The 63,828-nt window shown below is 41.3% G+C and overlaps 3 protein-coding genes and 1 long non-coding RNA gene across 6 annotated transcripts in view; all 4 read right to left on the bottom strand.

Annotated features, from left to right (window-relative positions):
- sdhaf4 (succinate dehydrogenase complex assembly factor 4) overlaps window positions 1-2,828 on the bottom strand; it is a 4,069-nt gene extending 1,241 nt beyond the window's left edge. Inside the window, exons 1-2 of the mRNA XM_035754146.2 lie at window positions 2,651-2,828; window positions 890-1,003 (exon numbers count right to left, since the gene is read on the bottom strand). Coding sequence (XP_035610039.1) covers window positions 890-1,003; window positions 2,651-2,729 — 193 coding nt within the window. The 5' untranslated portion in view covers window positions 2,730-2,828. The remainder of the gene's footprint in view (window positions 1-889; window positions 1,004-2,650) is intronic.
- Window positions 2,829-3,652: 824 nt separating this feature from the next.
- On the bottom strand, window positions 3,653-9,812 carry tlx1 (T cell leukemia homeobox 1). 2 transcript variants are annotated; one of them, XM_035754147.2, is made up of 3 exons: window positions 9,055-9,812; window positions 7,877-8,114; window positions 3,653-6,710 (listed from the first exon to the last, which is right to left on the bottom strand). In XM_035754147.2, the coding sequence occupies exons 1-3, from the start codon at window positions 9,497-9,499 to the stop codon at window positions 6,500-6,502; spliced, it is 894 nt and encodes a 297-aa protein (XP_035610040.1). In that variant the 5' UTR covers window positions 9,500-9,812; the 3' UTR covers window positions 3,653-6,499. The 2 variants fall into 2 exon arrangements, with proteins under 2 accessions (XP_035610040.1, XP_035610041.1); XM_035754148.2 differs by having other exon boundaries at window positions 7,877-8,078; window positions 9,055-9,807.
- A 23,209-nt stretch (window positions 9,813-33,021) lies between these two features.
- Window positions 33,022-35,739, bottom strand: LOC127916500 (uncharacterized). 2 transcript variants are annotated; one of them, XR_008095050.1, is made up of 6 exons: window positions 35,062-35,739; window positions 34,567-35,006; window positions 34,275-34,494; window positions 34,165-34,219; window positions 33,780-34,054; window positions 33,022-33,620 (listed from the first exon to the last, which is right to left on the bottom strand). It is a non-coding gene; the product is annotated as an uncharacterized LOC127916500 (long non-coding RNA). The 2 variants fall into 2 exon arrangements; XR_008095051.1 differs by lacking the exon at window positions 34,165-34,219.
- An 11,989-nt stretch (window positions 35,740-47,728) lies between these two features.
- On the bottom strand, window positions 47,729-49,692 carry lbx1a (ladybird homeobox 1a). The gene is made up of 2 exons (XM_035765230.1): window positions 49,020-49,692; window positions 47,729-48,330 (listed from the first exon to the last, which is right to left on the bottom strand). The coding sequence occupies exons 1-2, from the start codon at window positions 49,333-49,335 to the stop codon at window positions 47,846-47,848; spliced, it is 801 nt and encodes a 266-aa protein (XP_035621123.1). The 5' UTR covers window positions 49,336-49,692; the 3' UTR covers window positions 47,729-47,845.
- Between the last annotated feature and the right edge of the window lie 14,136 nt (window positions 49,693-63,828).

Below are 63,828 nucleotides of genomic sequence, written 5' to 3' on the forward strand. Positions count from 1 at the left end.
CCATAAAAAAAAGCCAGACTACGGTTTGCAACTGCACATGGGGACAAAGATCATACTTTTTGGAGAAATGTCTTCTGATCTGATGAAACAAGAATAGAACGGTTTGGCCATAATGACCATCGTTATGTTTGGAGGAAAAAGGGAGATGCTTGCAAGCCGAAGAACACCATCCCAACCATGAAGCACGGGGGTGGCAGCATCATGTTGTGGGGGTGCTTTGCTGCAGGAGGGACTGGTGCACTTCACAAAATAGATGGCATCATGAGGCTGGAAAATTAGGTGGATATATTGAAGCAACATCTCAAGACATCAGTCAAGATGTTAAAGCTTGATCGCAAATGGGTCTTCCAATTGGACAATGACCCCAACTTCCAAAGTTGTGGCAAAATGGCTTAAGGACAACAAAGTCAAGGTATTGGAGTGGCCATCACAAAGCCCTGACCTCAATCCTATAGAACATTTATGGGCAGAACTGAAAAAGCGTGTGCCAGCAAGGAGGCCTACAAATCTTACTCAGTTACATCAGCTCTGTCAGGAGGAATGGGCCAAAATTCACCCAACTTATTGTGGGAAGCTTGTGGAAGGCTACCCGAAACATTTTACCCAAGTTAAACAATTTAAAGGCAATCCTACCAAATACTAATTGAGTGTATGTAAACTTATAACCCACTGGGAATGTGATGAAAGAACTAAAAGCTGAAATAAATTATTCTCTACTATTATTCTGACATTTCACATTCTTAAAATAAAATGGTGATCCTAACTGAACTAGATAGGGAATTTTTACTAGGATTAAATGTAAGGAATTGTGAAAAACTGAGTTTAAATGTATTTGGCTAAGGTGTATGTAAACTTCCGACTTCAACATAGTGAAAATAGTTTGTCCTACTTTCAAGGGGATCCTTGGTCTTCTCATCATTCATGTCAAAGCGGCCCTGGGGGGTTTTGGCCTTGCGCAGTGGCTCCTTGTCCTTCACTGCTCCACTGGCTGTCCGTAAGTATCCTTTACACAAGAGAGTCACATCACATCTGATGCATTAGGTCATTCCACCTCAAAAAGCACAAGAAAAAGGATTGACACCCACCATGTCAGATTGTTCTGAAATTGTTTATGTAGTTAGTAACAGATATGATTAGTATTCCTGAAACATTCTTTTGTTGACATATAATCTGATCTGTGAGAAAATAAACGAATTGATTACACTCAAGTTGGCCATTTTAATTGATAGGATTCAGACGTTCAATAAATAAATGGTCCAAATAAGATGTTGGGTACTACATTTATTGAATATTATCTCAATCCTATAAAATGAAAATAGACAATTTGGGTGCAATCAATTAGCTTAATTTCTCCAAGATAAAATTAAAGTTCAACAAAATAATGTTTCAAGAATGCCAATCGTATCTGTTTCTATTCACAGAAACAATCTCAGAACAATCTGAGTTGGTGGGTGTCATTGCTTGCTGAAATTACATTGAAAAACTAACAACTTCATACCGAACCTAGATGATTATGTGTTGACATTTTGACATATAAACACAACATGATTGGTGGCTTGAGAAGGGTATCAATATCTTGGTAATTTGTAAACAAATTATGTATATGTGACAATGTAGAATCCATAGTTTTGGTCTCTGTTTCCCAGGGTACCCTTTTTTAGTTATGTATCTATTTGCAAAAATAACACAACAACAATAACTAATTTAAACAAATGGACAATCCGGGGTACATCATAATACTACCAGACACAATTTGATTTAACAAGACATAATTGGGGGATTAATGTGCTTGTTGGAAGCCGGAAACTGAACAGTGGTACATCGACATGATCGTGTTCAAATCCTCTCTGAATGTCCCACTACCCTAATTAGTGGAGAACATGTGAAGTGTATAAAAGTACTTAGATCTGTTCAGGTGGACTAGTGTAGAGACTGTGGCATCTTTGCTGAGCTGTACTTGTTTGAGAACCATTTGAGGATCATACTGAATGTTTAGTGTGGTTGAATTCGTTCAGAAAGTATGTGTTGAGTTTCTCTATCCGTGTTTAGGTTTGGCAGTATTAAAAAAAAATATATATATATTTTTAAATGCACTCTCAAACTATTGTATAATTTCAGGCAGTAGTTTTGAAAGTGGTGCTCACGAGCCAAAACGAACCATACCGCAATTGAGAATCGATTCCCGTTTAGATGGGGTATTTGGCTGTCTGAGCCAATTCGCTCCTAAACAGAAAATGTAAGGTCCTAGGAATATGAAAGGGGTAACGTTAGGCCCCTTTCGTCCATTATTGGGCTAGCTTATGCCCCACCTGAAAATGCAACGGAATGCATTTGCTCCATTGTTTACATGTTTTAGGGATAGTCACATCAACCTACCTCCCGCTCATCCTTGAGCTTTACCTCAACTGTCACAAGTATCCCTGAGTTGATTTCTTTCATTCTCATGTGTACTTTCCTTATTTATCGTGTGTAGTATTTACTGCATTGTTGAGGAACAGCTTGCAAGAAAGCATTTCACTGTACTGTTTACACCTGCACGTGACAAATAAACGTTGATTTTATGTTGTTTACCTTGCTAACGGTAACTATAGCCATCGTGTGCACCCTAAGCCTTGAGAAGCAACACTCTTCTTCGAGTTAATACACGCACCTCTAAAAGCAGATTCCACGAATAACCCTTGGGTCACAAGACGTTTCGATGCAGAAGCGCAGACGCTTAGTAGAGACATGTTGATTGCCGTTAAATACACTCACTCGTTCAGAAAGATGGTTAAACAGTAATTTCCCAAATGTTCTGGTGTTTTGGCAAGCTTTAATGACGTATTAAAAGTCATCATCTTGCGACAAAATCTAACTTGTAGTAACTACGTATGGTCACCAGGGCGAGCTAAAGTACAGGGTGTGGGTCAATCAGATGCAGCCGAGTAGCCATCACAACACAAACTTCCACCACCGGTAAGTCCCTTTGTAAGTGCTTTCATCATAATTTCTTCGAGATGCAGAATGTGAGATAATATCATCATGGAGGGATAGTTATCAATGTATGTGGGAAAGTTCACGGGTCTATCATTCTCCTCAAAAAATGTATACATGTGTACATGTGTGATAAAGTGTATTTTGGTTGACGTGACCATTTGTCACATGCACAGGTTGAAAGAACCGAACAATTTGTAAAAAATTATAATATTAAATACAAAAACAGATTTTTCATGGGTTAATCTCAGTCTCTCCCTTTCCTTGGATCATTTAGCACACAAAAAAATGTTGTGTGAAAGAAGTATGGTATAACCTAATCAATCCACCGATCAGTGTTCCTATAGGATCGGACGGCAGGTAACCTTGTGGTTAGTGCATTGGACTAGTAACCGAAAGGTTGCTAGCTCGAATCCGCCGAGCTGACAAGATACGAATCTGTTGTTCTACCCCTGATCAAGGAAGTTAACCCACTGTTCCTAAGCCGTCATTGTAAATAAGAAGGGTTTCTTAACTGACTTGACTTGCCTAGTTAAATAAATAGGTTGAGATGAGAAAATACCTTGTTAAAAATTGGGATACAGCTGCTATGATTTTCTTTTGTGGACATGGTTTTGTCTCATCTAATATGTTAAACAAGGGAACTAATGGCTTGGAAGAGCCAAATATTTATCAAATACAAAAGCATGAATCATTTAATAAAAAAATGTAACATACAAATTGCCATATTCTGTTCAAGAATATGATTAAACAATAATTGCAGAATAAAGTCTGCAATAGACAATTGATTTTGCATGCAGTTCAAAATGAGAAAAAAAAACTCGCTCCATTCATACATTTCAAATTCAGAGACATAGACTACACAATGGCTTTGAATGGTACAGTGATTCGTGTGTGTAAAGCCAAGAATAGATTATACTGTAGCTAATTTGAGTCATACAATCATTTTTATATAGCAATAGGATTCATTGCAAATTAATTGTAGCAATGAAGGACATGACAGAGATCGGTTTATTGATAATTATGTTTCAACTTCTTATTGATGATGTTAAGAATATACTGCTTTATTTCCCTGGTGGTGAATGAAAAATGCATGGGCTTCTGTGACTTACTGTGGCAGAATCATACATTACTGTGCTATAAACAGGATACTAAGCTGTAAGTCCTGGTTAATGCTAATTTGGAGATTGTGTAGTGATGAATGCATTGCAGCATTACAGATCATAAGAAGGCAAAGCGCAGTGAGATCAAACGTAGAACATGTTTGTGGAAATGAACACTTTTCATACGGTACAAAAGAGGGTGCAGAATAATAGCAGTAGCACAAGAACTGAACATTATTTGTGGCTGTGTCAAGATATACGAATGTTGTTAGATTGTGGATTTGCAACTGAATTGTGGCAGACAAAACAAACAGTAAACGCTCACTTGGTAGAAATACAATAACATATTACTTCAGTAATGAAATGCATGCAGGAACTGTATTTGATGACATAAAACAAGCCTAAATAATTGTAATTTAACGAAACCATAAATAAAGAATACGGATCAAACTAAAACTGAAAAGGTTGAGGACAACGAACAAAATGGAAGGTGTTACGCTTTCTTACATATTAAGCTCTCAATCTGCCGCTCACTGCACTTGTCCACTTCTTTTACATTTTCAGCCATTTTTACCACCTTTTTCCATTGAGGGCTTTGAAAAAAACTGAAAGCCATCATGCCTGCTCGGTTTTAGAATTTCAGGAGTTTTGGGAAAGCCACTTAAGTGACGCTGCAGTGCTGATATTTCCGAGTAGATGAGGCAATTCTACCCTACATTCCTTTTTGACCATGGGGAGAGGCCCTGGACTAACTCACAAACACACTGTCCTACAGCTGGATACGATCAACACACACATACACACACTTTACAGTTGCAATGAATGTTAACTAACACACAAAATACACAGCTGCATATTCCAAAATGTAGACATTCATCATGATCATGCAACCAGTATCAATCACTTGCTGGAAACACCCATTATAAAGGTCTGGTATTGACTAATAGAGGGCAGGTATATCAGGGATGGATCCTATAGTCAAAGAGGGAATTTTGGCCATCAGTTGTCCCATACACAGCAATGTAGTTCACTCCATGTACTCCAAGATGCATAATCGTTGGTTTAAAACAAAATATGACAAATACACAAAGTACAACACTGCTGTATTAATTCTTTAAAAATATATTTCATATGGCCTTATAATTCTAGCCTACGTATAAATGGATCAACATAACTGAAATGATTATAGGATTATAGAGTACAAGAAAGTTGAACAAATAACACCTTATTTTACAGTCATAATTCAGCTGTTTACCTGGTATTTATTAAGAAATTACATTATGCAGTAACAATGGATAGGCTACTTAACGAAAAAAACAATACATTTACACTTCAACCAATTCAAAGCCATGTTCATATTGCTAACATTGTGCTTGTTTGAAAGACAAAGACAACAAATAATATTGTACAATGATCAGGCAACTGTATAACCCAATTTCTGCAAATACCAGGTAACTCTACTAGAGTGCAATAAAGTATAATCCAAATTAGTAAGTGCTTGTGTAATGTGGTAAGAGGTAAAAGATAATGAATAATTTATAACAGAAACTTGATGAGGTGGTACATTTGAACCTTTTGTCACTGATTATTCCCTTGCAAAGAGATAAAGGGGTTGCATAACTGCTAAAAGCGATTCATAACCATCGCTATCAATATAAACGGTTGATATAAACATCCCTGTTATGAGACACAGGCAGGCTAGTGAATCTATACCAGCAAATTCATATTTTTGAAACCAATACATTTTTCTTGAATTAGGCCTATTCCTCAAATGATCAGGTATGAATGAATATGTCAAAGTTTTCCTCTAGGAGAAAAGTGCTAAAAGAAGTGCTCACTTATTTGAATCTAGCTATCGTCTTAGTTCATAGTTAGAACTGGACTATATTTGATTGAAAATGACAATTAATACAACTGCTAAAAATGTTATCACCTAAAATCAGGAAGATAAGGTGAACTATTGCACAGTCCTCTAAAAGCATGTTGCTAATGGACTCGTGCATGGCTGCAGGAAGATTTTTCCGGGTGAGGGTGCTGAGATAGAAAAAATATCCCCGCATTAACGACTATTTTTCTCCACTCATACAGAGTCATTAAGGTCCAGTGCACTAATTTGGTGATTTTATATATATTGTTGATTTTATATTGATATATATATATAAATACATATGTATGTATGTGTATGTATATGTGTATTTAATTATGATTTATCAGGGGGTGCTGCAGCACCCTCAACACCCCTACTTCCGGTGGCTATGAGCTCCTTGTTCACTCCATGCTCTCAACCTAAACCTTTTTTGAGGCAGTCAGATAAATCCAGGTCCTCTTGAGTCATATTTTTCAAGTTGATGATCTTAAAAAGTTGTTCGCTATGACCCCACTCACTTTCAAAAAGAAGAGAAAAGAAATGCGGTCAGAGTTTGTTATTCGCAGGCGGACACGCTGCTGATTTTGGCGGTGTTCTCAGTCCATGGCTGGAGGTTCTGAAGCGCGAACAGGGAGCTGTTATGCAGGCACAGCGGGTCCGGGTTTGCCGGTTGGTTTATCGTTTTCTGAAAAGCCTCCTGTTGGAGTTGCATGAGGATCCGGTTGGCCTGCTGTCGCTCTGCTTCTCTCTCCTCAGCTGTCTGCCGCCTGGAACACCGGAGACACAAGAGAGACACTGAGGAATCAGGGGGAAATTCTATCCAAAATAGGCTGCGTCATTATAGATCTTAAGAAGCCTATGCACATTACATTTTGATACAAAGTGAATGTCTTTTGGATTCATTTAAACACGTTTATCAAGTATGATTATAGACTATAACAAATTGCGAGACAACATTTGCCTAATGTAGGCTAAATTCCTTGGCTAAGCATTATTAACCGATAGGCTAAAAGCTGATATCCAAATGCAAATTTCCCACAAATAGTATAAAATTTTCACAGCCAACAATAGCTTATGTGAAAATAAATAACGTTTTGTCAATTCATTTAGTCTTCCTCTGATGTGGCATAAACGTTTCTCCAAAATGTTCTGTTATGTTCTCTCGTTGACTTCATACTTACTCTTAGGCCTATATACATAATATCTGTATTCCTTGATGGTATATATATATATTTTTCTAAAATCCAATCTTCAGAGATGTATTTAACTTCTTCAGTAGATAGGCCAAGGAAAATATCCTCTATCTCAATGCGTAACATGTGTGGCCAAACAGGCCTTCTACATTTATGCACGATATGTTTAATCTGAGAATAGCTTTAAATACATTTTTTTTAAATGACTGAAATGACATTATTTCGTAAGATTAAAGAAGCGTTTCACTTTAAAAGAGTAGACGTGTGAGGGGAATCATTATCCTGTAGGTTAGGATATAGGAAATAGTTAAGTTGCCACTGAATTTTACTTTAATTTTAAACCACTCATTATATGAATCACCATAGTTTCCTTGACTGTTGCAAGACAATATTAATTCAATGAATTGCAAAGGTTTGCAATCGAAAACTTCAATAAAAAATATAATTGACCATCTGGAGTAGACTGTAAAATGTTCATGTGAAGCAGGGAGATTGGATTTTTGTATATAGTTTTAACAAATGCACACAATTATTTATCCCATATTCAAGACCGAGTACGTTCAATTTATCCGTCTCCCAATCTCTTTTTGGTGGGTTTATATATGCTTCTTGGAGTGTAAATAAATAGCTCATGTTATACATAAAAGCATCAACTTAGCTAAAACACACACACAAACAAATCACGGAGAGGACACTTTATACATTAAATGTAATCTACAAATTATCATCAGTAATCTCACCTCCATTTTGTTCTTCTGTTCTGGAACCATGTTTTGACTTGTGCGTCAGTCATCTTGAGGGCCTTGGCCAAAGCCGCTCGCTCTGCGGAAGCCAGGTACTTCTGACGGTGAAAGCGTTTTTCCAGCTCGCAGATCTGCAGGCGAGTAAAAGACGTCCGGGGCTTTTTCTTCTTGGGGGGCGTCCGGTTCTGGTACGGGTGACCTACACGACGTGTTACAGTGAGGGGTGAGAGCGCCACTGGATTGGGAGACGGATAGATAAGGGCGAAAGCATGCAGCGAAATCAGCAAAATAGCAACAACAGAGCAGCGAAGCAAATTCATGCAACGTCAGACAGAGAGAGGGAGATTGCAGGTTTAAAATAAAGAACTGCAATGCAAATGCTAGGCTAAACCAAACATCCCATTTTTAATAATGCACTCTGATACAGCCCTGGATGAAATAGCATATTGATTAGGCACCCACTGTCCTGTCCTAAAACAAGATGATGCAGGTGGGAGGAAAACACTTGATGTTACGTTTATACCACACAGATTCTGGCAGATGCATTATCCAGCTATTAGGCTGCAGAAACATTTAGTGTATAAAACGACAACATACAATTAAAAAGCCCCAAATACTATAGCCTAGTTATCGTTAAGTGAACTTTTAAAATGTGAGATTGAAGGATAAATGATCCTTTGAAATCACCGAGGGATGAGAAACAAGGATGCATACGGTGTTATGTTTGTTGTAGCCATTTTTGTAATAATGGGTGGGGGGGTGGGGGGGGGGCTACAATTCGACTATTTCGATTACATGCAGATGTGTTGGGCTATATTTTGATTATCTTTAAATCAACGTTGATCGTAGGTGCTTCTTGTGAGATATATATATATAGACTAGTAAAATAAGTCAAATGCATAGGTGTTTATCGACTAAAATGGTATAATGAAATTACGCAGCGCGTTAAGAAGAAGCCGTAGTAGACAGCAGGAGACTGATTTATTATCGATTATTTTCTAAACTGAGTGCGTCAGAAGACAATAACTAAGTCTAAGTGCATTCAATGACCCTTTCCATCAGAAACAAATTGCACGATCGTGATTTTCTCATGACAAGCATGGCAACACACACACAAACACACACGCACACACACACACACACAACATTGTATGTGCATTATAGAGATGGTCTACCGGTGAACCTGTCTTTGGTGTATCTTCTGTTACTCTCCATCCAGGGGAATGTAAATCCCGTCAGGTTGTTAATCGAGCCTGGCATCGTGGACATGCCGTAGGAGATGGACGAGTGTCCACTGTTCAGAGGCCGGTGCGCGGGCACACGGATGACTCCAGCTGTGTTAACGTTATTCCCACTGACGTTCATCCCCATGTTCATGTTATAGGTGCCGCTCAGATTGGCGACCCCACATGCGTTGCTGTTATATCCAGAGTTGTCGCCGGTGAAGTTACTAGTCATGGTGTTGTAGGCAGTGCTGACGACGCAGCCGAGGCCATAGTCCGGCTCGGGCATCCGATCGCCGAGCATGCAGCTTTGGTCCACATTGTTAAGGATTTGGTCGATCCCGAAGCTGATGGGCTCCGCGTGAATGTGCTGGAGATGCGCTCCAATATGATCCATGGCCCCCGCGAGCCCCCCGCGAGGTACAGAGGTGCTCCACGCAGCGCGCCTTATCTTGGTCCTTTAAAACGTCTTCAGCTCTCGCTCCAGTCGTTATCTAATACGTGTGTGTGTGGGTGTGTGTGCGTGTGTGTGCGTGCGTGTTTGTGAGAGTGTAAGTGTGTGAGAGTGAGGCTATACTAAAAGCGATTGTCTGTTTTTTTTTCTTCCCTTTTGGCTCGGGCAGCCTTGCCGACTGGAGTGCAGCATCAATCAAAGTGCCAAATAGGCAGCACGAGATTAAGCCCCATTTTTAGGCCTCGAGACTCAATTGGCTGAAGACACCACCGCGAGGCCACGAGCTCATTCAGTGAAAACTGAGCGGAGGGTCGCATGATCCTCTGGACTTGTGGCAAACATCATAAACACCAGGCGGAGTCTTGTGAAAATAGGCAATGTTTATATTCTGTATTTTATTAATTTCACGTCATGGCACATGTTTAGAACATCAATTACAAAAACTGTTTTACGTAACACACACTAACCTAATGTCAATAGCTGCGTGGTCAGATCCGAGCAAGCAGTGAAAGTGTTTAAAATGGCCTAATAAATGCGGAGGAAAGTGTCTTCTTCCATCCCTCGTAGGCCTCTGTGTTCAATTTATTTCAGGTAGGCCGAATCAAATGTCTCCATTTGACAGTGTTTCTTGGAAACAATTGAACTGGAGAAAAATATACGTGCTCCAGCAAATGATCTTCATCAAAGTGGATTCACAATGCCTTCAGAAAGTCAAAGTGGATTCACAATGCCTTCAGAAAGTCAAAGTGGATTCACAATGCCTTCAGAAAGTCAAAGTGGATTCACAATGCCTTCAGAAAGTCAAAGTGGCTTCACAATGCCTTCAGAAAGTCAAAGTGGATTCACAATGCCTTCAGAATGTCAAAGTGGATTCACAATGCCTTCAGAAAGTCAAAGTGGATTCACAATGCCTTCAGAAAGTAAAAGTGGATTCACAATGCCTTCAGAAAGTCAAAGTGGATTCACAATGCCTTCAGAAAGTCAAAGTGGATTCACAATGCCTTCAGAAAGTCAAAGTGGATTCACAATGCCTTCAGAAAGTCAAAGTGGATTCACAATGCCTTCAGAAAGTCAAAGTGGATTCACAATGCCTTCAGAAAGTCAAAGTGGAAGAAACATTTGTAAAACAATGTATGTGTCTTGTTTAGATAGCCTAAGTATTCAACCATCTGAGTCAATGCATGTTAAAATCCCCTTTAGCAGGGATTAAACTGTGAGTCTTTCTGGATAAGTCTCTAAGAGCTTTGCACACCTGGCTTGTACAATATTTGCACATGATTGTTTTTAAAATTCTTCAAGCTCTGTCAAGTTGGTTGTTAATCATTGCTAGGCAGCCATTTTCAAGTCGTGCCATAGATTTTCCAGACGATTTAAGTCAAAACTGTAACTAGGCCACTCAGGAACATTCAATGTTGTCTTCGTAAGCAACTCCAGTGTATATTTGGCCTTGTGTTTTGCGTTATTGTCCTGCTGAAAGGTGAATTTGTCTCCCAGTGTCTGTTGGAAAGCAGACTGAACCAGGTTTTCCTCTGCCTGTGTTTTTTTTATCCTAAAAAACTCCCCAGTCCTTGCCAATGTAACAGTATAGTTTCGGTCCCTCTCCTCGCCCCTACCTGGGCTCGAACCAGCTACCCTCGAAGCATAGTTACCCATCACAAAAGCCACAGCCCTTGCAGAGCAAGGGGAACAACTACTTAAAGATCTCAGAGCGAGTGACGTCACTGATTGAAAAGCTATTAGCGCCACCACCACTAACTAGCTAGCCATTTCACATCGGTTACACCAATGACAAGCATACCCATGACGTGATGCAGCCACCACCATGCTTCAAAATATGATGAGTGGTACTCAGTGGTGAGTTGCCCTAAACACAAGGTTTTGTATTCAGGACATAAAGTACATTTCTTTGGCACATTTTTTTGCAGTTTTACTTTAGTGCCTTATTGCAAACAGGGTGCATGTTTTGGAATATTTTTTATTCTGTACAGGTTTCCTTCATTTCACTCTGTCATTTAGGTTAGTATTGTACAGTAAATACAATGTTTTTGATCCATCCTTAGTTTTCCTTTATCACAGCCATTAAATGCTGTAACTGTTTTAAAGTCACAATTGGCCTCATGGTGAAATCCCTGAGCCGTTTCCTTCCCCTCTAGAAACTGAGTTAGGAAGGAGGCCTGTGTCTTTCTAGTGACTGGGTGTATTGATGCACCATCCAAAGTGTAATGAATAACTTCACCATCCTCAAAGAGATATTCAATGTCTGTTTTTTTTACCCGTCTATAGGTGCCCTTCTTTGCGAGGCATTGGAAAACCTCCCTGGTCTTTGTGGTTGAATCTGTGTTTGAAATGTACTGCTCGACTGAGGGACCTTACAGATAATTGTATTGGGTACAGAGATGATGTGGTCATTCAAAAATGCAACGTATTATTAGATGTGTTAAGCAAATGTGTACTCTTGAGCTTATTTATGCTTGCCATAACAAAGGGGTTGAATAGTTATTGACTCAAGACATTTCAGTTTTTCATTTTAAATTAATTTGAACTTACAACCTTTCGGTTACTTGTCCAACGCTCTAACCACTAGGCTACCCTGTCGCCCCAAATGAGTGTAGGCCAGTGACACAAAATCTCAATTGAATATATTTGAAATTCAGGCTTTTAACACAACAACATGTGGAAACAGACAAAGGGTGTGAATACTTCCTGAAGACACTGTAAACAAAACACCCCAAACTTCGATTTTATGCCCAATAAAACTCCATTGGTTATAGTTGATTTACAACATCAACAAAATGCTAACTTTGTCGACACGAATAAAGTAAATCGATTAATACTAAGCCTTTGGATAACTGCATATCATAATGAATGATTAATCGACCTGCAATGTGCTCATCTTTTAATATATAAAGCATATTACTGATAGGCCTATATGTCCATGCGTAATTCCAATTGAATTATGGACTCATCTCTCGATTGTACATTTCTTAGTAGCCTAGCCTATTATTTAATTAAAATCAAATAGTTCCAAGCAGATCCATGCCCTATACAGCCGGTCCTGTGAGGGGGAGTTTATTAGGCTTTCAAAAAGTGAGCTGAAATATACCAATTAATGATAAGCATATCAGCTGCACAACTCCTATAATGAGCTCCTTCATCGAAATAGACTTGATATTTAATGTCCCACGACATAATTTATTTAGGCCTATGTTCGTATAGTGGCATCACTACAAAACGTTTTTTTTTTATTAGCCATTGACTGGCTGTGCATGTGTCAATACTTTATTTTCAGAAATATTCATGTTATGGACACACGCCTGGCATGTAGGCATATGCCTCTCAAATATTTCGTGAAATTAAGTTAAACGAAAGAGTATAAACCATTGGACTACAAACTCGTTATTTTTAATGCAACCTATTTATCCATTGTCTTATTCAGTCCAGCCTAATGGACGTCATTAATGATCAATGGCTTGGTATTATGTAGGCTATACTATAATATTCAAGTTCAAATGAATAAATATTGGCTACCCGTATCATATCTAAATAAAAGCTAAATAAATGATCAAAGCCCGTTTTTTTATGCGTTTTTGGACAAAAATGCTAACTTCAAAACAATTACATGAAAATGAAATCAAATGGGTCATTGTTTTTCTCTCCTCTCGAAGTCTTCAGGGATGTGATTATTTAACAGAGTGCATTAAAGTATTAATATTTGATATGGGTTTCCAGATTCTCACTGGCCAATTGACCGAAATTAAAGTTTAATAGCTCGCGGGGCTCCCACTTGTGTGGTATAGGCTACTAACCAACTCTTTGAAATCTGGATTAATAACGACCTTTGCAGACTACTAATGCAGTCACGGAGGACTGCAAGCTTTTTTGTTATATTTATAAATATATATATATATTTAATTTCCGGTAACACAGACAAGAGAGAACATGGACAAAATACACACTATAAAACCCCCATCCATCCCCATCCTCCACCCACACACGATATATGTTTTTTCACGAACAGTAAAGTCATTAAGAAATGTAGTTGGTCAAAAGGATTCTATGTCGACAAAGACATAGAATCCAGATTCTAGAATTAGGTCACCTCTGGGCATTCCCAAACCATATGCAAAAAAAGGGCCTTGGGCACCATGGAAGCAGAGCAAACAATTTGGACTGGGAATTATTTTCAATTGAAATATATATATATATATATATATATATATATATATATATATATATATATATATATATATATATATATATATATATATATATATGAATACGCTATATATAACCATATCATTAAAGAGATGAGGATAGAGGTTAGTTTGCAACTGTCAACATATCATTTGGAGGCCTGCAATCCTTTATTTTCTTCTTCTGAGAAACGGAGATGGAGCACGAGCCTATCTATACTCTACATGCACGCAAGTTTCTCTTTGGAAAAGGTATCTGTGATTAGACTTATTTCAATTCATCTAAATGGTGGAGTAAGTGATTGGCTGTTCTCGTGCAGTGTGGGTCATGGTTCGTATGTGTGTGTGCCTGTGTGTGTGTCCGTCCTAGATACTCAAATCCAACCCGCCGTGGTAACACGGAGTAAAACTGTCAGCAGCTTCTTATCAAACTCGGATTATTGAGCCACCACCTCCAATAGCAGCTAGGGTTGTGGTTTGGAAAAAGTTATTTTCAGAGAGATTTAGCCTATTGATTTCATACCCTTTTAAGTCTGCCTGTAGATCTATGTATAGGCATAGCTCATCCCTGTGTTGTATGCTACATTAACCCATTGTAATAAATTAGGCCATATGGGATATTGAGGCCTATTTTCTATATTTTGTCGTTCTAAATGGTGCTGCTTTATTGTGAGGACAGTCTCATGGTGGTATGTGGTCCGTTTGTTGTGTTTCTTTTCCCCTGTGGTTGTATCAGAGTGTATCATCTTTCTGGGTCTACCTGCTCAGTCCTTGACCCCTGACCCCGACCTATCTGGCGCCAATTCCATCATCTCGTCTCCTCGGCGCACACACTTAACAAGAAGGACCGCCCGAGCCAAGCGCGCGTGGCCATGAACGATGACAGTTTGGATAGGTCCTCTCTTCCTGCGTTCCATTAAAATGAAACCATCACTCTCTCCCCAATCTCTTCTGTCCAGCACCGCCAACTGTGGAGTAAATGAGGACATACATTGATTGTATCAATATGAATAACAGAGCACAGCAGCCCCATTCTCAAAGGAGCCAGATAAAACTTTGGGCATGTTGTATTGACACACAGAACAGCCGTCAAATAGAACCAACTCCTCGAGCCAAACTTATGTCAGCGCCGACATGCTTGTGCACCCGGATATCCACTGGAGCCCAAATAGGACTTCTCTATTGAACTCCAAACAGAAGGACAATTATTTTCTACACAGATCACGTAACCAAGCTCAGAAAATGCCATACATATTTATCATATTTTCACTGCATTTAATTGGATTGTAGAGTAAAACATTATGTGTCTGCCTAATGGGATTCATAATTGATTTACCGCCTTCACTTGGGTGAATTAGACCTAACAGATTCCTTGGTCTAGGTCTACATTTGTAAACTGATATGAGTTGAGTGTCCATGTGATCGAAGCAGGTCAAATGAGCACTATTTCATACAGTGAATGACTTAGGCTGACGTAGGCTACTCTGCTCCACCCATGAGGGAGCTGAAGCCATCTCTGGTCTGAAATAACAGTTATCACTGAGACGTGAGCGATCATCCTGTTTGTTTAGTAATACAGGGAAATGGCTGCCACCACAGGGATCTAATGCGGCACAAACACCGCTAGCCCCACAACCCCTCAACTTCCTACCCTAGTACACACACACACACAGTCTCTGAACAAAAACATACGAAACAGATGGGATTCACACACAGGAAAAATGTGAGGGAAAACATGTTTGAGTTCACTCCGCCGCGGGCAGACTGATCCATCAGAGCTAGATGCACTTTAGTGACACATGAGGCAGTAACCACAGAACATGTTGCCTTGAATACTGTCTAATGGTCTAGTTGACAAGGAACTCTTTCAGGGTGTAATCATTCTCATAGCGCACATAATGAAATGTAGCTGAACTTTGAGTTTATAAACACAAGGAGAAAAGTGCCCGAGCCAAGAGCACATAGCCCGTGGCTACAAGATGTGTTGTTATGTATGTAGAGTTGCTACAGTCCAGGCCATAGGTGTAGCCACATGAAAGTGTTGACAGACACAATGACCTCATACAGTCTGTCAACACACACACACACACACACACACACACACACACACACACACACACACACACACACACACACACACACACACACACACACACACACACACACACACACACACACACACACACACACACACACACACACACACACACACACACACACACACACACAGACCATAATCTCATAGCGATGGAACAAACAGATTCCGGACCAGAGTTTCAGGGCTGGACAACAGAGTTACGTGTTCCGTGTCTTGCAGGACACAAGGTTGACTGTTTCCTCAGCCTTGTGTGAGTGAGAGGTCCCTATCAGCATGCTTATCCTCTGAACATCAGCGACTTCCAGAAAATACTATTTCAATTGATGGATGGGACCCAGTCAGAGAGAGAGAGAGAGAGAGAGGGCGAGAGAGAGAGGGCGAGAGAGAGAGAGAGAGAGAGAGAGAGAGAGAGAGAGAGAGAGAGAGAGAGAGAGAGAGAGAGAGAGAGAGAGAGAGAGAGAGAGAGGGCGAGAGAGAGAGAGAGAGAGAGAGAGAGAGAGAGAGAGAAAATAAAGAGGGAGAGCAAGACAAACAGCCAGACGGATGGAAAGTAACCATGGACACAGGAGTGAGTTGCCTTCATCTAGTTGCACCTTATTTTAATGACAGCTATTCATGCTAACTTAAGGTTGGATCCACGGACCCCCTGCCTTTCCCATGTAAGGCCTCCTGTCACAGGTTCAGTGTGTTTAACCCCTTGGAGGGGATTGATGGTCAGGGTGAGAGGAGTGACTCAGGAATAGAAGGCAACGATCGGGGAAAAGGACACGGAATGTTTGGCCTGAATGCTTGGAACGGAAGCAGGGACTTCACGATTTGATGGGGACACTATCAAATATGAAAAAGGGCTTATTCTGACCCTCGACGTTGTATGGCGGATGTTAGCTTTCCACTGCACCGTGTGAATTTATACTGAGGGGAAGACAAAGGCATGGATCCATCAATCAATCCCATGACCCATCTGTCAAATAATCTGCAGTCAAGAGGAGTCATTCAAACATTTAAAAATTAAACTTGAACTTTATCGATACATGTTTTGAATTCATATTCTCCTCGTTCAAAGTGTATGGCTGCCCCAATGCCTCAGTTTGTTGACACATGGTACAGGCAACACAAAGGCTGTGGGCCTCAGTTGAACCCTATTTCATTTTGTATGAAATGTGTATAACCTCTGCCTTTGATTTCTAAAGCATTGTGCAGGAGCTACTTGAGGCACCCATGGTTCTAAACAGGCCATCCGGTGATAGTGGGCTTCACCGGTGGGTAGTGACTTAGAGAGCAGGGAACTATGGGACCATGCTACATGGTGCTGTGTCTTCCTGGCTAATTGCTCGATTCAACTCCTATGAAGGATCTGTCCAAATTGAACAAAATTATGTATGGTCATAATTTCTTTATTCTGCTGACATTCCAGAGAGCATTTCAGACACCAGTGGCACCGATGAGACATAGCACTGATGATATTACACTTTTCTAAGTTGTAACGAATGAGGGCAACATGTGCCGTGAGTGCGTTCAGAGATAGACACAACAGCAGAGCCACATCATATAATCTGGGACACAATCTGTCACTACACCCCGTGTGAATACTACCATTTAACACCAAGCGCAATCATTGAGCTCAGTGTGGATACCATCGTTAATGTACTGCACAACCTATTAGCAGGCTGTGTGAATGCTATCAGCTGCCCAAGTGTAATGCTGAGGTGTGGTTTGGCAGAGCATACTTTTGAGGACGTACACAGCCTCTGAGCTTGTTAATGGAGCATGGGGCTTGGAGGTAGTTTGGAGGTGTCTGGATGCCTGTAGTAGCTGCTGTGATCACTTAAGGGGTTTAGGCTGTAGATTTATAGCCCCGCCTCCCCCATCCCGCATGCACTTCATGCACTGAACACACGCACACACGTCCTGTTCCAGGCCAGCAGGTGGTCTCTGTCCGGCCAAACGGTAGCCTCTGTCAGCCCCATTGCATCGTGGGTGCCTCTCCTCTCGTCCCATTGCACGGTGGTTTGAGTGTGAGCTTCCTGTCGTCTGTGTTTGAATTGGGAAGTGGGACGAGTGGGGCATTCCCGCTTCCCTTTCCCATCCCACATGGCCAGCTGGTAGACGTTGACTCCTCACAGACAGATGGGATCGTCTCACTGTCTACTGAGGCCTATACTATGAATCTGGTTTGAGGGGTTAGCGAGGTAACTTTGGTCAACTCAGTTCAACTCAGAATAACCAGTGACACGAGCGAGGTAACTTTGGTCAACTGAGTTCAACTCGGAATAATCAGTGACACAAAAGTGGCTCACCTTTTAGACAGGTGAATTTGGCAAAGAATCTTTCACAATTAACCTGCTCTGGGACAGGTTAACTCAGGACCAGTGACAATCCGTCATTCAGGACAGGTGGGGCAGAGTCCCACCTGTTTTGAGCCCCACATTTTTAACAATAAAATAAAAAATAACAAAAAAATCAACCAGATTATTTTGGGGGCTTGCCTGTTTTGAATGTTATTTTGGCAATAATACGTGCAACATATCAGTTTGCAAACAAAGTTAAAAAAAAACAACAACAAATCATTGAGTTAATAAAACCGCATACACACATTGTCTCTTTTTTTGCTTTCTTGAGTAAGACAGCTCCAAAATGCAGGTGTTTCAGCCTAGCTCAGTGCTTTCTGTGGTGGTGGGGCTGCCAGTGGAAAATACGGAGCGTAGGGGTTGGTAATGTCCTCTAGTTGCACCATGACTGGCTCAGTGTTCTGTCACTCATGGGGACACTACATCACTGCCAAGTCTAAGGGTAGAACAAAATAATTAAAGCCCGCTGGATGCTGCCATAAAGTTACATTAGAAGTGCTCATCCAAGAAGCCTCAAGTTCATTGGCCAAAGATAAAATGACGTCAAATCACGTTATATGTACAGTAGCCTTGATTGGACTGATCATGTCAACATCATACTTTCAACATCTTAGCTAACAGTTATCATCGTGTATCAAGTCGACAATCTACTGGCAAATTATTTTGAATCCTTGTCATATGAAGATAAATAATGAAGAGAAATGATTGATAAAACGTATCGGTGCTCATCGGCCATTGGACATAAACATTACACAACAAGTTGGAAATCGCAAATTCAACAATGAGTGGTTTGGAAGGAATCAGTGGGATTAAGGGTCTTTTTTCCAAGCTTAAAATGATAAACATTCAACATTGGCTATGTTGTCAATGAAGAATGATTTGTGCCGCGCTCAAAACAACTGTTAACTCTGAACTGTTAACATCTGACTTCAGTGTGTTCAAGACAACTGGGAACTCGGGAGAAAACAAGCTCCCGACTGGGAAAATACATTTTGAATGGTCATCCAAATCGGAATTGTAAATCAAGAACTCTTTCTAGAGCTACGACCTGAAGATCACTGACGTCATCATTATTCAACCTTGTTTTTTTTCAGAGTTCCCAGTTGCCTTGAAAGCACCATAAATCCAGAGAATGCCAGACTTTGATGACAAAATTTGCCCACTAAGGACCGCCGCGCAACCTTCCTGTCGGAGTGAGCCCAGCACAACAAGGAGAGTCTAAAAATGTCTTGTATGCTGCTGCATTATGTAATATGCCAGGGAGATATGTACACTGTAGCTAAGAAAGTAATACAAAGTGTATGTTGTGTAGTACGCTGTTAGTAGCCCAGTATTGTCTCAGCAAAGAGTTCGAATTTCAACCAGCCATGTGCAACTTGAACACGCAGTTAAAAGCCCAGCGCGATCAGGTTAGAGTAAGATCAATATCCACCTTCGTAACATGGATGAAACCATGTTCAAGGACCTGATTCTTCTTGTTAATGCACTGCATTGTAACCCTGCGCAGGATGTTTCAGCAGAGTTTCAGCCATACTGTGTATTTATGAACCCTAGTGTTGTAAGAGGCAATAACCCTTCATTAAGCCCTGACTAGTGGGCCTGGTCTATAGCGCAGCAGAGAGCAGAGAGGGACATATAACAAACTAGACAGGCCCTTTAATGGAAACCTAGGACTATTCCATCAAAACTGTAGAGCAATTCAGATTCAGGTTTTCTTTTTGTTTCTCACTGTAAACATTGTTTTGTGGCGTACATGAATCTTTACCGCAGAAGCTTTGAGAGAGCACACAAATAACCAGACTGCAGATCTTTCAGCCAGCCATCACACAGATAAACAGAGAGGCACACAAAAAGACTGACCTGTCATCACAGTGATTTGGACAGGTAGGATGTCGAACTGTTCACTGGTTTGTCATCGTTGCCCGGCCATCCTAGTTACGCAGCAACTTACCCCAAAACAAACAGGCCTCCAGCCACAACACACACACAGACTGCCTGGTGCCTATGCTGCCCCAGGGGCCCATGGCTAGCATAATGACCTGCACTGATAGGGCTGTTGTGTCTCTCTAGTCACACTTAGTGGGAGGAGGAGCTGCAACAATTGATCCATACCTCAGCCCTCAGCCTCCCTTATCCTAAACACTACAACAGACATTTCTGAGTCCAGTTCAGATCCACTCCCTCACTTCATTAAACCACTGCTGTCTGTCTGTCTGTCTGTCTGTCTGTCTGTCTGTCTGTCTGTCTGTCTGTCTGTCTGTCTGTCTGTCAATATGCATGTGTTTGTAAGTGAGAGACTGAAAGAGGAGCAGAATGACAAAGAGAAAGAGACAGTAGAAAGTGCGTGCAGACAGAGAGCTAGTCTGTGCTTTGCTGCGGTCCCTCTGGCTGTGCTGGATCATGACATGACAGACAGCTCTCTCTGTGGGGTCAGAGGTCAGTTCTAATTGGGTTAATGGACCTGGGGAACCAAAACAAACAGATCTCAGGTCAGCCCAGATTAGAGTCCAAGCAGCTTCGCCCAGAATCAGAGAGGATCAACAAATGAGCAAACAGAAGCCCCTAGACTTAACACCGGCACACAACAACAGGATAGGGTTACACGGCAACACTTAATGCAGTCTATGTAGTTGCTCTTATGACATGTATTTACTTTGATACTACTTTTTTCACTAAAATATTTATACTCCTCACTGGCAAGATAATAAAATTAGTCTAAAATGAGTTATTGCTATTTACACCAAGAAATAAAAATCCTCTCAAACAACACTGTCACGTTCTGACCTTAGTTATTTTATTATGTCTTTGTTTATTATGGTCAGGGCGTGAGTTGGATGGGTTGTCTATGTTCCTTTTTCTATGTTTTGGGATTTCTGTGTTTGGCCTGGTATGGTTCTCAATCAGAGGCAGCTGTCAATCGTTGTCCCTGATTGAGAACCATACTTGGGTAACCTGGTTTCACTTTTGAGTGGTGGGTGATTATTGTCCGTGTTAGTGTTTGTTACCACACGGGACCGTTTAGGTTGTTTCACTTTGTTATTTTCTATTTTTGTAGTGTTCAGTTTGTCTTATTAAAATGGACACTTACCACGCTGCAAATGGGTCCGATCTCTCTTACTCCTTATCAGAGGAAGACGACGAACTTTACAAACACACTACAAGGGGTAACATAAAGTCTGACTAGTTACATTGCAGCAGTACAATGTGCGTGAATCATTGCCATTTTACAGTTAGGCAATCACTCACACCAGATCATAACATCTAAGATTACGGAAATGTCAACCCAATCCTGGGATTCCCATCCCATTGGCTTAGTGTCGCATGTGAACTCTAACTTACTGTAAAAGACTCCTCATAATGTGAACTTGAGCCTGTAATACCAAAGCCCATGACTTGGCCAATAAATATCCCTGATAATTGTGTGAACCCTGGGCTAGCGAGGCCATAAATATCACTGATGGAGGGGGTGACAGACGCGGAGACAGCAGCTTCCGATCCACAACAGGAAGCAGGAGGAACACACTTACTAAGGAGTCATGAAGAGTTGTGATCCTCACCCTAACCCTAACCTTACATTAACACCCTAAACCTGAGAACAACAGTTATGATTAGCCTACCAAGGCCTGCAATGATGTGTACTGTATCTGATATAATATCTGATGGTATGTGATTGTAAGGGATATCCAAATGTTGCTGTCCTCACAGGACGTTTCTCAAGAACTCTAGAAAGTAATCACTCATATCAAGAAACAGAACCAAAGCTAATGGTCTCCGTAAATGTCTGTCCAGCTGTTAAGCACGTGCATCCATCTCTCTCATACACATTCTGTTTACACGATTTGGCACATAATATGTCCGAGTGTGTGTCTGTGTGAGCTAACGGAAGCCTGGAGTGTGTGTGTCTGTCGTACAACGGAAGGGCTGTGTGTGTGAGTGTGTTGTGAAAGAGTTACGATCTGTTTGGGTCAGTAATGAGGAGAGGCAGCGCGGCATCACTCAGCAAGATAAACAGTGTCAGAGTTTAAACAACCCAGTCCCCTCTGTCCACACACGCACGCACGCACGCACGCACGCACGCACACACACACACACACACACACACACACACACACACACACACACACTCCCTGTTGCTCAGACCACCTCTTCTCTATCTTTACACACACCTATCTCTCTCCCCAATTCATTCTCTCTTCTCTCTTTCCCCACCAAGTACAGGCAGGAAGAGCCACCAGCCAAGTGTTTGATGTTGTCATCCTGCCACCCAGTGACAACAAGACAATGTAAACACCTCAAACAGCCCCAGTGGGGGGGCCGCCAGGGGCCTCCTGGAGGATGCGATTGTAACTGCCTTTAATTGACCAAACTTTTAGTTTGACATCACTGGAAAACATCCCAGCATCAATTTAGAGCCAATTACAGCGAGCTCAAGCCAGGCAGGTGGAGTCAACGTCTATCGGGCCTCTGTCGTCGTGACACCCAGATGATTGATCACCGCGCCGCAGCAACGGCTCTCTAACCTGATCAGCCAAATTACCGTGGCGACCGCGGGGGCCATCTGAGCCTCTGAGCCTTGCGCCACAAATTAAATCCACAACGCTCATCACATCACACGCATACACACACACACACAAGCAAGGCAGACAACATCCTCTTGTCCTCTCACTCAGAGAATGGGAGAGATCCCCACCATTGTCCCAGGGGAGCACAGCACCAGGTGATGGGAACGGCAGGAGGACATGAAGACATATTAATGTACTAAAGACTTAATGAAGCTCAGTCCAGTACTCAGAGAGAAGAGAGGCTACAGGAGTGTGGGGGGGTATGCTTTTTACTTTATTAGTTTACAGCAGATTAATGGGGCTAATCATTTAAGTGATGGAGATGGATTACCCTCTCAAAGATGGTCCTGGACCCAATACCATCCATCCCCCTTCCTCCTCCACCAACCCCCCCCAATTCCATTCATCCCCCTTCCTCCTCCACCAACTCCCCCCCCCCACTCCACCACCACTACTCCTCACCCTCCTCTCCTCTCTGCATCCCCGGCCACTCTCTCTCCCAGCCCAGACAATCTTAAAGCAACATGGACCTGAAAGACCTGTCCAATCACACAGCATGCAGAAGGCGCTTCTTTTTAACCTAGGTGAGGAAAATCAGTGCAAATCTGTAGAAGCAGAGTTTGTGGCTTACAGTATATGGATGATTTAACAGGGATTCAGCAGTACTTTTCATACAAAAAAAGATAACTAACCGACTACATGTGTAAGAGGGGGAACATGAACATGTATAATTATTTGGATATATCAAAGGCGCAACTTAATTGTAGTCATATGAGATTAAATGGACTGGATGCAATAATGCATGAGCCTACCGTGAAACCTTTGTCGGATCCAAATCAAGATGAGGACATAATGTATGCTGACACAGGGTCTGTCCAATGTGTTGTCTGATTGTGCTTGTGACTGTGTTTGTGGTTGGGCTTCTCCTCACGGTAAATTAGGACACCATGGTTACTGTGGCCCAGCCCCTTAGACATGATATTGCATCGCTCTGCTGGTAATAAAAGGGTCACACATCCACTCTTCCTTACACATCCTTCCTCCATCCATCCCTTTCTCCCATCTCCATCCCTTCCTCCCATCTCCATCCCTTCCTCCCATCTCCATCCCTTCCTCCTCCATCCATCCCTTCCTCCTCCATCCATCCATCCCTTCCTCCCATCTCCATCCCTTCCTCCTCCATCCATCCCTTCCTCCTCCATCCATCCCTTTCTCCCATCTCCATCCTTTCCTCCCATCTCCATCCCTTCCTCCTCCATCCATCCCTTCCTCCTCCATCCATCCCTTCCTCCCATCTCCATCCCTTCCTCCTCCATCCATCCCTTCCTCCCATCTCCATCCCTTCCTTCCTCCCATCTCCATCCCATCTCCATCCCTTCCTCCTCCATCCATCCCTTCCTCCTCCATCCATCCCTTCCTCCCATCTCCATCCCTTTCTCCCATCTCCATCCCTTCCTCCCATCTCCATCCCTTCCTCCTCCATCCATCCCTTCCTCCTCCATCCATCCCTTCCTCCCATCTCCATCCCTTTCTCCCATCTCCATCCCTTTCTCCCATCTCCATCCCTTCCTCCCATCTCCATCCCTTCCTCCTCCATCCATCCCTTCCTCCTTCATCCATCCCTTCCTCCTCCATCCATCCCTTCCTCCCATCTCCATCCCTTCCTCCTCCATCCATCCCTTCCTCCTCCATCCATCCCTTCCTCCCATCTCCATCCCTTTCTCCCATCTCCATCCCTTCCTCCCATCTCCATCCCTTCCTCCTCCATCCATCCCTTCCTCCTCCATCCATCCCTTCCTCCCATCTCCATCCCTTCCTCCTCCATCCATCCCTTCCTCCCCATCCATCCCTTCCTCCTCCATCCATCCCTTCCTCCCATCTCCATCCCTTCCTCCTCCATCCATCCCTTCCTCCCATCTCCATCTCTTCCTCCTCCATCCATCCATCTCTTCCTCCCATCTCCATCCCTTCCTCCCATCTCCATCCCTTTCTCCCATCTCCATCCCTTCCTCCCATCTCCATCCCTTCCTCCCATCTCCATCCCTTCCTCCTCCATCCATCCCTTCCTCCCCTCCATCCCTTCCTCCCATCTCCATCCCTTCCTCCTCCATCCATCCCTTCCTCCTCCATCCATCCTCCTCCCATCTCCATCCCTTTCTCCCATCTCCATCCCTTCCTCCCATCTCCATCCCTCTCCATCCCTTCCTCCTCCATCCATCCCTTCCTCCCATCTCCATCCCTTCCTCCATCCCTTCCATCTCCATCCCTTCCTCCTCCATCCATCCATCTCCATCTTCATCCCTTCCTCCCATCTCCATCCCTTCCTCCCATCTCCATCCCTTCCTCCTCCATCCATCCCATCTCCATCCCTTCCTCCAATCTCCATCCCTTCCTCCTCCATCCCTTCCTCCTCCATCCATCCCTTCCTCCCATCTCCATCCCTTCCTCCCATCTCCATCCCATCCTCCCATCTCCATCCCTTCCTCCTCCATCCATCCCTTCCTCCCATCTCCATCCCTTCCTCCCATCTCCATCCCTTCCTCCCCATCTCCATCCCCCTTCCTCCCATCTCCATCCCTTCCTCCCATCTCCATCCCTTCCTCCTCCATCCATCCCTTCCTCCCATCTCCATCCCTTCCTCCCATCTCCATCCCTTCCTCCCATCTCCATCCCTTCCTCCTCCATCCATCCCTTCCTCCCATCTCCATCCCTTCCTCCCATCTCCATCCCTCCCACCCATCTCCATCCCTTCCTCCCATCTTCATCCCTTCCTCCCATCTCCATCCCTTCGCCTGCTGCTGGCAGCATTTGAGTGAAAGTGTCCACCAAGAGGTTTAATTACTGTCTCCTCTTTCTCTCTTTCTCTCTTTCAGTCCCCCTCCTCCCCCTCTCCTGCCCTCTGCAAGATAGAGCTCAGTGTCAGAGTGCTTGACAGATGAAGACAGAGCACAGGTACCCCATAGATATGCATGCATACACACACACACACACACTTCCTGCCCCCCCCCCCTCTCTGATTCCATTGTTACATGGGGAAACAGTCTGAGTGTTGTCCCAAGACAGAGTGAATGGTGAGGACTGAGATATAAATCAGAGTCAATGTTGAGTAAAGTTTAGATAAGAAAGTGCACACAGGAGAAGAGCTCATTCTAAACAGCACTTGGCCTGTAAGAGGCTAAAATACATCTCACCGTAGGTCCATTTGAAGTGTAGTATACAGTGGTGCATCAATGGACAGCATAACAAATACAGAACCTCACACAGTTACATGATCTGATACTGTACACATAAATACACACCAACTCAGCTTTAAATCCCACAACTGTAACCAAACCCCCAAACCCACAACCGCATAATCATATATTCAAACCTACACGCTCACATCCAGACAATAATAACACATATCAACCCAATAATCAATACCACACAGCAATTCATTATTGTCTAGCATTTTTTGCGTTGAATTCGGTAGATAATAGTTTTGTTTTATGTTGCTTTCTGCTATTTCGCTTGAGATTCCTTCCTCAACTGTCCCTCATCACAAGAATATAAAAACATTACAGTAAAAAAAGTCATCTTTATTTGTCATATTGACGTAATGAAAGATATGTATTGTTTTTCCTTGTAAATATCCATATCAATTATTCAATATGCAGCCAAATGAAATGTGATACAGAGTAATATCTTCTCGCAAGGCACGCATGAATCACACTTCCGTGTATTCATGTGAACAAGAATGAGACATTATAATAGAGCTCCTAATGCATGTGTTTTGTTGGATCTTTAGATCATGTTATGAATCCTATGTGTTTGTGTCTGTAACTGATGAAAATATGCCCTCTACTTCCCCCTGGTGGAGAAAAAGAGCTGAAAACAAACAGACAGGGTTTTACATGAGCACATCTTGAGCAGGATACCCAAACACAAGCACAGATATACTGTAGGTCACGTCTTTATTTAGCCTTATAAGTACTTTTAAAACCTTTCATTTACATGAAAAGTCAAGTATGTGGTTGCTTTCTGGAACCTATAAAGTAAAATAAAGAGTCATATAAAATAGATACGAACAGTGTCACAGACACGCATGCACTACTGAGTGTGTGTGCGCGGGCATGTGTGAGAGAGTGTCTGACAGGCCATTACTGCAGACAGGTCCATAACTCAGTGAGATAAGTAAGAGCTGCTGCTGAAATGGCTTGTGTCAGCTACCACTGACTGTGTGTGCGCGGTCACTGTCCAGCAGTGAAGCAGGGGCCTGGCAGGCATTTAGCAGGTATCACCTCTATTTTATTTATTTAACCAGGCAAGTCAGTTAAGAACAAATTCTTATGTGGGTTAGCTGACTTGTTCAGGGGCAGAATGACGGATTTTTTCCGTTGTCAGCTCGGGGATTCAATCTAGAAACCTTTCAGTTACTGGCCCAACGCTCTAACCACTAGGCTACCTGCCACCCCTGTATGTCCCAAGTGAGTGTCTATGTCTCTGATTCTGTGCCTGAGTGTGTTTGTGCATAAGCATATCTCAATGTTTCCAAGAGAGACTGTCTTTGTATGTCAGTCTTCATGCGTCTGTATCTGCATTCACCTGCGACGTGGGGCTTTGCCTGCATCTCTCTGAGATGCTCTCTGTGTTTGTGTACTCTGTCCAGAGGATCGTCTGTCCACACAGTGGTTATCTCTGAGCTGTTCTCCAGACACTCCAACTGTCAGCAGACCTGGACATACCACAGCCCTCCCCTAGGGCACACAACACACAAACGCACGTCCTGAAGTGTGACATTTCTTTTTTTCCTATTTATCTTCTATCTTTCTGCGTGTGAATGCTCCATGAACAGAATTAATTATTTATTAACAACAACTTTTTTTATGATACAGGAAGATTATGTTAAGATGAAAGGTTTTCAAGATAAAAACCATACTGTGCGTAAAAAAATATTTTAAGAATCGTAGAATCATAATGCTGCACATGAGTGGTTCCCACATTTTTTGGGTCAGCGACCCCATTTTTATATTTTAAAAAAGCCATGTAAAAAAAGTGATGTAATCAACTGTCAATGTTAACTTTTTTAATTGGGGCTATGACAATCTATTACAAATCAGTCTGACAGTACTTTTGACAGTATTTCAAGCTGAATTAAGTATGGTTTGAAGTGACTAAAATGCATCAGAAAAGTATTGGGAAGTTCACAAGATCATCAGGGGATAATTATTTTTATCTTCTGTGTAGAAAACAACATAATCATTGAGTTAGTGACTGGTCTTGTCCACACTGTTCTAATGAGGCTTGTAGGCATTGTAGAGAGAAACAGAATGCAAATAAGTGTTCCTGAGAGTCCTGTCTTTCAGTGATGGGGTCATAATTTGTTACTAAGCAAACACAAACCGCTCTGTTATTACAACCGCATCGTGCAAATTTTATAATCAGTCTGTGTACAGCATGCATGCTGGTTGTTGTGTTTCTGGGTGCACCCATATCCAAGCCCGCCTAGCCGTCCGGCGGGCCCAGTACTTCCCGGCCTTGTAAAATCCCTTTAGGCCACGGGCTTCACCCAGGGTGCTTTGTCAGGTCTCGCTGAGTGCCCTGTGTGTCCTGATAGGACCCATACACCCCCCCCTTCGTCTATATTGTGGTATCATGTTTGCTGTCACTGTACTGTTGTTGTCTTTGTGAAATGTTATTTTACAATTATAATTAGAAAATCATGTTATTTACCTTTATTTTACTAGGCAAGTCAGTTAAGAACAAATTCTTATTTTCAAGGACGGTCTAGGAACAGTGGGTTAACTGCCTGTTCAGAGCAGAACGACAGATTTTGTACCTTGTCAGCTCGGGGATTTGAACTTGCAACCTTTCGGTTACTAGTCCAATGCTCTAACCACTAGGCTACCCTGCCGCCAACTCCGGAGGATGCTGTCATATCAATTTAGATTATGTTTAAGTACTTTATTTCAAGATATAGTTCTATGCATTTGGTATGAGAGTAAAAGGCTCTGCATGGTCAATCCGGCATCTGTATTGGCCTTGCAGCATTTACGATGATATGGCCTCAGAAGAGGTCAGGGCATTCATACTTCTTGAGTTTATGGAGCAGCACAGAGCTGATGTGAAGGAAGTTGTCAAGGAAGTGAATTTGTGTTTATACAGGACCTCACGCCCTCACCTACCGTCAACCAATCATGTCAATGTGGAGCTTTACTGAGCCCTCAGCGTTGTTAAAACATTTGGGAGGAAAACAGCAATGTGGTACAAAGCTCAATTTGGCCTCTCCATGACTCTAAAGGCTCCGCAATTGCTTCACAACCTCAATAAGGAGCCTCCGACCACATTTCCAGATCAAGCATAAATTGGCTTTAAAGAACCCAATTCCCCTGAAAGCAGAACCATTGAGCAATCCTTGAGTCATTCCTTTAGACAGGATGGAGTGATGAACATAATTCACAACAAGGTGGCAGTAGAGACACGTCAATTGATTGCAGTATCTGAGAGCCCATAGAACGTGAACATCACCATCTCTTGTCACATGGGGGCACCAGTAACTTTAGATGAAACACTAGGGTCAAACATTTTAGTCTGAAGGCAGGGGATGTCACTGAAGACCAATGAACAGTAATTGAGTAACCATAAACACTCACCGAATGACAGCTATGTCATCAGTTAACTGCGGTGGCAAGTCAGTAATGAAGATGCTTAGAGAAAAGTACACTGATGACACCTCTGAGGCTTCGACATACGCACAAACACACTCGCACCCTCACTCACTCACTCACACACACACACACACAGATATTCATAATCATACAGATATTCATCTGTTGGTCAGTTAGCTTTACAAAAAGGTAGGGGTGTGGATCAGAAAATCAGTCAGTATCTGGTGTGACCACCATTTGCCTCATGCACTGCAATACATCTTGTTCACATAGAGTTGATCAGGCTGTTGATTGTGGCCTGTGGAATGTTGTCCCACTCCTCTTCAATGGCTGTGCGAAGTTGCTGGATATTGGCAGGAACTGGAACACGCTGTCGTACACATAGATCCAGAACATCCCAAACATGCTCAATGGGTGACATGTCTGGTACGTATGCAGACCATGGAAGAACTGGGACATTTTCAGCTTCCAGAAATTGTGTACAAATCCTTGCAACATGGGGCCGTGCATTATCATGCTGAAACATAAGGTGATGGCCGGCGGATGAATGGCACGAAAATGGGCCTCAGGATCTCGTCACCGTATCTCTGTGCGTTTAAATTGCCATCAATAAAATGCAGTTTTGAACAAATTAATTTCTTACAAAATGAAGGAGAAGCAAGTGAGGGAAGGAGAGAGAGAGAGCGAGAGAGATATATTTCACTTTCACTTTCACAGACCTACTCAAACACCCTGCTCAAACAGACAGGGCTGCAATTGTCAAAGCTAAAATACCACCTCTGCAGGATTAATAATTCAACTCGCCCCTGCCTACCCAATGGCAGGTCCGTTTCAATCTTCATGAATCCCTACAGATCTGATAGATGCCGCTCTGCCATACCACTGAGCTATATACAGCTAAGGACTGTTCCTCAAGCTCAACAGCAAGGGTCTTACAGTAAAGTAGGCTATCCCTGGAGTCGAGTGCCTACGCTCCCTTACCCTGAACCTATAAACCCGTTGCCTTCTCAGATTTGTCTGGGCCATAGCTTCTGCAGACTATGAGCAGGTTGCCCTCCTGTGGGTTGGCTTGACCCCAGAGACACCCCTCTCTACGAATCCTACCAATGCACTTAGTACCTATAGTTGGGTCTAAGGTTAGATTCCTTTATACCAGCCACTCGGGTTCCCAATAGACTCACTAACCAGATGCTAATAATCCTCAATTAATCAAGTCTATTTCGGAATCCTAAGTAAAACGACATGCGGTTGTATGACTCTTTGATGACACAGGGTTTCAGAACAATAAAGCAAGTTTATTCAAAATTCCAGAAACAGGCATAAAAAAATTGCAGATCAACCAATCAAACACAAATCCATGTCACCAGTCAATGATAAGCCAACATCGACAGTACATTATATTGATGGACCCCTTCATCGCCAGTACAATATTTTTGTCTGTTACAATTTTATGAGAAGCACAATATTTAACAACAAGAAAAACAGGCTCTTAACTTCTACAACTTTATAAACAGCTTTTTGGCTCTCCCTTTAGGATGATCAGTCCCTCAGATGGTGTCTAAAAACTCTAACAAATACTTTAACACAATTCTATCAATGAGGTAACCTTAAGGGTTCCTGGCCGCTCTAATCAGGGGATTTACTTTTAATCCATTAATTCTTATACTTTTATTTTTAAACATTAACATTCCCTACTCCGCTCAATTATAATATTATAATAATTATAATAACCTAATTTATATCTCCCCTTACATCCTAAACATCCAGCATTTTAAACACTTCAACATGATACCCTTTCATCCTTATCACATGTTATTATCAACCTCCTACAGGCCATAAAGCCATGTCCTTTAAATCAAATAAACATAGTCTACATGCATCGCAACTTAAATCAACCAACATTCTTAATGCTTTCACTGCGTTAGTTTAATCACCCTTCAATATCTCCCACTGTATGTTGCCCCATTCTTTCAACATTTAACATTTAACATATTTAACCTTCAATTATTATCTTAATAAATTCCATTCATTTCTTCTTCTTTTTTTTCTTCTTTTCTTTCATCAATGCCAATTCTCTCTCAATGTTCATTCTTCTTTGTGCTCCATGTGTGAGTGAAAGTGAAACTTCATAAGTGCGTGTATGGGTGTATGAAAGTGTGTCTCTAAAATGTACTTTTGTCACAATGTCAGCTAGCTGGCTATGGCTATCCAACACTGGAACTTTTCCAAGTCAAAGTAAGCTTTTCGTTTTATGAATTTATTGCCACCTGTGTAACTGCTAAACTGCTTGCTGTACACTGCACTGCATGATTATAGTGGGTTCATTAACGAGTTACTTCTAGTAGCTAGCGATGCTGACTATGACGTGTTAGCTAATATGGTGACAACGATGTAGGCGGTGCGTAGCGGTTAGCAGTTAAGATATGAAGGTATTGGCTTGGAATGTTTGTTTTTTTGTACCCCTTTTTCGTGGTATCCAATTGGTAGTTAAAGTCTTCTCCCATCGCTGCAATTCCCGTCCGGAGAGGCGAAGGTTGAGAGCCGTGCGTCCTCCGAAACACTACCCAGACAAGCCGTACTGCTTCTTGACACAATGCCTGCTTAACCCGGAAGCCAGCCACACCAATGTATCGGAGGAAACACAGTACACCTGGTGAACGTGTCATTGTGCACTGTGCCACAGGAGGCACAGGCGACAGCCTGCCACAGGAGTCGCTAGAGCGCGATGGGACAAGAACATCCCTGCCGGCCAAACCCTCCCCTAACCCGGACGACGCTGGGCCAATTGTGCACTGCCCCATGGGCCTCCAGGTTGCAGCCGGCTGCGACAGAGCCTGGACTCAAACCAGGATCTCTAGTGGCACAGTTATTAATGCGATGCAGTGCCTTCGACCACTGCGCCACTCGGGAGGCCCTTGGAAAGATTTATTTACCTGGTCACAGACAGCTGTTGTATTGTGCACTGAAGTCCACAAACGAAGGAAAAAGGTGAGAAGAGGAGAGCATGGAGATGCGAGAATGAATTATACAACAAGCAAATGATCATGCTGTTTGTACAGTGCCTGTATTCACACCCCTTGACTTTTACCACAATTTGTTACGTTACAGCCTTGTCCTAAAATGTATTAAATAAAAAACAATCCTCAGCAATCTACACACAAGTATTCAGAACCTTTGCTGTGACACTAGAAAAGTCTCTTCCTAGAGCTGGCCGCCTGCAAAACTGAGTAATGGGGGAGAAGGGTCTTGGTCAGAGAGCTGACCAGAGTTCCTCTGTGGAGATGGGAGAAGCTTCCAGAAGGACAACCATCTCTGCAGCACTCCACCGATCAGGCCTTTATGGAAGAGTGACCAGTCAGAAGCCACTCCTCAGTAAAAGGCACATGACAGACCGCTTGGAGATGGTTCAAATAGAAACTCTTGTTTGCAACTGTTGGACTAATGATTCCACCCTAGATCAGCTAGATGCAGGCAGGAGAGTGTACAAGGCGGTATTGAATGTGTCACTTGTCTGTCACCTTGATTACTACATTTTTTTTTATCTTGACCTAGGTTGTAGCAACCTTGCTATTGTTATGGGAAAATGTTGATGATCAAATAGTAGCCTAAACCTATCGATGTTACATTGAGCTGGGTGAATGGAATATGAATGACAGTAGCCTAAACCTATCGATGTTACATTGAGCTGGGTGAATGGAATATGAATGACAGTAGCCTAAACCTATCGATGTTACATTGAGCTGGGTGAATGGAATATGAATGACAGTAGCCTAAACCTATCGATGTTACATTGAGCTGGGTGAATGGAATATGAATGACAGTAGCCTAAACCTATCGATGTTACATTGAGCTGGGTGAATGGAATATGAATGACAGTAGCCTAAACCTATCGATGTTACATTGAGCTGGGTGAATGGAATATGAATGACAGTAGCCTAAACCTATCGATGTTACATTGAGCTGGGTGAATGGAATATGAATGACAGTAGCCTAAACCTATCGATGTTACATTGAGCTGGGTGAATGGAATATGAATGACAGTAGCCTAAACCTATCGATGTTACATTGAGCTGGGTGAATGGAATATGAATGACAGTAGCCTAAACCTATCGATGTTACATTGAGCTGGGTGAATGGAATATGAATGACAGTAGCCTAAACCTATCGATGTTACATTGAGCTGGGTGAATGGAATATGAATGACAGTAGCCTAAACCTATCGATGTTACATTGATGGGTGAATGGAATATGAATGACAGTAGCCTAAACCTGCTGGATGTTACATTGAGCTGGGTGAAATATGAATGACAGTAGCCTAAACCTATCATGTTACATTGAGCTGGGTGAATGGAATATGAATGACAGTAGCCTAAACCTATCGATGTTACATTGAGCTGGGTGAATGGAATATGAATGACAGTAGCCTAAACCTATCGATGTTACATTGAGCTGGGTGAATGGAATATGAATGACAGTAGCCTAAACCTATCGATGTTACATTGAGCTGGGTGAATGGAATATGAATGACAGTAGCCTAAACCTATCGATGTTACATTGAGCTGGGTGAATGGAATATGAATGACAGTAGCCTAAACCTATCGATGTTACATTGAGCTGGGTGAATGGAATATGAATGACAGTAGCCTAAACCTATGGATGTTACATTGAGCTGGGTGAATGGAATATGAATGACAGTAGCCTAAACCTATGGATGTTACATTGAGCTGGGTGAATGGAATATGAATGACAGTAGCCTAAACCTATCGATGTTACATTGAGCTGGGTGAATGGAATATGAATGACAGTAGCCTAAACCTATCGATGTTACATTGAGCTGGGTGAATGGAATATGAATGACAGTAGCCTGAACCTATCGATGTTACATTGAGCTGGGTGAATGGAATATGAATGACAGTAGCCTAAACCTATCGATGTTACATTGAGCTGGGTGAATGGAATATGAATGACAGTAGCCTAAACCTATCGATGTTACATTGAGCTGGGTGAATGGAATATGAATGACAGTAGCCTAAACCTATCGATGTTACATTGAGCTGGGTGAATGGAATATGAATGACAGTAGCCTAAACCTATCGATGTTACATTGAGCTGGGTGAATGGAATATGAATGACAGTAAACCTATCCTTGAGCTGGGTGAAACCTATCGATGTTACATTGAGCTGGGTGAATGGAATATGAATGACAGTAGCCTAAACCTATCGATGTTACATTGAGCTGGGTGAATGGAATATGAATGACAGTAGCCTAAACCTATCGATGTTACATTGAGCTGGGTGAATGGAATATGAATGACAGTAGCCTAAACCTATCGATGTTACATTGAGCTGGGTGAATGGAATATGAATGACAGTAGCCTAAACCTATCGATGTTACATTGAGCTGGGTGAATGGAATATGAATGACAGTAGCCTAAACCTATCGATGTTACATTGAGCTGGGTGAATGGAATATGAATGACAGTAGCCTAAACCTATCGATGTTACATTGAGCTGGGTGAATGGAATATGAATGACAGTAGCCTAAACCTATCGATGTTACATTGAGCTGGGTGAATGGAATATGAATGACAGTAGCCTAAACCTATGGATGTTACATTGAGCTGGGTGAATGGAATATGAATGACAGTAGCCTAAACCTATCGATGTTACATTGAGCTGGGTGAATGGAATATGAATGACAGTAGCCTAAACCTATCGATGTTACATTGAGCTGGGTGAATGGAATATGAATGACAGTAGCCTAAACCTATCGATGTTACATTGAGCTGGGTGAATGGAATATGAATGACAGTAGCCTAAACCTATCGATGTTACATTGAGCTGGGTGAATGGAATATGAATGACAGTCATCCAATGTACTGCTGTAATAGAAATATGGCCATACTCAGAATCAAAATGTGTCCCCCCTCATCTTAAACGGCACAGACCACCACTGTCCTGTATGCATTGTACAGCGTTGCCTATGGATCTTGGGCCCATGAAATGTTCACAACTGAAGATTATACACAAATATTAGTGTCGTAGCTCTTATTGCAGGACTTTTACTGTGGGAAATCACATCACCATTCAGCCTATTGTGTGTCATGTGCATGTTGAACATTAATATTGCAACGTACAGCTTTACCTATGGATCTTTGTTACAGGAAATGGGATATCAGCCCAGAACATAACTGTGAAGAAATTACACAAATATTGGCATCGTAACTCTTATTGCAGGACTTTGACACCACTGTGAAATTAGCCATATTGCAGGACTTTGAGTGTAGGAAGTCACCTCACCAGCCAGTTTATTGAGCGTATTGGACATTCATATTGCAATGTACAGCCTTGCCTATGGATCTTGGGTCCATGAAGGGGGTATCAGCCTACTCAGTGACACCCACAGAATACAACTGTACAGATCCTCTCAAGCTCTGTCAGGTTAGATGGGGAGCATTGCTGCACAGCTATTTTCAGGTCTCTCCAGAGATGTTAGATCGGGTTCAAGTCCGTGCTCTGGCTGGGTCACTCAACGACATTAAGAGACTTGTCCTGAAGCCACTCCTGTGTTGTCTTGGCTGTGTGCTTAGGGTCGTTGTCCTGTTGGAAGGTGAACCTTTGCCCCAGTCTGAAGTCCTGAGCGGTCTGGAGCAGGTTTTCATCAAGGATCTCTCTGTACTTTGCACCGTTCATCTTTTCCATGATCCTAACTAGTCTCCCAGTCCCTACTGCTGAAAAACTTCCCCACAGCATGATGTTGCGGCCACCATGCTTCACCGTAGGGATGGTGCCAGGATTCCTCCAGACATGACGCTTGGCATTCAGGCCAGCATTCAGGCCACAGAGTTCAATCTTGGATTCATCAGACCAGAGAATCTTGTTTCTTATGGTCTGAGAGTCTTTAGATACCTTTTGGCAAACTCCAATGCTGGAGAAATGTTTTGGTACCCTTCCCCAGATCTCAGCCTCGACACAATCCTGTCTCGGAGCTCCACGGACAATTCCTTCAACCTCATGGCTTGGTTTTTGCTCGGACATGCACTGTCAACTGTCGGACCTTATTGCGCACAAGTGTATTTTTAAAGTTTTTGTCAAATTGTGTTGTTTCCCTGCCTGTTTATTGATGTATGCATTTGTGAGCTAAAGTTGGCAAGAAAATAACCTCCACATTTTACTACAAATAGGCTGTGTTGTTTTCATATAACCCTAAGTAGGGGGTTTGTGCACATTTACATGAGTGTTTCATTAGCTAGTTAGCTAAGTTACTGACTGACTAAGCTAATTATTATTCATGTTTTTGTTGCATTTCAGGTGGAGTGGCATTGCTAACAGGCCAGCATGCTGACAGGGCAGGGCCCATATTCACAAAGAATCTCAGATTTGAAGTATTGATTTTAGGATCAATTTTGCCTTCACACTGAGTACAATTACATTGACACGGTGGAGGTTATCCTAGATCAATATGACTACTCTGAGACGCTTTGTGAATATGGCCCTGGAAGAAAGCTGTTGCCCAATACTTTGCCACAGGTCCCTAGGGCAGGGGTAGGCAACCCTGTTCCAGGAGTGCCGCAGATACTGCAGGATTTTGTTCCAACCAGGCACCACACTAGGGGTGCGTATCAGTTCGCTTGAATGTTTGCTACGTTACGGAGCAGTTTGTACTGAACGCCACATTTTCCCAAAAAGTTCAGACTTTGTGATACGTTTACTCTGTTCGGAGGGTGTGCCGGGTGTGGCTTGAAGCAATGACTGATGTATTTAAAGGGCAGAGTCGCATTTTCAACCCACAACCCAACCCATCCATGTTTTTCAACTGATTGTTCAGTAAAGCCCTGTTTCTGTTCAATTGAAGGTTCTATTATGTTGTTGTGTATCGTGACTAACTTGAGCTAATTGATCAATTGCCTAAATTCAACACACATGGTCTTCCAGGTTGATTAAATCAAAAACATGAAGTGCCTGCTGCACTCAAAGACTAGGGTCGCCTACCCCTGCCCTAGAGGTATTAGTCAATGCTTATGACCTGAATATTGAATGTGAACTTCCATATATCAAAGACACTAACATAAGAGTTGAATTCTTCAGCAACATGTGCAGTAAATGCTAACATGACTTTGGTGATGAAAGGTACATAATGCATTTAATGCCATCTCCCCATCAGGCCACTGCATGCTGTGATATGGGTCTAAATAGTGACACATCTTCAAGCTGCCTGACTGAAGACTGTGTTCTTCAGTGGTACCGGAAGCAAGGGCCTAACCTGGGAGTACAGCAACAGTCTCTGTCTCACAGCCATTCTGTCGACATGTATAGTACCAGTCAAAAGTTTGGACACACCTACTCATTGCAAGGTTTTTCTTTATTTTAAATATTTTTTACATTGTAGAATAATATTGAAGTCATCAAAACTATGAAATAACACATATAGAATCATGTAACCAAAAAACTGTTAAACAAATCAAAATATATTTTATATTTGAGATTCTTCAAATTACCCACATTTTGCCTTGATGACAGCTTTGCACACTCTTGGCATTCTCTCAATCAGCTTCATGAGGTAGTCACCTGGAATGCATTTCAAATAAGCGATGTGCCTTATTAAAAGTTACTTTTTGGAATTTCTTTCCTTTTTAATGCGTTTGAGCCAATCAGTTGTGTTGTGTTAAGGTAGACCACGTCCAAATTATGACAAGAACAGCTCAAATAAGCAAAGAGAAATGAGTCAATCATTACTTTAAGACATGAAGATCAGTCAACTTGGAAAAATTCAAGAACTTTGAAAGTTTCATCAAGTGCAGTCGTAAAAACCATCAAGCGCTATGATGAAACTGGCTCTCATGAGGACCGCCACAAGAAAGGAAGACCCAGAGTTACCTCTGCTGCAGAGGATAAGTTAGTTAGTTACCAGCCTCAGAAATTGCAGCCCAAATAAATGCTTCACAGAGTTCAAGTAAGTCACATGTTCATCTCAACTGTTCAGGCGAGACTGCGTGAATCAGGCCTTTATGGTCGAATTGCTGCAAAGAAACCACTACTAAAGGACACCAATAATACGAAGAGACTTGCTTGGGCCAAGAAACACAAGCAATGGGCATTAGACAGGTGGAAATCTGTCCTTTGGTCAAAAATGTGTGATTTTTGGTTCTAATCGCCATATCTTTTTGAGACACAGAGTAGGTGAATGGATGAGCTCCGTATGTGTGGTTCCCACCGTGAAGCATGGAGGAGGTGTAATCGTGTGGGGGTGCTTTGCTGGTGACACTGTTGGTGATTTATTTAGAATTCAAGACACATCTTAACCTGCTTAACCACTTAACCAGCATCAGATGACCTGGCCTCCACAATCAACTGACCTTAACCCAATTGAGACAGTTTGGGATGAGTTGGACCGCAGAGTGAAGGATAAGCAGCCAACAAGTGCTCAGCATATGTGGGAACTCCTTCAAGACTGTTGGAAAGGCATTCCAGGTGAAGCTGGTTGAAAGAATGCAAAGAGTGTGCAAAGCTTTCATCAAGGCAAAGGGTGGATACTTTGAAGAATCTCAAATATAAAATATATTTTGATATATATATATATATAGTTTTTTTTGGGGGGGGTTACTACATGATTCCATATATGTTATTTAATAGTTTGGGTATCTTCACTATTATTCTAAATATTAAAAATAAAGAAAAACCCTTGAATGAGTAGGTTTGCCCAAAATTTTGACTGGTACTGTATATAAGCACTCAAATTCATACAACTGGTCTGGACAGAATCATTGACTTATTTTCACTTTTTCTACTTGTCCAATTCTTCAATCTTATCTGGGATATATATTTTAGTTGACACACCTGTGTGATGTATATGATATACATTAATAAACATTCATTCACCCTGGACATGCATTTAATTTAGACCTTTTGAATCACAAGCTCCAAGTGTTGTCTTTGTGTTTAAGTTACCACAGAAGTTAGTCAAAGTTAGTGTGAAGACCTACATGACAAACATTCTATGAAAGTTATTGTTTTGTAATCTAACTATACAATTTAAATGAGTTTATAAAAACGTTATTGCATTTAGTCATCCAAAAAAACGTGGCCTTTGAAAGCCTTGATAGCTGTCTCCTTCCTCTGGGAACTGTCAGCATATAGCTGACAACAGGGTGGCTGGTTTTTTATGTGTTCCATGGCCCAGCAGACTCACCTGGGGATGGACACATGTTAGCTTTGATAAATGTCTGGAAGACTTTTACAGGGAGGAGAGAGCATGAGTTTTGGCATGAGTACAGTAAATCCAATCCAGCTAGTGGCCCTGGATAATATGCTACAATATGTTGTCACACAGGCAGACTGCCATGATGAAGCAGGTTTACATTGTGAAATCAAGTATACTATTGTGATTGTCGCTTACTTGTCTGTGCTCTGGAGAGATTGCATGTAGTTGGTCAGAAGGCTCTGTAGGTCCCAGGACCATTCTGTCTCTAGCACCTGGAGAGAGACAGATAGCATTCGTGAGTGCTAGAAAGAGAGAGGGCCCTCACCCCTGACCTCCTACTGGCCCAGGGCCTCCTCCCTAGTATCATGCAATGTAAAGGAAAATAATCATATGACTTACGGACACAGAGTGCTCCATGTTCTTGCTGGTAGCAAGCCTCCACCTGGATGCAGAGAAATATCCTAATTTGTAGTATGGTATCTCCCCCAGGCTCCAAGAAATCAAATGACAAACCTTCAGAGATTAACAAAAGAAAATGGTACCTGTATTTACTGTAGGATTCATGTATGAGTTTGTCTACTTTTACATTCATGTCTTTAAAATGGCAACAATAGATCTGAAAGTATACATGCCATTTTGTGATAACAGCTATGTATCACAACCGTCCATGATTGGGGGAGTCCCATAGGAAGGTGCACAATTGGCTCAGCGTCGTCCGGGTTGGGGTTTGCCCGGGATTGGCCGCAATTGTAAATAAGAATATGTTCTTACGTTCTTATCTGACTTGCCTAGATAAATAAAGGTTCAATTAAAAATAACAAATAATGAAAACATGTACATTTATTGCTTGCTAAGATACTATTTATATTACGGCACCACGTCTCATTTCACAAACAATTGCTAAGGTGAACAGCAAATTCCACTATTGTGGCTAGCCTCACATAGGTGACTTATTCCATCATGACAACATGCGCCTCCTTATTTTACGGTAGTTAGCTAGCTGCTAGTGTAGATGCCTGTGATTGTTGAGACCTAATTTTGCAAACAATCTGCTTCAAAGATGGATGATGTCAAGAATTAGCCAAGGTATCTAACTAAATGACAACCCTATTAATTAGGTATCCACTCGATTACATAATAAATGATCAAGCTAGCGTGTGCTAGCGAACATGCATTGCTTCTGACACCTGCCAGGAACCTGACAGATATGTAGTTACCATACCTAGCTAGATAATATTGGTTTATGATAACTGCCGTTTTGTTCATTATCTAGCTAGCTAGCTCAGTGTAAAACTGAGAGTCTGCCTGTAAAACATAGCTAGCCACATCAATTTGAGCAGTTGTAGATCAGCTAGCTTGATGATCAGTAACATTAGCTTACTATGTTTTTCTAGCCAACTGGACATTCCCCTTGCCCATCCCGGTCAATCTTTTTGCTTACTCCCGCCTCTTGGCCTTCTTCTAGGTTCAAAACTATATGGCTGTAGTCCGGTGCCTTATTGTCAAAAGCGACCCACTCTCAACACAGCCACCTGGTGCAGGCAGGCAGTCAATGGCTCAGTGTTCCAAAACTGTTTCTACATCGAGCAAGGACAATGTTCCATTTGTTGTTTTTGTGTGTTTTTATGGTGTGCGTGTGGCACAGCAGCATATAATAGTTGATCTCCTATTTCAATAACAATGTGACATCTCAAATTGAAACATAGCTATATATATATATTTTTTTTTTTATCTTTATTTTACTAGGCAAGTCAGTTAAGAACAAATTCTTATTTTCAATGACGGCCTAGGAACAGTGGGTTAACTGCCTGTTCAGGGACAGAACAACAGCTTTTGTACCTTGTCAGCTCGGGGATTTGAACTTACAACCTTTCGGTTACTAGTCCAATGCTCTAACCACTAGGCTACCCTGCCGCCCCAATACCTAGCCACACATTATTATTTTGGGGGTGCTAATGTGAAACATGGCCTTTAAACTTTGAACACCTTTCTGTTGTACTGAACGTAGCCCAGGCAAATGCAATCGAGCAACGCGTCGTGGCATTGATCAACAAATGGTGTGTTAGATACCACCCACAGACCTTTGCTTGACACCCCCTCATTGTCATATTGGAGGAAGAAATACAGAAATAAGAAATAATATAAATGAATTAAAGTGGGATTAAATATTTAAATAATGATTTACCTATCTGTGTGTGCATTCATTCATCCATGTATGTATTTATCTATTTATGTGTGCATTTATTCATTTCATTCTAATTTCGGCAGCGGTGGTCCGCCATAGATCTGTTCTATGTGCACTATTTCTATACTTCCCGTTCTTAAGTTTCATTTTTGCATCGTTTAATTTCGGTTTTGCACACCAGCTTTAGGCGAGCAATTTGAATTTGGACAACCAGGAAATGGGAGAGCGATTTCTGCATATTGTACCTTTAATACACACGTGTACATGTGTGAAATAGGACAAATATAAGCACCCACCAAATTATTATTACACATACACGCTCCCAGATACACTTACTAGCACAAATTTGGTGCACATTGGGTTACCAAGCAGGCCACAGCTCTCATATGTCTGAGTCAAAACAAAGAACTCAATATTGGAAATATAATTTAATGTGCGTTCATACATAATGATCTATCCTGATTCAATAACTTATACTCTTGTTTGTGAAGATGAGCAGGGGAGTGTATTAAATCGACATCACCGTTGGTTCTATAATTAATGCACATTTGGCAGTGATATAGCTGCAATTTGGCCTCCTAACATAGCTAATGACTTTGTGTCTTGATGAACAGAGCTTTTCCCACATCTCTGCTGTTTCTGTGGAACTGAAGTCAATAACAAACCAATGTTGTTATGACTCTAATAACCCATCTCCTTACAGTAAGGAGTTTGGTTGATCTGCAGTCTGCACACGAGGAGACGTGATGTAAAGCCAGCTTTTGGATCGCCTGCCTGCATGTGAACTGTCTGACAATACTAAATTGATTTAGACAGATTTGCTTAAATGTCTTCTGAATCCAAAATCCTAGAGTAAACTGCCAACAGCAGCTGTGCTGGAGGAGCCATTCCAATGCATGTGGGGTAGAGACATTTGCCAGTGAGCAGAGTTTTGTTTATAAGCCTCTACTAAAAATAATAGACGGATCTGAAAAGGTGTAATGAATATTGTTTTAAAGGTTTATTCATGACATGCTAGGTTTTGTCCGTAAGGTAAGAGTGCTTTCTTTTGATTATGTACTATGTGGACAATGCAAGCAAGCTGGGGAGTAAGTATACTGTTGATTTGCCTGTAGTTGAGGCTCTTTGTTAAGTGATGTAGGTCTATGTGGCCTGTTTTTTTCCCCATTTTCAACTCAGTTTGCTGCACTGGAGGCTATTTTACCAATTTTCCTGGAGCCTATATTTCTAACATTTTTTTATTTTCTTTGTAATCTTTCATTTCAATTGTATTTCCCTAACGTGCACACTAAATACAGTAGAGATCTTAAATGTAGACTTTTCTTTCATTCCATTACAAAGTTGAAAACAGAAGTTTGGCCTATAGCTAGTTATTTCTAGCTATAGAGGCTACTTACGTTAGTGGTAACAAATGGTCTACACACACACACACACACACAGACACACACACACACACACAGACACACACACACGCGCACACAAAGTCTCTTTCCCCTCTTAAATCCTGGGCACTCTGACAGCACACATTAAGATCTGCCTTCTCAGCATGAACACATCATAAAAGTGGACAGGCAATTTCTGTTTTCACCAAATAGCCACGCGAGCTCGTTCTGCATCTCTGATTTTAATACACTCGACAAGCGGCTTAGCAGCGCTAAGGGAGAGTGAGCCGAGCCCGAGGGAGAGAAAGAGAGAGATCAGAGGGAGCGATTTTTGTGATATATGCCCCAATGCCCCTAAATCCATTTCTCCGTTTGAATTATCAACTAGAATTTGATTAATATGCAAATTCATGGCGAAAAGGCTCGTATAACTCTCTCAGTGGATAGTAATTAATCTCCGGTTAAAGTAATTTAATACATATATTCAGTTTTGTCAGCGACATGGTTAGTTCAATAGCCCGTAAAATTGAAGTTTGAAGTGTTAAGGGCCTCTATAGGAACGTTATAACTAAAACTTTCAAATGTACCCTCTTTAGTGATCAATCAAGCTTCCCCCCAGGTTAATCAAGCTCATTTCTCACAGCAGATCATAATATAGGGTGACACGCCATTGAGCCAAGAATCGACGATGTTTTTCTTCTTTCTTTCTTTCTTTCTTTCTTTATAATGTTATCCACTTGATCCTACACTGATGAAAAGCTATTTCAACCACTGAAAGGATTTTTGTCCAGAATTTATTGAAAAGCAAGAATGTAGATTATTTCCATTATCCACGAGGCCTACGATTATCCAAATTATGATTTGAATGTAAACGAAATATGTTCACAATTACGTACCTCAATAAAAAAGGAAACATATAAATAAAATAAAAAAGACCACTGCTATCAGCGAAAGTGACATCTGTCCGCGTGATGGGCTGCGTGAATTAAAAAAGGAGACTGGCTAAAAAGCTAAAGGAAAAAAGAAAATGGGCTTTGTTAGCCCCACATAACTGTGGGCACATTTCAAAGATTATTTCAAATCAAATGACAAATGAGAGAGAGAGAGAGAGAGAGAGAGAGAGAGAGAGAGAGAGAGAGAGAGAGAGAGAGAGAGAGAGAGAGAGAGAGAGAGAGAGAGAGAGAGAGAGAGAGAGAGAGAGAGGGGGAGGGGGAGTAAGGTGAGGAGGTGATGTAGTGGGGAGGAGAGTGTCGCAGACCCTATTGTTTCAGCAGAGACTCGTGCGTCAAACTTCAATTTTCCGGCCGATTGAACTAGTGATTTTTTTCTCTCTCCTGAGCTGAAATACATTTACAATTTCTGGATTAATTACCATATTGAAGTATTGGGGATTGTGCTTATCTTCGCCACAACACCTCATAAAATAGGAACTGAGACCAGCACTGGAATAGCACACTTTGTACTGTACTGGTCACTATTTGGCCCTGTATTAAAGACATCCACATAAGAAACCACGAGGAGGCAAGATATCTCAAGTTGGCCTACACTCAGAAAAAAGGGTTCTGGATAGAACCAAAAGGGTTCTATGCTTGCTTCATAAATGGCACCACTTAAGGTTCTATATAGAATCGAAATTGGTTCTATATAGGAATATGGAACCCAAGGGTTCTATAAGGAAACCAATTTTGGTTCAGTGAAGTAGAACCCCTGGGGTTCTGATCAAAGAACCCTACAAAAGGGGTGCCATATATGAAGCAAGCAATATAACCCTTTTTGGTTCTATCCAGACCCTTTTTTTCTAAGTGTAGGCTTCTCTACAAAAACGGGTGACGCGTCACTGTTCTAGGATATGCATGGCACGTCAAAATGCAGAAAAATAAGTCCCATAAACAAATCCTCCACCTCTTATACCTACCTCTGCCAATCAAAAGTGAAATGTTGCTCTATTAAATTAAATAGAGCTGCATACAATATTAATAACGTAAAGAAATTAACTTTGTCCACACAGCTTCCACCATAATGTATGCCTGCAATGGTTCATTCACAAAAATAGCATATTCATCAATTAATTTTTTAACAAATGTATTAATAATAAAAAAAAATTGTGTAACTTGGTATTAATACAATAATCTGACATTTACATTAACAAACGCAGGGCTTTAGCAGTTTAAATCAGCATCCTTGTTGGGACAAAGTACCATGTGCGCGAGTCATAGGCTTGCAGTCTCGAGCCTTTTCTGCCAGAGGGATATCATCTTGAGCAGAGAACATTTTTACAGGGAAGGCGGCCTGCTTTCATTTCCATACTTTACAACCAATACTTATTGCAAAAGGAACAAATGAGGGAGCTTATTAACACAGCCCAATTAATGTCAACAATAGTAATTTAATAATAAAAAACAATTATAATATAATTATTATAATATTCTCAAAAAGTGTGGTTATGTGGTTGTCATGTGGCGTTGCTACCATACTGTGTTGTCATGTGTTACTGCAGTGCTATGTTGTTGTCTCTCTTTATGTAGTGTTGTGGTGTCTCTCTTGTGATGATGTGTGTTTTGTCCTATATTTTTATTTTTAATCCCAGCCCCCGTCCTCGCAGGGGGCCTTTTGCCTTTTGGTAGGCCGTCATTGTAAATAAGAATTTGTTCTGGTTTGCCTAGTTAAATAAAGGTTAAATTAAAAAAAGAAAACTACTAACAACAATATAAACCGTAGCAATAATAATTATAATAACAATAATAATAATAATAACACTATTGTTGTCATTCTTACTGTTATTATTATAGGTTATTATTATTATGCCTATAATATAATATGGTAATGTGAATGTGGCTTGATTTACAATATATTTGAATTAAACTAGGCCTAATTGAAAACAATACATTTATAGTACTATATTATAGTAGCCTAGATAGTATTTTAGAGTAAAATTTGTTGAAGAATTATCTTCAATGCTCAATCTTCCAAGTCGAGTTTTACATTAGTGCGTTTGTAAAAAGTATCTAACTCCATAATAAATTATTAACATCTTGGGGTCATATTATTGCGCTCTCAACTTCATTAAAAGTGCCATAGACAAAGGAAAAAAGGAGGTAGCTAACAGAAGAACACAAAACGATAAATCAAAGCCCTCCCACCAATCGCACAAATGTCACCGTTTAAACATTAAGAGACTCCGCTATACTTAGCATGAAAAACACCCAGGCCACAAGATGAAATGCTGAAAGATCTATCGTGCAAAAAGCCAAACATATTATTTCTAGTCCCACACACAAACACAAAGCACAGACCAGCCCCTCTCCAGAATAAGATACTTCAATTGTGATGCATAGACTTGTTTAAAACGAGTCAAAAAAGCATCGACAGTGACAGCAATGAGCACAGATGCCCTCAGTAGCAGAGGGGCTATGTATGCATTACTGCCTTTGTAACAAAAATTAAGCTAACGGAGGGTTAAATCAATCCATCAAATTGACTGGAAATTGTGAGGAAAATTCAGAAACCATATGGCCTCCAAACGTTTGTGTCTTTTTCTGTGTGTTGGGTCACGCTTGTCTCCGTATTGCGCGCGGCTGGAGTCCGCCCATGCTCCATTGTGGCTGTCACACAGGGGAGCAGTGCTCATTTGTTCGCCGGTTTCACGCTTCTATGCCGAGAGTGAGCGAAAAACGCACAAACAGCATGGAGAAGCTGGCCCAGAACTCGACGTTTTTGTGCCTTCTTTTATGGCCTCGCTCTGTCCTCCAGATTGGCGTTTCTCACAAATTCTATTTGAGGAAATGAAAACACACGTCGCCGGGTCAGAAGGCAGGTTTTCAATGTGTTCAATGTGCTTTCAATGTGAAAGAGAAACTATACTTTGGCTTGAAGTGCAGCAATTTGATATTATGTAAAAACACAAATAAAACATAAAATATATAATTATAATAGGCCTGTAGAATGCCGATTGCAAAAAAATATGGAATTAAGGTCCCAAAATAATTTAATGTCTAGCTAGCTATGTTTCAATAAATGCTACTAAAATAAGTGGTCTATGAGGAATAGTGAGAAACGAAATGTTTTATTTTGAAATACATTACACTTTATACATTATGTTTAAAATGGTGTGCTGGCATTGAAAGGCACTTACAGGTTTGCAAACCATTATAAATATATTAAAATGTGACTGATATTACAAGCAACCGGATGGAATATGATTTATCTTTGATTATTATCTTAGAAAATGTCTTCCCAACTGTTTAAATATGTAGGTTTTACGATATAGTTATAACACCGAGCATATGATGTGTGTTTTTCAATCTGAATGCCTCTTGTGTAACATTCAAACCAACAGTCGTTTAAATTACAATTAAGTTAAACAAAATAAAACATGCATTGAAATGATTCATAGGTTGAGTTATTAGCTAGTGGTATTAACTCATACCGGGGAGATTGTGTGTGTGTGTGTGTGTGGGCAGATCATTTGTGGATAAAATACATATTGCTATTCTTTAAACTATTCCACGTTGGTTAAATGAATGGATGAATACAATAACTGTCTGCATCTGTTGTTGCATATAAGACACAGTCCATGCGATGCTAAGTGTTCTTCATAAAAGCCTCATGATGTGGTGCATAAATGGCACTTCAAACTTTAGTCGTGGTAAGAGGGAGATACAATGGTAAAATCCTCAGTCATCCACGTCAATCTCCTCATCCTCGGAGCAGCCCTTGCTGCTAGTATGGTCTGTATATGGCGACGAAGGGGAGGACAATAAAAGTTTGTTCGAGGCGTTGCGCTCATGGTTCGATAACGAGGGTGACTCAGATCTGTTAGGGCCCAGCGCCCCGTTAGCTGCGCATTTCTCCAGTTCGGCTAGTTTGGCCATCTTCTCAAACGACACGGTTCCCACGGCTTTGGCCGACTCCACGTCCGCCTTCATCTCCTCCAGGTCGCGTTTGAGCTTGGCGCGCCGGTTTTGGAACCAGGTGATGACCTGCGCGTTGGTGAGGCCGAGCTGCTGTGCTATCTGGTCGCGGTCAGCTGGACTCAGGTACTTCTGGTAAAGGAAGCGCTTTTCCAACTCGTAGATCTGGTGGTTGGTGAAGGCGGTGCGAGACTTCCGGCGCTTTTTGGGGTTATTCCGCGAACCGAATAGTGTCGTGCCGTCTCGGCCTGTGAGAGGATATATAGAGGATAGGGATGTTATCCTATAGGCATTTGGTGAATCACCAGGCATAATATCGCTCCAAGAAACCTTAGGGAAATAACTGCTAAAACAATAAGAGACCTATGCATGTATTTCTCCACTAAAACCACCACCACCAACAACAACAACACCAATACTGTCAATAGTCGAAACGTATGGTAATAACAGACGATAATAATCAGGTGATACAATAGGCCTAATAAAAATAATAATCTTAAACGAAATATTAAATTAGTTTGCCTTATTATGTGGAGTATTATTTTGCTCCATGTTTATGCATAGGCTAATTATTCGGTTTTTTTCATGGTGGAACTAGTCACATTTAATCTATTTTGTTCACATAAGAATAACCAATTCGATACACATATTTTGCAAAAATCCAGGATATATATTTTTCTAAGTTTCCTCTCAGTTTTAAGCTCTTTGGCAAGGCTCATTGTGCAAAAACATGTACCGTGCTTTTATTCAATACTCAAATGCTGAAAGAAATATGTGTGTGACCAGACCCACTGCAGGCATACATACACACAACTGACATTCATTTATTTTTCCTTAGTTTAATTTGTAGTAGACCATAAGCTGAATTACACTAGGCTACACAGTCTGCACATAATAACTAAATCGAGCAATTAAAGATCTGACTGTCCAGACTTACCCTCCGCCGCTTGAAGAACACTGACTTCGAGCCCTTTGAAGGTTTTGCTGGCGAGCTCCTCCAGAGCGCAGAGCGGGGAGGTTTGGGTGAAAAGGGCCCGGCTGGACAGGCTATGCCCTGAAGAGGACAGCTTCTCGCTGGAGGAGAGCAGGTGCGCCGTCCCGCAGCTAGAATAACTTCTCTTTACCGAGGGCTTGTTCAGGATGTCCTCTATACTGAATGGCGTCAGGGGCTTGTTGGAGTTGGCCGGCGGCGGAAGCTGGTCCAGCGCATTGCGTCTCCGGTCCTCCATAACCGTGGGATCTTTGGAGGTCATAGTAGTTTATCAGGTGACACTTCGGAGATTTGTTTATGCTCTGGTTATACTTCAAAATAAGTATGCCTAAATGAAAAGTTGTGGGAAATGTGGAGAATGGAAATCCGATCACAGGTGCTTCTGCAACCGCATGTTGGTCGCTTTGCCGCAGGGTAGGGAGACTTTGAGTCCAGTTAAAGTCCCACTTCTCCTGTCTACTGTTACGGGGTGACGCACGAGCCACAACATGAAACCATCCGGTGGACAGTGATTCCCAAAAAGCAGCCGCAATTGACCACCACTAACAAGTTATTGTAGATTGGAAGGTAATCAATTATGGACACTGACACACATGCACACACTCTCTCCCTCACTCTTTCTCCCCCCACTTTCTCTCTCTTTGTCACTCCTTGACTATGATGCGGTCCAGTGTAGGATTTAGCGTGAGCGAAGCAGCGGTAATTAGAGGGCATGGCCGGGGGAGGAGTCGAATTAGATTACTTAATGCTGTCACACTTTCGACTAATCAGCACTTCGTCGAAGTACATATTATCCTTTTCTGTAGAATAGCCTATTTGGTTACCACGTAATGTAGCCTACGCATGAACAAAATATGTTGAACTATGTTCAGATCGAATGACCTTTTCTAAAATGCAGGATAATTTGCTTACAGTTACAATAGGCTAATGTATATATATATATATAAAACACATTATTTTTTTACTTGTAGCATCATTTTCAATATAGGAAGGAGACACGTGCACTGGCTATGTCTGTGCGTAAAAGTTGGTCTAGTGTAGGTATACCCTATGTTTTATAACGGTGTGCTTTTGTGAAGGCAGGCAGTATATCAGGTTAATAATACTTCCGGGCAGAGAGACAACATCATCCCCTTTAGCCTTGCCAAATCCTCTGCACTATAACTTACGCACAAAGGGCCATCCTCCATAGCGCAATGGGAGATATTTCATCTCCTCACTGCCTTGCTGCAATGGTGTACAAATATGGTGTACAAATATGAAGTGTCAGTTTAACCATCCAGCATGAATTCACATTTAGACTATAGGCTGCTACACACTAAAAACAAATAAATGGTAGTGCTAAGTAATGATTATTTGTCTTGTAACCATAGCGGATCCATTTTTGGTATTATATGGAACCTTTCTTTGAAGTCTATATAAAGAACCCTAAAAAATGTCCTTTCTTAATCTCAAAGGTTCTTTGTAGAACCATACAGGGTTTAATAGACATATTATTTTGTTAAAATTCCATAGGTTCTTTATTATTGTGTTTATTAAGTTGAATCAGGAGTGCTAGCTCTGGGTCCCTGAGGAGAGAATTGAGAACTACTGACTTAGTCAACGGATCTCAATTGATACAAGGCCATACTTGAGTCTTTCACAAGACACGTCACTAGCCATAGTCATACATAACATGTAATAGCATAACACAACAGAACCCTTGTTTGAACTACAAAGAACCATCGAATTTGTAAGTCGCTCTGGATAAGAGCGTCTGCTAAATGACTTAAATGTAAATGTGAAGGGCTCAAAGGGTTCTTTGGGTCAGTATGGTTCCACATAGAACCATCACCCTTCCCAAAGAACCCTTGAGGAACTCTCATTTTGTTTGGTGTGTAGGCCAAAATCATTAGTTGATGTAGGCTTACTGAAATAAGTGTATGGCTATGCTATATCTTTAGTAAACGTTTTTACGTTGGCTACATGTTTTAAGCCAGATCAATGAAGCCCAGCTGTAATCAAGGTTATCTATAACGTATTCCAGCAAGTTGTGAATAGTATCCTGCTGTGATACAGGCATCTAGACCAGGGCCTCGATTCACAGTTGTGATGTAACTTAAGCATTATGATGATCATACCAGGTGGGACGTTATTTATGAGCTAACTTTTCAAGAGTTTTCCCCAAACATTCGGTTTTATTTTATTTAACCTTTATTTTGTCAGGGATTCATACTGATACCAAGGTGTCTTTTACAGATGAGCTCTGAATTACAGAAATGACAGAAAATACACACATCAAAATATAAATGCTAAATGCTAATAACAGAAAGAAAAACACGGTCATAAAAAAACACATTTATCAGTAAGAAGAACCTCAATCAGCCTTCTGAATTGCCCTAGAGGCACCAAACGTCCAATTTAGGAATATTTAGAAGATTGTTCCACAAATAAAGTGCAAGAAAACTAAAAGCTGATTTACCTAACTCATTTACAAAGTTAGCCATCCCTGAGACCTGTTGTGGTACGTCTAAAGTTAAGTAATGATTGGTACAGTGGGAGTTTTTTCGTCAAAGAGCTTTAATACATGAAAACATAGCAATGTATCAACCTATGTGACATCAAAGAGGGGCAAAAGAAGTTCGGGTAGAGAATGCAGTGATGAGTATTAAAACTGTCCCTTGCAGTGCGCTATGATAAACACCATCTAACGTCTTTAATGAAGTGTCAGCTGCGTTCATATAGATGATGTCGCCATAGTTTAGGACCGATAGGAACATCGACTGAATAATCTGAGGCAGGACATATTTCTATAGAATAAGCCCATTGTTATTCTCAGTTTCTTAATTCCTAAATAACTAATCATTATGCTTTTAAAATACAGATTTTCATCTATCCAGATGCCCAGATATTCGTAAGCAGAGACAGGATCAAAGTACATCGAGTGACTGCAGAAGGTATTCACAACGATCTACTTTTTCCAAATGTTGTTGTCTTACAGCCTGAATTTAAAATGGATCAAATTTAGATTTTTTTGTCACTGACCTACACACAATGAAAATGCCCCTTAATGTAAAGTCACAGAACACGTTGCATGGACTCACTCTGTGAGCAATAACAGTGTTTAACATGATTTTTGAATGACCTTATCTCTGTACCCCACCCATACAATTATATGTAAGGTCTCTCAGTCGAGCAGTGAATTTCAAACACAGATTCAACCACAAAGACAAGGGAGGTTTTAAAATGCCTCGCAAAGAAGGGCACCTATTGGTAAATGGGCTTAAAGATAAAAAGCATACACTGAATATCCCTTTGATCATGGTGAAGTTATTAATTACACTTTGGATGGTGTATCAATACACCCAGTCACAACAAAGATACAGGCGCTCGGAGTCCTTCCTAACTCAGTTGCCAGAGAGGATGAAAACCACTCGGGGATTTCACCATGAGGCCAACGGTGACTTTAAATCAGCTACAGGGTTTAATGGCTGTGATAGGAGAAAACTGAGGATGGATGAACAACATCATAGTTACTCCACAACACTAACCTAATTGACAGAGTGAAAAGAAGAAATAGAATAAAAATATTCCAAAATATGCATGTTGTTTGCAATAAGGCACTAAAGTAAAATGCAAAAAAATGTGGAAAATAAATTAACTTTATGTCTTGAATACAAAGTACTTTTGGGGGAAAATCCAACACAACACATCACTGAGTACCACTCTTATTTTCATATTTTCAAGTATGGTGGTGGCTAAATCATGTTATGAGTATGCTTGTCATTGACAAGGACTAGGGATTTGTTTATGACACCAGGTGGGTGCAATTATTTATCAGGTCAAACAGAAAACCATCAGTCTTCGAAAATCGTAGGGTAAGAGTTGAATACTCCTGTCCTAGAAGAAAATCTGGTTCAGTCTGCTTTCCAACAGACACGGAGACACAAATGTATCCTTTCAGCAAGACCATAACCTAAAACACATGGCCAAATATATACTGGCGTTGCTTATCAATACGATATTGAATGTTCCTGAGTGTCCTAGTTACAGCTTTGACTTAAATCGACTTGAAAATGTATGGCGAGACTTGAAAATGATCAACAACCGACTTGACAGAGCTTAATTAAATACTTTTCAAAAGAATAATGTGCAAATATTGTATAATATAGGTGTGCGAAGCTCTAGGAGAATTACCCAGAAAACTCACAGCTGTAATCACTGCCAACAGTGATTCTGTATTGACTTTGAACATTTATCTAATCAAGATATATAAGTTTTTTACTTTTCTATTTGATGTGTTACAAATTTTTCTTCCACTTTTACATTACAGAGCATTTTGTGTAGATCGTTTACAAAAAAATACAATGAAATCCATTTCAATCCCACTTTGTAACACAACAAAATATGGAAAAAGTCAAGGGGTGTGAATACTTTCTGAAGGCACTGTATGTTTAAATCATCAGAGTTCTTTTTATGCACTCTAGAGAACAACATATACTTAGTTTTACCTGCATTCAAAACGAATTGCATGTAAATAAAGTTTTTATGTAATGCAATGAAGGCAGACTGTAGTTCAGATAGAGCCTGGTCAACAATAGTCTGCAATACCATACGCAACAGTATCATCGGTATATAAGTGCAGGTTACAATTTTTAACAACGAGTCAATATTGTTAATATAAACAGTAAAAAGTATAGGACCCAAAATTGATCCTTGTGGGATACCTTTCATTTTGTCCAGAAAACCTGATTAAACATCATCAGTAGATAGATACACATTGAGTTCTATCTGTCAAGTCATTTTTAAACCAGTTAAATGCAGCCTGGTCTCGGCCAATTGAGGAAAGCCTCTGAATTAGCAGTGAGTGATCAACAGTATCAAAGCCTTTCACAGATCAATGAAGAGGGCAGCACAATGTTGCCTTTAATCCATACAGTTAACCACTTAATTTATAACTAGGGATGCAGCAGAGATAATGCTATGACGGTCTAAAACCGGACTGATGAAAACTTTTTAGAAAACATTTCAAAGATAAGAAAGATCTTAGATAAGATATTGTCAAGGATTCTAATATTTTAGCTAGGCAAGAAAGTTGAGTAATAGGGCGATAAAAATGTAGGTCATAAGGGTCACCACTTTTGTGAAGGGGGAGTGCATCATATGATCAAAAGAAAGGGAGCGCTGCTCTCAGATCAGCTTTCTCCATTAAAGTATTTTTTGCCAAACATTATAATTACTTCACAATACTGACGAAAGATCGGCTCCTGGAAAGATATACCGCCTACTGCTGCAAATATTGTTGCTGCTTATTCTAATGCTTACCCAATAAAAGTGCATTAAATCATTGATTTGTCACATCATTGAGCACATGTTAGGCTACACATCATGAATTATATTGAGACAAATAACAGACAGTAGCTTACAAGTAGCAAAATAGAACTCAATTGATTGAACATTAAATATACCCTATTTTAATATGATTCGAATAGGCCTATAGCCTACTGTTAATATTTTAATGCAGTTATCACGGTTTTCATTTGAAGCGTTTGTATACGTCGCTTGTTTCTGTCAATTCCAAAGACATTGGCAACTTTGTTTTTGTAGTCAAATTTGTTCTGAAGTTATCGGCGGTCACAGAGAAACAATGTGATTCTATGTTTAGCGGAGATCTTCTGTGTATAAAACGACACGGTAGGGCAAAAAATTATCTAACGTCGCACTTTGCTGTTCTACGAGCGGTCCGAGGCAGGCGTTAGAATACGAGTGTTTTCAAGTGCAACGTTAATAAGAATGGTTTTGGGAAACAGCTCGGAGATTTAACGATGCTCCTACTAAGGTTTTAATGATGAACTTAGCCTTAAGCTGTTCTACGAGCGGTCTGAGGCAGGCTGCTACTACCAAGGTTTTAATGGTGAACTTAGCCTTAAGATGCTTTTGGAAAACCGGGCCTAGCCTGTTATTATAGGCTATAGGTCCATATGTAAATACAACTACTAGGCTTACTACTAGGCCTCCTACTACTACTAATATTATTAGTAATAATAGCAATAATAATAACAGCCATAATAATACCACTAATAATAATAATAATATAGACAATTTGCTATAATTATTATATAATTTTTCCTATTTGTCAATTCTGAAATAGCCTTGCTAATAATGCAACAGAAAATAACGCGGCATTAAAACAATCAATCTAGCTATTAAATAGTGATTGACATTGCAACTATGTTTGTAAAAAATGTCATAAGAATCCTATTAGTGTACAAATCATATTTGGAAAGAAAATTATAGCGTACACGTTAAGCGCAGGGCCTATGTGGTGGCTGGCGTTGAACGCTCATGCAGTGACGCATAGGTTGCGTTCCAATAGTACACTCCGCCTTCCATGGGTGCATTAATAAATATGTCCCTACTGTAACTATACGTCATGTACCTCCGCCTATCACAATTAACGCAGCGGGCCTTGTTTTTTAAGGTGATTAAACGCTACAGCCAAGACAGTAGCCTATTAATAAATGATCCCATGCGTGATAAAAACAAGCAGTGAAATTAGGCTACAATTCGTGCGATGAAGCACACTGTGAGTCATTTGTGGAGAAATCCAACAATGATGAGAACAAATTAAATCTTTTCAGCCTCCAACAGTCAGTCGTTTCATGTCCAATCCTTGACGCCCTCGGGCAATTTACTGGACCCAAGCGAGTGACATTTCAGAGGCTGATCGCTTTCTCTCACAGATTTCTGTCCATCACAGATTTCTTCTGCACGTGACAATACTGCTATAGCATTTTTTTCTTCCTGAAAATGATTTAACATGTAGATAACGCCATCATGGTCAAGATTGATTGACAAGGTTTAGGATGTCTGCAATGAAAGTGTAACAATGAGTAGTTCAGAATAATGACTTTGTTACACAAGTCACTTTATTTGGTGACAGTTTTATTTTGTAATTTACTCATGGCTTCCTCGCGCGTGAGATTTGATTACACGGGCATTGTTGGATCTTTTCAGGGTTCCCCTCTCGCCTGCTCGCTTGACCTTTCCATACTCCATCATTGCACCCACATCCGTGCGGGTGCATTTGATACCCTCTAAGAAATTGAGAAACACTCGTATTTTCACGTAGGTCTTGATTTCGTCATCAGAAGAAATGTCTACTCAGGCCTTTGAACTTTTGTTGGCCTATTTCTAAAAGTCATGAGAGAAGTGAATTCAGGGATCTATACATGGGCCAAACATAGGCTGGAGGCTAGAATAATCCAATTAAATAAATACATTATTGACTATTATGAAAATATTTGTTGTTCCTACGAATTTATTAGTCTATATTGTACCTTTGTTTACAGCCTGATATGGTTATGATTTTTGTTGTCTAGGCTATCCCACTGGTTGAATTAACATTGTTTCCACTTACTTTCAATGGAATTACTTTGAACCAACGTGGAATAGAAGTTGACTTGACATCTATGCCCAGTGGGATGTTTTCAATGTGTGTGGAAAGTAAGCCAGCAAAAATAGTTGAAATATTAAAGCTGCATTGAATGATCGAATTGTATTCCATTTGAATCTGTTTTGGGGGAAGTGTGACCTTAAATACTGCACATTAACAGACATTATGAATAACACATTGATTTCTAAACTTCGAAGCATTATGCTTAATGACATTTCTGGGGTTTGGGCTATAGCTAGACTACACAGGCCTACATGTCACTATATGCTGACTACAGCGGTCAGTATGTCAATATTCAACAGTGTATAAAGCCCAGTCAAAAACCTATACCCTTATCCCCTACTCCTTTTATTTGCAGATCTGAAGGAACCTCATAGGCTTAGGAAAAATAGCAGAGCCCCCAAAAAAAAAAAAAAAAAAGCAATAGAAGGTGAGGTGGAGTTATCATTGTACTAATCTGGTTACAAAAAACAAACGGTATAGGCTAGGGGTTATAGGGTTGCTGCCAGACGAACAGTGGCTCTCAAGGGCAGACATGTCGGATGTGATTATGGAGGCCTGGCATATCTGCCATTCATATGCCCATTCATGGGACTGTGGCACTTATATTACATACTGCCGTGGGCACACACACATACGGCCTGTTAGACAGATGCCCGGTGCTAAATGCCTATGTTGACTGGCCTCTTGATGCGGCTATCGGCTAATCCCACTTACAGATGCGTGTCATCATAAAGCTGATGGGTCCCCAAGAGCAGACGAAGACAGCATAACAGATGCAAGATATGCTGGCTAATGATGTGGACGCTACCACTCACATCATCTAACTCTATAATACGAAGAGTACATATAACCTTCCATTTTTCCCCAGCCAGTAAGTCATATAGCTCCAGTTGAGAACATCATCCATTCATTCATCCCTTCATCCAATCCATTCATCCATTCATCCATTCATTCATTCATTCATTCCTGCATTTATTCATTCAAACATTTCTATTTCTCATCCTGTGTTATGGATTTACGGAGCCTCAGCTAGCAAGCCCATATCTCTTTCAGACCCTGAGCCAGCCGTGCCAGACTTATGGACACACAGCCGGTGAAAGAGACTACCTCCTGACTCTGACAGACATGTTACTAAGCACACGGTTTCTTCCATCACCGGAGGCAGCAGCTAGGAGTACAGCGCTGTGAAATAGAGAGAGGGAGAGCGAGTGAGAAAGAAAGAAAGAAAGAGAGAGAGAGAGAGAGAGAGAGAGAGAGAGAGAGAGAGAGAGAGAGAGAGAGAGAGAGAGAGAGAGAGAGAGAGAGAGAGAGAGAGAGAGAGAGAGAGTGACATATACAGGTAAAGAGACAGAGCGAAAGAAAGAGAAAGACAGAGAAAGAGGGATGGAGAGATAAGAGCCCTGATAGATGTTTTCACCTGTGAGTGGCTAAAAGCAGAAAGCAGGACAGGTGCACCTTGAGGAACACAACGGTAGAGGGTTTCTTATGATGGATGGCAGAAGTCAAGGTGTGTGTGTGTGTGTTTATATATATGTGTGTGTATGATCTCTGTAAGCTGTTCTGTCATACTCAGGTATGAGCCGAAGGAGAGGGGTTTGGCAATGGGGCTGCATAGTCTAGAGTAGAGTTCACACTGAAAACACATTCAGATCTTCTCCAGTCATCATCTCTCTAACCAATAACAGCCTATGAGGAATATAAAGCCATACTACAGTCCATGCCCCATAAAGCCCCTTCCACCACAATGTGGAAGCTGTGACCAATGTGATATATTCATTACAGATGAGTGATGACAACACTGTGATGTATTCATTAATAGTGAGTGATGTCACTAATGTGATATACTCAGTCATTTCCCCTTCCTCATTCCCAGCTGTTCGGCTCAGTGTCTGACTTACTGTGGGTAATACCACAAAAGGGTTAATGATAATGAAATAAATGTCTAGGTTTGGTTGCAGCATGGTGGGAGTCAGTTGATTCAAGTCTGAGGCCACAGCAAAATAATGCTGTTCCTGACACTTGGCAACAACTGGTGTTCAGACGTGTGATGCCAGGTTTCAATTAGAAAGAGGAGATGGAGGGGCAATGGAGGGAGAGCCAATGACGAGAGAGAGAGAGAGAGAGAGAGAGAGAGAGAGAGAGAGAGAGAGAGAGAGAGAGAGAGAGAGAGAGAGAGAGAGAGAGAGAGAGAGAGAGAGAGAGAGAGAGAGAGAGAGGGGTGGGAGTAAGACCATCAGTGTGCAAAGAGAGGAAGAGAAACAGAAAGAGGGAATAAATTGAGAACATCTGTGGAAAGACAAAGAAATGAGAGAGAGACTGTAAGATGTCAGACGAGAGAGAAAGAGAGAACGAGAGAATTAAAAGAAAGACTGTGAATAAGAGAGAGGGGGAAGGTGTGTGGTTCACTGGTCTGACACACACAGCAGTTGTTTCCGCCATTCAGCTGTTCATTTAAACCACTTTACTGAATAGTAATGACAACTGCTATACTGGTACCTCTTGCAAGATTTTCAGTACAAAATATAGTCGCTTGCTTTATTGGTCCATTTGCACAGACATTCTCTGATGTGATGCTGTCACAGTACCCAACGTGATACACAACACACACGAACAGGCTTCTGCAGAGCAGTATCTTTGGAGCAATTAGGGATAAAACAATAGGATATTGAAGCCGGTAACCCTCCGGCTGCCAGCTCACTCCCTGCACGTTTCCCCCTAGTCAGCTCGGGGATTCGAACTGGCAACCCTCTGGTTATTGGCCCACCTCTCTAACCTTGAGGATACCGCAGACCATCTTTTCTCCTCTCCTCTTCTTTCCTCTCCTTACTTATTTTCCTTCTCTCCTCTGTTCATGTCCTTCTCTTCTCCATCTTTCACATATCTACTTACCTCTTATATTCCGTTCATCACTTCTCTTCTCCACTCCTCTCTTCTCACCACCTCCATTGTGGGAGGTTCATTCAGAGGACACCTGTGAGGAAATGATTTGATTTAAACTAACTTCATTGTTGTCAAGTCCAAGGCTGCATAGTTAACTACCGCTCTTAGGCAAAGACGTTAAAAAACATTAAAATAAAGTTGAAAATATTACATCTGCAAACATTTTTACCAAATGGTGGTCGTTCAGTAATACCATTTTTTTCATTATTAATGCTGGAGCACATTTGCAATGTGCCATTTATCAATGAAAGGATCTGTACAAGAAAATCAATGCTTAATTTAAGGGAAGGTGTTTAGCAGCATACAGACCAAAAAATACCTCTTTAATCCAGACAGATTCAAACGATCACTGCTGTCTGACAGGAACCTCAGCCGATAAGGCACTGATTACCTCATTCTATCACTCCAGCCCAGTGGAATAGACAGACATGATGGGTGATGGTTAAAAGGCAAATCTTTTCAGCATATCGACAACATGCCTATTTTGCTGTGTGTGTATGTGTGTGTATGTGTGTGTGACAACAGCATCTGCTTGTTTTGAAGATGGGGTAGCGCTCAGGGTGGATTTACGTTAGAAAATAGGTCTAGTGAGCTCTACTTCTCTTCAACATCAGATGTGTAACTTTTCTGTTTACACTTACCTTGGATATGGTGTGGCCAAAGCCACATTCCTGCTTAATATATGTGTGCAGCTATTAGCATACTGTAAATACCATATTATATAGACAAACTAAATAAGGAAAGCAATTTAAACTATGCAGGAGCTTTTCATCTAAACCATATTGCACATAGGGTGTTGTACACTTATTGCAATGATTGACAAATGTGTGGATATTGTAAAACATGTTTTAAAAGCATTTAATTTTCAATTTGGCTAACAGAGCAAAAATTCTGTCTACTGGTATTATGGTAATTAGGGTAATTCTTGGAGGAACATGTGGTGTGGGAGTGGGGAGAGCCGTTGTCTTTACACCAGTGGAGGCTGCTGAGGGGAGGACGGATCGTAATAATAGCTGGAACGGAGTTAATGGAATGGCATCAAACACATGTGAACCAATGCGTTTGATGTATTTGATACCATTCCACTCCGTTCCAGCCATTACCACGAGCCCGTTCTCCTCAATTAAGGTGCATCCAACCTCCTGTGCTGTACACTGTACCCCTCAGAGAGGGGTATGTGGTGTAGCTGTCTCCCACACTACCTAAAATGAAATTAGCCATATTGTAGTGTGTGTTATCTTGCATTCAGTCTATGCCACTAGGTTATTTCTGGCTGAATGAGTGTGAATTTGTAGGGTGAGGGCTGGGCGGGGATGATGTGACCCCACATGTCTATCACACTGACAACTTCATTAAGGGAGATGCTCATGAATACAAAATTGCACCAGTTGGAACGTGGCATATCCTATTTATTAATTGTATCTATTTATCCTTAGCTATTTGACGAGAGGAAGGTATTTCAGCAGAAATGTGTTTTTTTACAGTATGGACATTTCACACTAACAGAACTTGAAATCACATTTACATTACAAAGGATTTAGCCCAATCCACGTATGAAGATGCTACAGAACTCTGACTTGCAATGTTCACTACAACAGTGAAACTACACTCCTAGAATAAAGGGGTCCAAGAAAGGTTCTTTGGCTGTCCCCAAAGCAGAACCCTTTCTGGTTCCAGGTAGAGCCCTTTTGGGTTTCATGTTGAACCTTCTGTGGAAAGGTTTCGACATGGAATCCAATAGTGTTCTACCTGGAACCAAAATGGTTATTCCTTGGAACCAAAAATGGTGCTCCTACGGGGACAGCCAAAGAACCCTTTTACGTTCTACATAGCACATTTTTTCTAAGAGTGTATAATACATTTTTTCATCTTAACGGGACAGTCTTTCACTCTCCAGCCCGGACGTAGTGTATCACCCAGGGTTTAAATGTCACATCTCTCTCCCATTGATCCAGCGTTGGACTCCTCTCTTCAGATCAATGGGAAATAAAAGAAAACCTGGGGCTGAAAGAGGCATGGAGGGTCGTAACCTTCTAGCACAGTCTGATTAGACGATAAAGGTCACCGCTCAATGTCACTGTAATCATTCCGATGGCCTACTAAAGATGAAGCAGTTGTTCGTGGCTGAGACACACATGCACTTCAGTACACATACCTAAGACTACCTACCTAATACATCACTTTCAGTACACATACCTAAGACTACCTACCTAACACATCACTTTCAGTACACATACCTAAGACTACCTACCTAACACATCACTTTCAGTACACATACCTAAGACTACCTACCTAACACATCACTTTCAGTACACATACCTAAGACTACCTACCTAATACATCACTTTCAGTACACATACCTAAGACTACCTACCTAACACATCACTTTCAGTACAACACGGTATACAAGCAGCACTATTCAGAATACCTGTTATGAGCTACCGCCACAGTGCTGAATCTCTTGCTACTGGGAACCGGTTCATTGGAACAGAACAGAGAATCCGAAAATAACCCTTTTTTCCCCCCAAGGAAACGAAGACAGAACCCGGATCGAAAGTGATCTCTAGTGTTCCCGAAACAGAACCGTTATTTTCAAATCTTGAGAACCGGTTAATAATGTTGATGTTTTTTGTTAAAAAAATAATTGTATATAATTATGTAATTCAGTGATGTTCTGATGCTAGTAATAGGCAGGTAGCCTAGTGGTTAGAGCATTGGGCCAGGAACTGAAAGGTTGCTTAGAACAAATCTCCAAGCTTGTTCTGCCCCTGAACAAGGCAGTTAACCCACTGTTCCCAGGCCGTCGTTGTAAATAATAACTTGTTCTTAACTGACTTGCCTGGTTAAAAAAAAGAAAGCCTGAACACTTCTCAATTCATGTCATGATTATTAGAGCTTCAAGCCAAGCCCCCTACATGCCCCCCTCTCACTCTCTCCCCACCTGGCAAATGTTAGTCGCATCTCCCGTCTGCACTTATATGACCAATCAAACATGTAAACAACTAGCTTACAGATTCTGTAGCGAGCTTCTCTATCCTTGACAATTGGTGGAGTAAATTAATGAGCTAAGTTTAAAATCTATTTTGATTTCACGAGTTAAAAAAATGAATGAAAAGAAACGATATGAACTGTAACTTTGTTTTGGTTCGAACCGGTTCAGAACTTTATTATGCTGGTCGGAACACTAGAATGGAAAGAAAACAATACGGGTTCAACCCCTGCTCAGTGGTAGGTTGAACCAAACATCCCATAGGAAAAGTTAGCCTCATAATTACTAGACTGTTTAATGCTGCGCGTTGGTAGCGATCCATTCATGTAAGCCAAAATCAGGCTGGCTCGCGGGGCTAAGGTAGAGTGGCGTCTGAATAAAATCACACAATAGAGTTCAGTCTAGAATTAGTGAATTGAAAATCAAAGGGCATAGTGATTTGGATGGTTTTGTTTCTTCTAAAAAAAGGCACTACATTTACTATAGAGTAGAGAAAAAGTGATTGAAATCTCAAATGTATTCCTGAATACGGCATGTTTCAAACACACGAAACTGTGGTGTGTGTGGTTCAGTGTGTGTGCGGTGTTAAGTGTCCTTTTGCTGCTGACATTTCTCTTTAAATCAGCCTGACTCCCACCCATGCTCCTCCACACTTGAACTCCTGGTAATGAATCACTTGGCCAACACAATATCCCCTCCCCAGGAAGCAGAAAGGCCTTGAGCTTTACAGCAGCATCCATCTGGCCATAAGTCTCCCTGCTACACACACACACGCACAAACGCACACACACACTGTCGCTCTCTCTACTCACTGAGCCTGGACAAGAAACCCCTATTGAGGCAAGGACACAAATCTCACCCTAGATAACACACACGCACACAAATGCACACACGCACACACAATAAATATCTACGGTGCTCAGATTGTTCAGAGATTTATTCGCCTGCCAAGCCAGCAGAAAATTGACTTGTTTCATGGAGGCAGGCTATTGACACACATACTGGGGAGCGAGAGAGAGTGAGTGGGAAAGAGAGAGAGAGAGAGAGAGAGAGAGAGAGAGAGAGAGAGAGAGAGAGAGAGAGAGGAGAGAGAGAGAGAAAGGGGGAGAGGGTCTGGGGGACAGAGAGCATATAAGCGATTGGGTCAGGGAGGAGGGAGATAGAGAGTGAGGAATGGTAAGTGGGGGAGCAAGAGAAAGCGAGAGAGTGAGGGATGGGGAGTGGGAGAGCGAAGGAGTAGCTCCCCTACATTCTGAGCTAATGTAATCAGTAGTGTGGGAAATATCTCTGAGTAAAATGGCACAGCTGACATTTATATAAGAGGATATTGATGACATAAGCCAGACAGACGGCAGCCGTCCCACTGATAAAGCAGCTCATTTAGCCAG

The sequence above is a fragment of the Oncorhynchus keta genome, chromosome 36, assembly GCF_023373465.1.
Source record: "Oncorhynchus keta strain PuntledgeMale-10-30-2019 chromosome 36, Oket_V2, whole genome shotgun sequence".
Lineage (NCBI taxonomy): Eukaryota > Metazoa > Chordata > Actinopteri > Salmoniformes > Salmonidae > Oncorhynchus > Oncorhynchus keta.

Coding starts and splice junctions, on each gene's coding strand:
- tlx1 (XM_035754147.2), bottom strand. CDS start 9,499: ATGGATCATATTGGAGCGCATCTCCAGCACATTCACGCGGAGCCCATC. Junction 8,115..9,054: donor CACCAAAGACAGGTTCACCG/GTAGACCATCTC, acceptor CTCCCAATCCAG/TGGCGCTCTCACCCCTCACT. Junction 6,711..7,876: donor AACAGAAGAACAAAATGGAG/GTGAGATTACTG, acceptor CCGGTGTTCCAG/GCGGCAGACAGCTGAGGAGA.
- lbx1a (XM_035765230.1), bottom strand. CDS start 49,335: ATGACCTCCAAAGATCCCACGGTTATGGAGGACCGGAGACGCAATGCG. Junction 48,331..49,019: donor TGTTCTTCAAGCGGCGGAGG/GTAAGTCTGGAC, acceptor ATCCTCTCACAG/GCCGAGACGGCACGACACTA.